This window comes from Schistocerca cancellata, chromosome 4 (assembly GCF_023864275.1).
Source record: "Schistocerca cancellata isolate TAMUIC-IGC-003103 chromosome 4, iqSchCanc2.1, whole genome shotgun sequence".
NCBI classification, from domain to species: domain Eukaryota; kingdom Metazoa; phylum Arthropoda; class Insecta; order Orthoptera; family Acrididae; genus Schistocerca; species Schistocerca cancellata.
Genome location: NC_064629.1, coordinates 839,924,458 through 839,996,546, shown reverse-complemented (window position 1 = coordinate 839,996,546; position 72,089 = coordinate 839,924,458).

Sequence of the window (72,089 nt, the reverse complement as noted above, 5' to 3'; positions counted from 1 at the left end):
AGGACCGGCGCCGAAGGGCTATTAGATCTCTTGAAAGAAGAGTTCTTTCATATTTTCCTGAATAAGTATTTTAACGCTTATAAGAGTTTTTTTTATTTAGTCGGAGAAGAGTTTATAGCTTTTCTCAAAGAAGTATTTTTACTTTTTTACGAGGAACTGTTCAGTTTTCTCCGAAGCAGACTTTAGCTTTATTGCGCAGAAGCGCTTTCGTTTATTCTGAAGAAGAGCTTCGTTTCTTCGAATAAGGTCAATTTTTCTGAAGAATAGTTTTAATATTTTCGAAGAAGAACATTAGTTTCGTAAGAATAAGACGTTAATTTTACTTCGAAGAAGAGTTCAATTACTTCGAAGAAGAATGTTAAAAATTCGAGGAAAACAACTATGGCAAAGAAGCCGATCGGAAAAGGTACACTAAGAGAGCGTAAGGTATGAGGATAAAATACATGAGCTTTTCACGAAACGCGCTAGTTGCAGGATGGAGAGGTAAACAAGATCAGAATCGAATCGGCGAGAGGCTAAACGAGCGTTAGTCTGTTTCGCCGGCCAGCCTCTGTACGGCTTGTAGGCAGTTTTCCACGTCTACTTATGCATATCCTTGGCTGGTTTCGTATTTCTAACTAAGAAAATGTGACATATAGGGGTAATCATAAAGTTTCCGTTTGATGACATTGCTACAGCGTATGTGCCACGTAGCGCGACTCCGATGCAATTACATAACCATCGACATGTAGGGAAGGATTAATGCGGCATTCGTGTCTTTCCGACGCGAGTGCGGTTATTGCGGAAACGTGAACACCCAAACAGGATCAACGTGCTGTTATTCTCTTTTAGCTGCCAAAGGCCAAACACCAATAGTCATCCATCGGAGAATGAAGACTGTGTATGGGGCAGCATGACGGTCGAAAACCACCATTGCAGAATGTTGCGCCAAGTTCCGTGCTGGTCGCGATTCGACACAATACACCAATCGATCTGGGAGACTGAGAGATCTGGAAAACTCAAGCACCTGATGTATAGTCGTCATCTCTCCCTCCGCGATTATCATGCCTTCGATCCCGTAAAGCCGGCCGCGGTGGTCTAGCGGTTCTGGCGCTGCAGTCCGGAACCACGGGACTGCTACGGTCGCAGGTTCGAATCCTGCCTCGGGCATGGGTGTGTGTGATGTCCTTAGGTTGGTTAGGTTTAAGTAGTTCTAAGTTCTAGGGGACTTATGACCTAAGATGTTGAGTCCCATAGTGCTCAGAGCCATTTGAACCATTTTTCGATCCCGTAAAAAATGCCTTGAAGGGTCGGCGATTCCTGTTGCACGAGGATGTAAAGTGTGCAGTTACGAACTTCTTCGCGAAACACGACACTTTGTTTCTCTAAACGCTTATCTTCAACCTGATGCATTGTTGGGATGATTGCCTCAATGCACACGGCATTGTTGCCTGACTGGCATACCGATTCTGGAACGGAAACTCTTTGGTAACCCCTTACTCAAGCACTTAAAATACGACAAAACATAATGGTGTGCTTTTAGTTATGCAGCCAAGTTGTTGTTTCCATTTTTTGTTCAATACTTCGACAACAGGTCGAGTCGTCTTCTTCAGGTGATGCGTGCTGTGTTGTTAGGTGTACCCAGTGCCTGGACTCCAACCAGGTGTCAGCCTGACGTCAACTTATTTCTTGTTCGAAGGCAAATAATATGGACAAATAATGGCGTACCGACGGGTAGACCGTTGTCGCTCGTCGTAGTGAACCTGTACATGGAACAGTTCAAACCAACGCGTTTCTCTCGATACGGGGACGAGATGCTTATGTTAAGGCTACGTGGAACAAAAAAACATGAAGAGTTCCTGGAACATTTAAGCTGTATCCATCCTAATATAAAATTCAATATGGAACTTGAAAAGACGGCAAACTACCTTTCATCGACGTGTTGCAAGAAGATCGGACTGGGCCCTGTGTCACAGTGTAAATAGAAAACCGACACCTCCAGCCATCACCATCCGTCACTGAGAAATTCAATGCTTAAGACGCTTATCCATAGACCTCGAACGATTTCAGACAAGGAGAGCCGCGCCCAGGAATTGCGACATCTATAAATAGTGTTCCGAAGGAATGGATACTGAGACCGCCACATTGAGCTGGCTTCCGAGTCAAAATTAAGAAAGCTTGAGAAATAGAATGAGAATGAGACAGAGAAAGAGAAAGAGAAAGAGAAAGAGAAAGAGAAAGAGAAAGAGAAAGAGAAAGAGAAGCCGAGAATCGCTCATCTACACTACTGGCAATTTAAAACCGCTACACCAAGAAGAAATGCAGATGATAAACGAGTATTCATTGGACAAATATAGTATACTAGAACTGTCATGTGATTACATTTTCACGCAATTTGGGTGCATGGATCCTGAGAAATCAATACCCAGAACAACCACCTCTGGCCGTAATAACGGCCTTGATATGCCTGGGCATTGAGTCAAACAGAGCTTGGATGGCGTGTACAAGTACAGCTGCCCATGCAGCTTCAACACGATACCACAGTTCATCAAGAGTAGTGACTGGCGTATTGTGACGAGCCAGTTGCTCGGCCACCATTGACCAGACGTTTTAAGTTGGTGAGAGATCTGGAGTATGTGCTGGCCAGCGCAGCAGTCGAACATTTTCTGTATCCAGAAAGGCCCGTACAGGACCTGCAACATGCGGTCGTGCATCATCCTGCTGAAACGTAGGGTTGCGCAGGGATCGAATGAAGGGTAGAGCCACGGGTCGTAACACATCTGAAATGTAACGTCCACTGTTCGAAGTGCCGTCAATGCAAACAAGAGGTGACTGCGGCGTGTAACCAATGGCACCCCATACCATCTCGCCGGGTGATACGCCAGTATGGCGATGACGAATACAAGCTTCCAATGTGCGTTCACTGCGATGTCGCCAAACACGGATGCGACCATCATTATGCTGTAAACAGGACCGCGATTCATCCGAAAAAATGACGTTTTGCCATTCGTACACCCAGGTTCGTCGTTGAGTAAACCATCGCAGGCGCTCCTGTCTGTGATGCAGCGTAAAGGGTAACCGCAGCCACGGTCTCCGAGCTGATAGTCCATGCTGCTACAAACGTCGTCGAACTGTTGGTACAAATGGTTGTTGTCTTGCAAACGCCCCCATCTGTTGACTCAGGGATCGAGACGTGGCTGCACGATCCGTTACAGCCATGCGGATAAGATGCCTGTCATCTCGACCGCTAGTGATACGAGGCCGTTGGGATCCAGCACGGCGTTTCGTATTATCCTCCTGAACCCACCGATTCCATATTCTGGTAACAGTCATTGGATCTCGACCAACGCGAGCAGCAATGTCGCGATACGATAAACCGCAATCGCGATAGGCGACAATCCGAGCTTTATCACAGTCGGAAACGTGATAGTGCGCATTTCTCCTCCTTACACGAGGCATCTCAACAATGTTTCACCAGGCAACGCCGGTCAACTGCTGTTTATGTATGAGAAATCGGTTGGCAACTTTCCTCATGTTAGCACGTTGTAGATGTCGCCACAGGCGTCAGCCTTGTGTGAATGCTCTGAAAAGCTAATCATTTGCATATCACAGCATCTTCTTCCTGTCGGTTAAATTTCGCGTCTGTAGCACGTCAACTTCGTGGTGTAGCAATTTTAATGGCCATTAGAGTAGCATGGTAATCAATGTGACCGCCAGACGTCGCAGCGACTATTTGATGCCAAACGGTCTTGGCCGTTTCCGCGGACTGCTGCATTAGAGAGAGACGTTTTTGCGAGCAGAGTGGTACAGGTACACTGTCAGAGAAACCTTCCTGTCCCTCTCGGTTCATTGACTCCCTCAGGAAAAACGTTTTAGGGTACCACCTGAGAAGATTGGCAAAAAACAGTGCGTTCCTTTCGCGTAGTGAATACGCCATGTGTTTTAACTAGAGTAGCAATCCCACTCGTACCCGATCTTTAGAAAAAAGCAACATGTAATTCGGTGTTAATTAGATGTACCTTCGTTTCACACTGTCTTGTGGAAAGTAAATTTTGCTTCAACTCTATCGAGACCCATGCGATCAAGCAGAGACAAGATAGTGTTAAAAGACGACCGCGCCGTATGTTAAGACGATCGACAGCCGTGATGCATCAACTGGAAGCTGACGCGTTGTAGTTAGACAGCTGTAGGCAACAAATCAGGTTATCACCCAGTGCCGGGCGTTTCTTTACCCTCCATGAATTTAGTAGTCAGCGGCCACTTACTCTCTCATGAGATTACGGAGCCTCTAATTGGATGCAATTACTTTTAGATTTTCAATGTGTGTGTGTGTGTGTATGTGTGTGTGTGTGTGTGTGTGTGTGTCTATTTTTCGCAATATGACCACTACCTGGTGGTTTAACTTTACTGCGATTTTAACTGGTGTTTGAGAGATGCAAGGTGTTGGATGTTTCCAGCCTATATGTTAATACCTTTGTCTACTTTCTGGTGTCTGACATGATTTCGAGTTGTGTGTGCTAAACTGAATAACGAATCTAGCTTTGTGAACCTAATCACGATTCTTCCCGTCTTTATGTACGTAACGCTTCTGGCGCTCATTGTCCCTATGACAATCGGAATCACTACGCCTGTCAGTAGGAGATGTATTCCCACGACTTATTAATTAAAGATTTCCGTTCTCAATTAATTTATCAACAATAAGTATACTTCCATTAGCTACAGAACGTCTTATTACACTAAGGTGACATAAGTCATGGGATAGCGATATGCACATCTGCAGATAACGGTGGTATCAAGTACACAAGATATAAAAGGTCAGTGCATTAATGGAGCTGTCATTTGAACTCATCTGATTCATGTGAAAAGACGTCCGACGTGATTACGGGTGCACGACTGTAATTAACAGACTTTGAACGCGGAATAGTAGTTGGAGCTAGACGGATGCAACACTTCGTTTGGGAAATCACTAGGAAATTCAATATTCCGAGATCCATAGCGTCAAGAATGGGCCGAGGATACAAAATCTGGGGCATTACCTCTCACCACGGACAGCGCAGTGGACGTTAGCCTTAGAGCAGCTGCGTTTGCGTGGAGGTCTCAGTGCTAACAGGCAAGCAACACTACGTAGAATAACTGCAGAAATCAATGTGGGACGTACGACGAACGTGTCCGTTGGGATAGTGCGGCGAAACCTGGCATTAACGGCCTATAGCAGCAGACGACCGACGTGAGTGGCTTTAATTACAAAACGACATCGCCTGCAGCGCCTCTCCTGTGCTCATTACCATATTGTTTGAACCCTAGACGACTGTAAAACCGTGGCCTGGTCAGATGAGTCCCGTTTTGTGTTGGTAAGAGATAATGGCAGGTTTCGAATGTGGTACACCCCTCGAAGCCAAGTTGTCAACAAGGCACTGTGCAAACTGGTGGTGACTCCATATTCCATAATGGTGTGAGCAGTGATAACATGGAATGGACTGAGTCTTCTGGTGGAAATGGTTAGGTACGGGTGCTTGGAAGCCATTTGAAATCCCTCATGGACTTCATGTCGCCAAAGAAAGATGGAATTTTTTGGATGACAAAGCGCCACGTCACCGGGCAACAATTCTTACCGATTGGTTTGAGGAATATTCTGGAATATTCGAGCGAATGGCTTGGCTACCCCAGTCCCCCGTCACGAATCCCGTCGATCAATTATGGAACATAACCGAGATGGCTAGAGGACAAATAGAATGATGTAGAGGCATATGTCACTAGGAGTAAGATAGATACTGCTTACAGGAAAATTAAAGAGACATTTGGAGAAAAGAGCTCAGATGGAAACCCAGTTGTAAACAAAGAAGGGAAAGCAGAAAGGTGGAAGGAGTACATAGAAGGTCTATACAAGGACGATGTACTTGAGGAAATATTACGGAAATGGAAGAGGATGTAGACGAAAATGAAATGGGAGATATGATACTGTGTAAAGAGTTTGACAGAGCACTGAAAGACCTAGGTCGAAACAAGGCCCCGGGAGTAGACAGCATTCCATTAGAACTACTGATAGCCTTGGGAGAGCCAGCGCTGACAAAACACTACCATCTGGTGAGCAAGATGTAGGAGACAGGTGAAATACCTTCAGACTTCAAGAAGAATATAATAATTCCAATCCCAAAGAAAGCAGGTGTTGACAGATTTGAAAATTACCGAACTATCAGTTTAATAAGTCACGGCTGCAAAATACTAACACGTATTCCTTACAGACGAATGGAAAAAGTGGTAGAAGCCGAGCTCGGGGAAGATCAGTTTGGATTCCGTAGAAATGTTGGAACACGAGTGGCAATACTGACCCTACGACTTATCTTAGAAGACAGATTAAGGAAAGGCAAACCTACGTTTCTTGCATTTGTTGACTTAGAGAAAGCATTTGACAACGTTGACTGCAATACTCTGTTTGAAATTCCGAATGTGGCAGTGGTAAAATAAAGGGAAAGAAAAGCTATTTATAGTTTGCACAGAAACGAGATGGCAGTTATAAGAGTCGAGGGGCATGAAAGGGAAGCAGTGGTTGAAAGGAAACAAAAGAAAAATTCGGTGTAGGAATTAAAATCCACGGAGAAGAAATAAAAACTTTGAGGTTCGCCTATGACATTGTAATTCTGTCAGAGACAGCAAAGGACCTGGAAGAGCAGTTTTACGGAATGCACAGTGTCTTGAAAGTAGGATATAAGATGAAATAATGGAATGTAGTCGAATGAAATCGGGTGATGCTGAGGGAATTAGATTACGAAATGAGATACTTAAAGTAGTAAATGAGTTTTTCTATTTGGGGAGAAAAATAACTGATGATGGTAGAAGTAGAGGGGATTTAAAATGTAGACTGGCAATGGCAAGGAAAGCGTTTCTGAAGAAGAGAAATTTGTTAACGTCGAGTATAGATTTAACGGTCAGGAAGTCGTTTCTGAAAGTGTTTCTATGGAGTGTAGCAATGTGTGGAAGTGAAACGTGGGCGATAAATAGTTTAGACAAGAAGAGAATAGAAGCTTTCGAAATGTGGTGCTACAGAATAATGTTGAAGATTAGGTGGGTAGATCAAGTAACTAATGAGGAGGTATTGAATAGAATTGGGGAGAAGAGAAATTTGTGGCACAACTTGCCTAGAAGAAGGGATCGGTTGGTAGGAAATATTCTGAGGTATCAAGGGATCACCAATTTAGTGTTGGAGGGCAGTGTGGAGGGTAAAAATCGTAGAGGGAGACCAAGAGACGAATACACTAAGCAGATTCAGAAGGATGTAGGTTACAGTAGGTACTGGGAGATGAAGAAGCTTGCACAGGATAGAGTAGCATGGAGAGGTGCATCGAACTAGTCTCTGGACTGACGACCACAACAACAACAATCGAGATGTCAGTTCGGAAAGCCGGCCGGTGTCCTGTGTCCGAGCGGTTCTAGGCGCTTCAGTCGGGAACCGCGCGACTGCTACGGTCGCAGGTTCGAATCCTGCCCCGGGCATGGATGTGTGTGATGTTCTTAAGTTAGTTAAGTTTAAGTAGTTCTAAGTTCTAGGGGACTGATGACCTCATATGTTAAGTCCCATAGTGCTCAGAGCCATATGAACCATTTTTTGAACCCAGCTTGTGGATCGCGATGGCCCTGGGGGTTCGCAAAATATTTCAAGGGATTCGCTAAAACTCTTTTCCACAATGCCGAGTTTCGAAGTTAGGCCTATTACTGTTTCCCTATTTTCTGCGGCAGTGTCTAATAATAATAATAATAATAATAATATAATAATAATAATAATTATTATTTTAAAATAAAATTAAATCTACAATGCCTCTTATTACAAATGTGTGACATCGGGAGTTTATCACATTATTTCCACGCTAAATGAATATGTAATGCGAATGATTGATTTACAGTTACGTAACAACGTTAGGAATGCATTTGATTTCGCTACAACGGAAATTTAGTATGCCAGTTTCTTTCTGTTCTAACAATACTAACAACAGTACTACGACCCTACTAAGGAACGGTCAGGCCTTTGGTTTTCTAAAATCGTCTACTTCTTGTTTCCTTGTGGAAAATGCAGTAAGTGGTCAGTTTTGGAAGTTTGTGGTAAGTTACTATAGGACAAAACTGCTGAGGTCATCGGTCCTTGGTTTTCACACTACTTAATCTAACTTAAACTAACTTACGCAAGGGACAACACACACACACCCATGCCCGTGGGAGGACTCGAACCTCCCAGTGGGGGGAGCCGCGCGAAACGGGCAGGACGCCTTCGATCGCACGGCTGTCCAGCGCTGCCGGTCAGTTACGTGTCACAGTCGTTCCCATTCACGTTAAAATGGATAACTGGTAGAAAAACTGAATCTTGAAAGGGAAACAAAATCGGAAGCTAGTTTTGTGTCAACAGGTCATTCAGCTTCTAGTGATGTGTGTGTGTGTGTGTGTGTGTGTGTGTGTGTGTGTGTGTGTCAGTCGGACAAAAGTGAACCGTGTGTAAAGAAAAGAGAATACAGTGATAATTACATTAGGTTTGGATTTTCATATATGGGTGACAAGGACTGTCCAAGACCACAGTGTGTTTTTTGGGGCGGCATTCTTGCTATTTGTAGTCTGAAACCTCTACTTAAACGCCTTGTAGAAACTAAACACCCCGCCCATGTAAACAAAGTGCTGAGTTTGCACGCGAAAAGCTAACAAGTGAAGCAGTGATTTAACTACTTCTGTAACCAATGCAAACAGTGAAAATGGGGATGTTCTTGAGGCGTCTTATCGCTTTAGCTACAGAACTGTTAAAACTGCAAAACCTCATTCAATAGCTGAAGATTTAATGCGGCCGTGTATAAATGATGTAGCACAGCGAAAACTTGGGGAATATTTCACAAAAAGTCAAGATGGTATCAATTGTCAGACAATACGATCAACCGCCGGGTTAGAGACATGTCAAATTATGTCGAAAATGAAATTTTGGATAGAGTTTGTGCAAGTCTTTCTTTTGAGATTCAATTTGACGAATCGAATGATGTTGACAATTTAGCCACTTCGTTACTTTTCGTCCGGATACTCTGTAGAAGAGTAGCTACTATTCTGAAGACCCTTTAAAGAGAGAACTATGGGAGGAGGTATATTTACGTTAACCGACGAATACTTTCCAGAAAATTCAGTAGACTGGACTCACTGTTTAGGCATTTGTTCAAATAGTGTGAAATATATGACATGGTGTTATGCTAGGTCTGTTGCCAACGTGGAATCGATAGCACCGAACGATTCTTGGACACATCGTTGCATTCATAGACAGGATCTTGTTTCTTTGGACGATGCAGTAAAAATAATTAATTTTATTAAGGCTCACCCTACAAAGTCCCGCATCTTTTCAGTGATTTGTGAGGAAATGGGAAGCATTTATAAGTGTTTATTGTCTCACACTGAAGTTAGGTGGCTATCGCGAAGCAGAACTATTTCCAGACAGCATGAGCTTAAATAAGAAGTTTACGTTTTCTCGCCAGGCACGCCTTCCACAAAGGGAAGTGGATGGATGATGAAATCTGGCTTCAAACTTCAGATTATTTGGCAGAGTTTCACCAAAAATTATCAATTTAAACTTATCTATCGAGAGGTCAAATATAAACGTTTATATTGGGAAGACGCTATCGAATCACTCATTAAAAAACTTAATTTTTGGGGAAGTGATTCAGTAGGAATCAAACAGAAAGGTTTGATACCCTTCACAACATCGTGGTGAATAATCGTATTTTTTTGCACGAAAATGTCAAGAACATGGTTAAAGAACATTTGAAGGGACTCGGAAAAACCTTCTGAGAATATTTCCCTGCAATGTACAGTAATAAGAATTGGATTCTCAATTCCTTCGAAGAGTCAACAATTTTAAAATCTAAATTAAGCGTAAATGAAAAAGAGCAGCTTCTTGAAATTGCCACTGATTTTCAGTTACAGAAAAGTTATAAATCTTTATCATTAACTGGTTACAGGTTATGTTTAAAAAGGGTCTCCAGCGTTAGCGAATAACGCTATAACGCTTTAGTGCCCTTTTCATTCACATATTTGTGCCGAAAGTTGTTTTCTTCATATGCCTATTTAAAAATATATATACAGAAACAGACTTTGTACTGAAAGTGATTTGAGACTTCATTTAACTTCCGTGTCCCTGACTTCAAAGCTCTGTGCCGTGGGAAACGGGTGCAACCTTCTCACTGAATTCAAAAGAAAGGTAAGTAATTACAATTAAAACTTGTGTTTATTAATACAACTAGGCCTACACGTTGTGGCACTTTTAAGTCGGACCTAGAATAACTTAAAGTTTTAACTGCGAAGGGTTAAATGAATTTAATGTTACCAAACCTATTATTTGGAAATAAATTTCGTGCACGTCTACTATAAGTACACTGAAGAACCAAAGAAACTGGTACACCTGCCTAATATCGTGTAGGGCCCCGGCAAGCAAGCTGAAGTGCCGCAACGTGACGTGGTATGGAGTCGAATAATGTCTGAAGTAGTGCTGGAGGGAACTGACATAATGAATCGTGCAGGGCCGTCCATAAATCAATAAGAGTACGAGGGGCTGGAGATCTCTTCTAAAACAGCACGTCGCAAGGCATCCCAGATATGCTCAATAATGTTCATTTCTGGGGAGTTTAGTGGCCAGCGGAAGTGTTTAAGCTCAGGAAAATGTTCCTGGAGCCACTCTGTAGCAATTCTGGACGTGTGGGGTGTCGTATTATTCTGCTGGAACTTCCCAAGTCCGTCGGAATGCACAATCGACATGAGCGGATGTAGGTGATCAGACAGGATGCTTACGTACGTGTCACCTATCAGAGTCGTATCTAGACGTATCAAGGATCTCACATCACTCCAACTGTACACGCCGCACACCATTACAGAGCGTCCACCAGCTTGAACACTCCCCTGCTGATATGGAGGGTCCATGGATTCATGAGGTTGTCTCCATACCCGTACACGCCCATCCACTCGTTACAATTTGAAACGAGACTCGTGCGACCAGGCAACATGTTTCCAGTCATGAACAGTCCAATGTCGGTGTTGATGGGACCAGGCCAGGCGTAAAGCTTTTGGTCGTGCAGTCATCAAGGGTACACGATTGGGCTTTCGGATCCGCAAGCCCAGTGGGATAAATGTCTTAACACATGTGATTATTGCTTTTGAATGGAACCGTTCCGTGGTCACGTTGTGCCGGGTGTTCGATTTTCATTTGACTGCCCTTATAGATCAAAGGAAAAATACTAGCGGTAAAGTTGGCAACGCTGCACAAAACACACGAGGCATATGTAGCCAGAAAGATACAAACAGTTGTGGACTGCGGCAAGATCCGTGCTGCTGCTTCATAATAACGCACGTCCCCATATTGCAAAAGTCGTAAGGCAGAAGTTACGTCAGCTCAAGAGGGAGACACTCGAGCACCCGCCCTATAGTCTTGATCTCTGCCCTTCTGATTATCACGCCTTCGGTCCGTTAAAAGAGGCCTTGAAGTGGCGACGATTCCTGTCGGATGGGGATGTGTAACAAGCAGTTACGGACTTCGTTAAGCAGCAAGACACGTTCATTTACTAAACGGGTGTCTTAAACCGGGTGCGTCAGTGGAATGATTTCCTCGATGATCACAATGGTTTTGACTGATTGGCATACAGATTTTGGACTGTACGGCCTTCGGACGAAGACTTTTTGATCTCCCTTGATACATGAGGTTCAAGTTGTCGTACGAGGATGGAAACTGTCCTAAGCTGGAAGTCTAATAAGATATCAAAAATACTGTTTGCCATGGGTATTGAGAAATCGCGAGAAGTATGTATAGACCATTGCTCGAGAGTTTTTCAAAATTAACGTTATGGTGACTTTCTGTACTGCGTTGTGAAAAAAACGTTTCGTGTGTGCCGACACATAGCAGAAGATAAGTGTGCACCATGTCATTTCAGAACTCAACAGCATCTTGTATCAGTCTTCCGTGTAACCAAATCAACTCTCACATCATCTTGATGAGTTTAAATGAGGAGCTGTTCTACTGAAACAGTAACAACGAAGTGTTGTAAATCAGTCAGTGGTGAAAACCGAAACAAATACATGTAAAAAATAATTACTTCTTAGTTCTTTTACTTTTGAAACACACGAATTACTTGTTCACTCTGCAAACTTCATGCGTGCAGCGTGATAGACGTGTGTGACGTCCGTCAAGGGCTGACCATGTCCACCCTTACAGTTCGTATGCGTCCAATCATGGGCTCATCTCGCATAAAGTTTTCTGTGTTCATGCTCATTTAAAACTATCTCATCCCTCTTTTTAGGATTTTTTTGTCCTTCTTCCACTTGAGAGATGGGGACAGACTCGTCCTTAGCAGGTCTGCAGAATACAATGTAAATAAATTACCAGTAGAAAGGGCTCAATCATTATAAACATTTTAATCTTATTTTCAATAGATGGTTTCGCTAATTTTAGTAATTTTTCTGATTTATGAAACAGCTGGTTAGAAGCTAGTTCTATGTTAGTGGATGCTACCGTGTGCATCATTCCTTACAAATTTTACATAAGATATCTGAAAATACCGAACAGTCACTCGCACTAAGTCCTTACTAACTCGCCTGTCTTAACGTTCAGTCACAGTAAAGCGCCTATAGAACATGGCAAAATTGCCCCAGGAATCGAACACCTTTGGTGAACTAATCAGATACCTACTTGTCCCATACTGAAACTGCCATGGATGTAGTCAGCCAAATTGTGTTCAGTCATCGTCCACAGCAATTAATATAATCTATATTCTCACAACTATTTCTTCCTTTTCGCTATGTTAAGTAAGTAGAAATAACTCCTGGGCCTCGTGGTCCGACACTGCTAGTGTACACAAGATGCCTCTCTCAGAAAATACGACATGCATTCAGTGTTAATTTTAATTTTTTGGAATTATGAGAATATTTTAGCTAAAATCTAGCCCAATTGTTGAGACATGTGATTTTAGGTCTGGATTCAGTGTGATTAATTAACAGTCCACTTCTAAAACAATGCTTTCACAAACTGTAATACTGGGAAAGTGTCTTCATATTGCAACGGCAGTACTTGATCATCTTTCAAAGGTATGTGTCGGCATAAAAGAGCGTCTCAGGTAATTAATGTCTTTAGAACTCAAACTCCATCTCGGAAATTACGATTGTTTATCGGAAACGTCCAACTAAATTATTTTGTAGAACTGAAAGGAGTACTACCCACAGATAATCGCAAAGCCAATAAGGAGTAGCGCGACATAAACGATAGTTGGTAGGTGTGTTTCTACATCTAAAAGATTATGTCTATTCAAATTTTGCGCCAGTCACATAAAAGTGGCGCTAGTAATGCTATAACGAGGATGCAAATCAGGTTTGCTTTAAATACACGCTGTAACGGTCATGAACGTTCGTTACCTTTGAGAATGGACGTGGTGAGTTTATATTAGTTAGAATGCCTTTAAGGCAACACAGACGCCCTGATCAACACCTCAGTTAGATTGAACGAGGTCATGTAATAGGGATAAGGGAAGTTTTGCAGAAGGAATTGGCAGGAATGTAGCCACTGTATATGATTCCTGGCAGCGGTGGTCACGAGAACTACCGAGAGGGAATACCATCGTGTTCGGCGTATGGCTCCGGCGCATGGTATTGCATATGCAGGAGCAACTTGAGTACCAGCTGGAACCACAGTGACACAATGAACTGTAACAGATCGGTTACTTCAAGGTTAGCCCCGAGTCATACACCCTGTAGCGTGCATTCCTCTGACCGCAAATCACCGCCGTTTGCGACTTCGGTGGTGTCAAGTGAGAGCTTACTGAAGGACAGGGTTGTTGTATTTTCTGATGAAAGTAGGTTCTGCCTCTGTGCCAGTGATGGCTGTGTAATGGTTAGAAGGAGGCCAACTGAGGGCCAGCAACCAACCTGTCTGCGAGATAGACATACTAGACTTACACCTGGAGTTACAATCTGAGGTACGACATTTCAGGGGGTGTTTCCCAACAGGATAACACTCAACCACATATCGCTGTTGTAATTCAACATGTTCTACAGAGTGTCGACATTTTGTCTTGGCCTGCTCGTTTACCAGATGTGTCACCTGTCGAGCACATATGGGACATCATCGGCTGACAATCAGCATTTACCGTCCCTGTACTGACCGATCAAGTGCAACAGGCGTGGAACTCCATCTCGCAAACTGTTATCCGGCACCTGTACAACACAATGCATGAACATTTATGTTCAAGATTCCGCCGGTTACACTGGTTATTAATGTACCAGCACTTCACTTTTCACTTTAGCAGTGGCGTACCTCTCACTTACATAACCTTCTGGCCTTTCAATGTTAATCACTTAAATAACTTACCTATACAAATGTATTTCCGGAATTGCATTACTCTACTTGATTATTTTTTCATGTTGCAGCTTTTTTCTGTCAGTGTATTTAGTTCTACACAACTGTGGAGGTACTTTCATGCCCCGATTGAGTGATGAACAACTGTCTCGTCTGCAAAATGGCACCAAGTCAAATTGATCAATTTTGAACAAGCTGGAAAAGGAATTATGACATACTAATTTGCATAGGAAAGGACCTTCAGTCCAAACTATTTTGCTTTATCCAGTTTACCTTCTGATTTCTGGAGCTATGAGTACCATTGTGCACCTCCATAGCTGAGTGGTTACCACAGATGACTACCATGTGGAGAACCTGGGTTCGATATCTGGTGCTGCCAAGGATTGTTCCTTGGTGGAAGGTCTGGTATGGGGTGCACTCAGCAATTGAAGATCATCTTGAATGAGAAGCAATGGCTCCAAGATCTAGAAAGTCTGAAAACAGCCTGGATAGTGGTATGCTGACCACATGAGCGTCCGTAGCGCATCTGCATGACACTGCAGGGCAAATTATGACATGGCGACCAGTAGACATTTGATTGACTAATTAATTAAATTGATCGTTTAATTAGTCAATATAAACTGATATTGAAAGTGTGCATGTATTGTCGAGGGGAGTTCCAAGAGGGATGGGGGAGGAGGAGGGGCAGGTGAGAAGGAAGGGGAGGGGGTTGGTGGGGTACCAATATGTCAAGGACCCATCAGTCAAAGCAATGGATAATTTGTTTATCCCTGAAAGTATGCTTGCCCCTGAATGTAGGCAACCTGCACAAAGTAATTGTGCTGATATCCCTGTTGCCCTACTACTTCCCAACACCATGACACTAGGTATAGCATTGCCGCACTTCTCTAAAATATTGGAAGTCATCTAGCATAATGCACAACCACGATTCATGAACACATTACAACGCCATTCAATGGCAGTCCATGGTTCCCAGTCAAGTCATCACTTCAGACCCGCCGTTTGTGTTGTGGCGTTAATGGCAGCCTATGCATGGGGCGGTAGTTGATCTGCATCTACATAGATACTTCGAAAGCCACTGTATGGTGCGTGGCGGAGGGTACCATATACCACTTGTGAGTGTGTGTGTGTGCTATTCTGTCATTCTGCACAACGGATTAATCTGAGATGTACCCTCTACCCTGTGGCTCCTGCAAGATGCAATTTCCACCCCCACACTTCTACAGAAGTCAGACAGACGCTCCTAAGGTTCTAAAGAGAAATGCCTGAAAAACTTTCAGCAATAAATATCTTCTGGAGTCATCCGCTGTAAGGAAATGACACAAAAATTCACAAAATTTCTTACGTAGCTAATGGGATACTTAGGTACTGGAGTAGTGCTATTTAGTGTAAGAAAAACATGAAACTAACGAAAATTATTATTTATTTTTTTTTTTGCAAAAATTCTGAGAAATCACAATGGCACTTTTAGTTATGAACTGAACAAGTTATTTCCGGATTCTTTTCGGAATGTGAAGTTACCTCTTAAGGATAGGATTCGCTAATGAAATTTCTATACAAAGTTTAAGATTGATATTGACTTGGCAGAATGGCTGAGAGCTGCCCCTACTCAACTTGAATAATTATCTGTTAGAATGTTGCTAGGTACGGTCGAGGCTGTCGTTTGTGAAATGCAGTGAAGTGTAATGTTGTGGAGGAAATACGGGGCTCGCTAGAGCTGTAGCGCACAATACCGTAAGCTGCAATGACTGCTGTCTGCGCTGCTCGCTGCTGACAAATAAGATAACTCTCGTTCTGTCTGGATTGACCTTCGCCAATTAAACTTTCCCTACACCTTGATGAAGTCAAGGACTCCTATACACCCCTAGGCTAACTATTGGCGTGGTACACCGGTCAGATAACCGGTCCACCATGATGCCACTCAAAAATTCGCTCGCAGGCATTTAACTATAACTCTGTCCATTCACACCACACAATAAGTGTGGTGGCCAACACAGTGAACAATGCTTAATTGCAAGGACTCAATATAGAGCCACACTCCGATTCGCTCTTGACAGAGGTGCTCTCCCAGTGAAGTGCTGACGATAGACTTGTTCCTCGCTCTTTGAGTACACGTATGAGCGCTCACACTCTCGTTACGTGTTCTCGCTCCAAGAGCGACAACGGAACGCCCCCTCTCCATGCCAAACGTGAAGGGGTATATCTTTCGGTCTCTTCCATTACTCCTTCAGCTAAAGCCATCAGGAATATCGTCTACCAATCAGCATTGCTCTTCTAAAACAGGAGAATGACGTTTCGTTTACGGTGACCAATCCGGAAATCTGTAGCATCGGCGTTTGGCGTTTGCTGTCTCCCTGTGAAAACCTCTGAAACTGCATGGTATGTTTGTAAAGAATGCGTAGGCTGGGCGCTCCCTCACAATGTAGCGGAATTTGATTTTAAGCCGAACACGGGGTCGTTCTCCCTTTCACTCGGGCAAATGCTGTCTGGTCTATGGGTGGTCGCCGGCCGACGTAGGTAGGTTGACTCGTCCTCTGAAGGGACCAGTCTCCTGGGGTGCGGTTTGCCTCTCCCAAACTAAAAGCTTTTGTGACCATTGTGTCTTGAATGTGTGTGTGTACGCCAGCCTCGAGTATTTCAACCTCAGTGCACACTTGCGATTTACTTGTTATTTGCATATCGTTTACATGAATTCATACAACACTGACTTTATCTTATCGAGTTTGGGTTCGAATGAAGCGTCTTGATGTGTGGAATATGATTGTGAGGACGGAATATGTCAGCAATGAAGGTCAGGAGACCACGACATCTTACACACTACTAGTCATTCCCTTCCCTGTTCCACTCGAAAATAGAGCAAAGGAAAAACGACTGTCTGTATGCCTCCATACGAGCCCTAATTTGGCTCTGAGCACTATGGAACTTAACTTCTGAGGTCATCAGTCCCCTAGAACTTAGAACTACTTAAATCTAACTAACCTAAGGACATCACACACATCCATGCCCAAGGCAGGAGTCGAACCTGCGACCGTAGCGGTCGCTAGGTTCCAGACTGTAGCGCCTAGAACCGCTAGGCCATCCTGGCCGGTGAGCCCTAATTTCTTGTATCTTATCTTTCTGGTCCTTACACGCAATGTATGTTGGTGGCAGTAGAATCATGTGGCAGTCAGCTTCAAATGCCAGTTCTCTAAATTTTCTCAATATTGTTCCCCGAAAAGAACGTCGCCTTCCCTCCAAGAATCCGGAAACATCTCTGAAACATGTGTCGCATGAACCTACCGGTAACAAACATAGCAGCCCGCCTCTGAACTGTCTTGATGTCCTCTGTCAAATGGATCGCAAACTCTCGAGCAGTACTCAAGAACAGGTCACACCAGCATCCTGCATGCTGTCTCCTTTACATGTGAACCATACTTTTCTAAAATTTTTTCAATAAAATGAAGTCAACCTTTCACCTTCCCTACCACAGTTCTCACATATTCGTTCCATTTCATATCGCTTTGCAACATTACATCAATATATTTAAACAACTTCACTGTGTCAAGCAGGCTTGTTCTTCCTACCCATCTGCATGAACTTACATTTTTTCACATTTAGAGCTAGCTGTCATTCATCACACTAACAGGAACTTTGTCTTGTACTTTCCTACAGTTATCAACTTCAATACCTTACCGTACACCACAGCATCATCAGCGAACAACTGCAGATGGCTGCCCACCCTGTCCACCAAATCATCTATGTGCTGGTGTATGCTGGCACCAGCAAACTATGCGTCATCGAGGTTACGGGAGATCGATCGAGGCCAACGACAAGACTCGCTGGAAATGCGCCACCAACGCCCTCTCGTCAGCCAGTATTTAGGATCGCCGCTGCGGATCGATGGGGCAGTTAGTTGGTCAGTTAGTTCAAAAATGATTCAAATGGCTCTGAGCACTATGGGACTTAATTTCTGAGTCCCCTAGAACTTAGAACTACTTAAACCTAACTAACCTAAGGACATCACACACATCCATGTCCGAGGCAGGATTCGAACCTGCGACCGTAGCGGTAGCGTCGTTCCAGTCTGAAGCTCCTAGAACCGCTCGGCCACCACGGCCGACGGTCAGTTAGTTAGAGCCTGTTACGCCAATTAGTTAGAGTCTGTACGCCGTGAATTGCAGCGCGTCACTGAATCGAAGCAGCAGTCTTAGCCTTTAGCACAGAGACAAGCAGCACATAGCAACCTTATAGTGAACATAGCAGACTTCTACTTCAACAGCATTGAGGCATCGTGGACAATGCAGAAGAGAGCTAGTACCTCAGAACATGGAAACTTAAGTTAAGTAGCTCTTTGTTTATGAATAAAGAACCCAGTTATTAATTGTGTGGCGTTTGTGGTATAGAACGAGGATACTGGCCACCAATCAATCTCCTCGCCCTGCTTCCTACGGTACAGCTCTATGGAGACAACGAGACGACACAAAAGCGGCTAAAGAGAATACAACAGTTTATGTATGTAGAGAAGAACAGCGGTCCTATCACACTTAACAGGGGCACTCTTGATGTTACTCTTGTCTCTGATGAACACTCGCAGTCGATGACAACATATTTGGTTCTATCACTTAAGTCTTCGAACCAATCACCATCTGTGAACTTACTCCATATGCTCGTATCTTCGTTATCAGTCTGCAATGATTCACCGTGTCAAATGCTTTCCGGAAATCTAGAAATATGGAATCAGCCAGTTGCCCTTCATCCATAACTTGCAGTACATCATGTGAGAAATGGGCAGGCTGAGTTTAGAACGGGTGATGCTTTCTAAAACCATGCTCATTCGTGGACACAAGCTTCTTAGTCTCAAGAAAGTTTATTATATTCAAGCTGAGAATATGTTCAAGGATTCAGCAGCAAACCGATGTTAAAGATGTTGATCAGTAATTTTGTGAGTGCGTTCTTTTACGCTTATCATATACAGAAGTCAACTGCGCTTTTTCCCAGTAGCTTGGAACTTTGTGCTGAGCGAGAGGTTCACGATAAATGTAAGCTATAGAGTACTGTTTGTAGCCGGCCGCGGTGGTCTAGCGGTTCTAGGCGCGCAGTCCGGAACCGCGCGGCTGCTACGGTCGCAGGTTCGAATCCTGCCTCGGGCATGGATGTGTGTGATGTCCTTAGATTAGTTAGGTTTAAGTAGTTCTAAGTTCTAGGGGACTGATGACCACCGATGTTAAGTCCCATAGTGCTCAGAGCCATTTGAACCATTTTGAAGTACTGTTTGTAAACCGAATTGGAATTCTATCCGGACCTGCTGATTTCTTTGCTTTTAAATTTTTCAGCTGTTTCTCTATGCCAGGGATGTTTGTTAGTATGACGTCCATACGGGAGTCCGTCCGATGATCAAATGACGGAATGTTTGTACGACTCTCCTGTGTGAACGATTTCTTGAACGTGAAATTTAAATCTTCGGTTTTCGTTTTCCTGTCTTCAACTGCCACACTAGACTGGTCAACAAGGGACTGAATGGAAGCCTTAGACCCGCTCAGTGATTTTACATAAAACCAAAATTTTCTCGGGTTCCCCGCCAGATCTTTTGCTAAGGTATGATGGTTGTATTTGTTTGCTTCGAGCGTATATCCTTTCTCAGACGTACGAAGCTCTACTAACCTTCGCTTGTCGTTATTTGAGCGTTCTCTTTTGAACCGTGAGTGCAACAGCCTCTGCTTCCTCAGCATCTTACGAATTTCGTTATTAAACCACGGTGGGTCTCTTCCATTCCTTATCCACTTACAAAGCACTAGGCGCATAGCTCTCCAGACAACGATTTACGGTTTGCATAACTTTGCCCATAATTCCTCTACGTCCATCTTACTGGAAGAAAGTGATGTCAGTTCACTGAGATGCTAACAACTGCTTATATGCTCTGTCTAGCACAAACACTCTCTTAGCCCTCTTGACTGGGTTATTAACTTTCGTTAACCTAGTCAGGCTGCTTCTAGTCTCAAACTAATGGTATGGGGTGACAGAGAATGTTGCAGGGGGTACATTACTTAATCTCGATTGGCTGGCACAGGTGTAAAAGGGTTACGAATTGCTTGGTACAACATATGTCGACCCACCCTTGTGGTTGTGAGAAGTAGTCGTTAGGAACCTTGACGGCGAGTACTCTTGCCCTCTTGTTCCCATGCAGTCTAACATCGGCCCATTTTCACATTCATGTTCCCATGCAGTCTAATATCGGGCTACCGCCACATCCTGATGTACCAAAAATCTGTATATTGCACGATTTGACCAGGTGGCCAAATGTTGACCCATCACGAGGCCTCTTTCAAACTCTGCCAAGGTTCAAAATGGTTCAAATGGCTCTGAGCACTATGCGACTTAGCCGGCCGTGGTGGCCGTGCGGTTCTAGGCGCTCCAGTCCGGAGCCGCGCTGCTGCTACGGTCGCAGGTTCGAATCCTGCCTCGGGCCTGGGTGTGTGTGTGATGTCCTTAGGTTAGTTAGGTTTAAGTAGTTCTAAGTTCTAGGGGTCTGATGACCACAACAGTTGAGTCCCATAGTGCTCAGAGCCATTTGAACCATTTTTGAAATATGCGACTTAACTTCTGAGGTTATCAGTCGCCTAGAACTTAGAACTAATTAAACCTAACTAACCTAAGGACATCACACCCATCCATGCCCGAGGCAGGATTCGAACCTGCGACCGCAGCGGTCGCTCGGCTCCAGACTGTAGCGCCCAGAACCGCATGGCCACTTCGGCCGGCTCTCTGTCAAGGGATCATAGCGCTGCCCCAGAACAGTACACGCCATACCAATGTCTTTCACAATGATCACTCAACGTCTGACGCTGTTCACACCCCATATATACTCTACCAAGCCCGGTAACAACACTAAACACGAACAATATTAATACACTCTCGTAGCCGTTCTACCTGTCACAGAGAATTGCATCTGTGATCATTTGTGTACAGCCAATTGTGTGTACGTATACGAAGTCACGCTGATATCCGATCTTGTCTTCTGGCTCCTTCTGGAGGTCTGCTATCACGAGATGATTTATTGTATGTTCTTATGCTGTCTGTCGATCTTCAAAAACTTCAGGTCCTCGAAACACAAAGAATCTTATGTCTGCACCAGGTGAGACCACCAACGATAGGGGCCTAAAGTAAATACCCAATGTCTGTGTGGTAATAAATTAAAATGAAGACCCTGAATAATAATTTTGTATCTGACTGTGTAAAATTAGAGTTCGTCCCTGCATACGTAAAGCAAAAATTTCAGTTCTTTAAGAACTTCGATAAAATCCAAAGATTTAATGACTCTCACATTTTTCGTAATTATTTCAACTAAATAAAACTGTTCAGCCTATTTAACTTCAAAAATTCAGCACTCACACTGAAGTCTACTATCACTTCAATACTCGAAAGTACAAATCACGAAGATTATTAATGCTGCAACAAATTATTACATGTGTTCTGAAAACGTAAGATACACATAGCGCTTCGTATATCCCGAAGGATCGAGAAATACGTATTTTAAAGTAATTCAAATTCAACGTTTAGTCAATAAAAGACTGGCCTGGCACAAAATACACTCCTGGAAATTGAAATAAGAACACCGTGAATTCATTGTCCCAGGAAGGGGAAACTTTATTGACACATTCCTGGGGTCAGATACATCACATGATCACACTGACAGAACCACAGGCACATAGACACAGGCAACAGAGCATGCACAATGTCGGCACTAGTACAGTGTATATCCACCTTTCGCAGCAATGCAGGCTGCTATTCTCCTATGGAGACGATCGTAGAGATCTGGATGTAGTCCTGTGGAACGGCTTGCCATGCCATTTCCACCTGGCGCCTCAGTTGGACCAGCGTTCGTGCTGGACGTGCAGACCGCGTGAGACGACGCTTCATCCAGTCCCAAACATGCTCAATGGGGGACAGATCCGGAGATCTTGCTGGCCAGGGTAGTTGACTTACACACTCTAGAGCACGTTGGGTGGCACGGGATACATGCGGACGTGCATTGTCCTGTTGGAACAGCAAGTTCCCTTGCCGGTCTAGGAATGGTAGAACGATGGGTTCGATGACGGTTTGGATGTACCGTGCACTATTCAGTGTCCCCTCGACGATCACCAGTGGTGTACGGCCAGTGTAGGAGATCGCTCCCCACACCATGATGCCGGGTGTTGGCCCTGGGTGCCTCGGTCGTATGCAGTCCTGATTGTGGTGCTCACCTGCACGGCGCCAAACACGCATACGACTATCATTGGCACCAAGGCAGAAGCGACTCTCATCGCTGAAGACGACACGTCTCCATTCGTCCCTCCATTCACGCCTGTCGCGACACCACTGGAGGCGGGCTGCACGATGTTGGGGCGTGAGCGGAAGACGGTCTAACGGTGTGCGGGACCGTAGCCCAGCTTCATGGAGACGGTTGCGAATGGTCCTCGCCGATACCCCAGGAGCAACAGTGTCCCTAATTTGCTGGGAAGTGGCGGTGCGGTCCCCTACGGCACTGCGTAGGATCCTACGGTCTTGGCGTGCATCCGTGCGTCGCTGCGGTCCGGTCCCAGGTCGACGGGCACGTGCACCTTCCGCCGACCACTGGCGACAACATCGATGTACTGTGGAGACCTCACGCCCCACGTGTTGAGCAATTGGGCGGTACGTCCACCCGGCCTCCCGCATGCCCACTATACGCCCTCGCTCAAAGTCCGTCAACTGCACATAGGTTCACGTCCACGCTGTCGCGGCATGCTACCAGTGTTAAAGACTGCGATGGAGCTCCGTATGCCACGGCAAACTGGCTGACACTGACGGCGGCGGTGCACAAATGCTGCGCAGCTAGCGCCATTCGACGGCCAACACCGCGGTTCCTGGTGTGTCCGCTGTGCCGTGCGTGTGATCATTGCTTGTACAGCCCTCTCGCAGTGTCGGGAGCAAGTATGGTGGGTTTGACACACCGGTGTCAATGTGTTCTTTTTTCCATTTCCAGGAGTGTAGTTTAGACAAGAAGAGAATAGAAGCTTTCGAAATGTGGTGCTACAGAAGAAAGCTGAAGATTAGATGGGTAAATCACATAACTAATGTGGAGGTATCGAATAGAATTGGGGAGAAGAGGAGTTTGTGGCACAACTTGACCAGAAGAAGGGATCGGTTGGTAGGACATGTTCTGAGGCATCAAGGGATCACCAATTTAGTATTGGAGGGCAGCGTGGAGGGTAAAAATCATAGAGGGAGATCAAGAGATGAATACACTAAGCAGATTCAGAAGGATGTAGGTTGCAGTAAGTACTGGGAGATGAAGAAGCTTGCACAGGATAGGGTAGCATGGAGAACTGCATCAAACCAGTCTCAGGACTGAAGACCACAACAACAACAACAAGCATGCTGCTACCGTTTTTTCGTGTAACTGTGGAGTACTTATGGCCTGACGAGATCGATAGTAATCGGCCACTTTGACCTCCAATAACTCATGTACTATTTTCGTTACATGCCTGTAATTCTTACCAGTTTAGGTTTACACTAATAGCTTTCTAAAGACACGTAGATCGACGAAATCGGAAGAACCGTTTAGATTTTGGAAATTCGTTGCTGAGTGTTACTTGTGTAATTTATCGTCAGATACTAAACTTTAAACTAATAAATATATTGAAAATCTGATTACACCATCAGAATCGTCGTGTAAATAATAGTAATGTACATGTTTCTTTTTGAGGTATCATGATTCATCGGGCTACTATTAATTTCTATACTAACTGTGAAATGTCTGTCATTCATGAACACAAAGCACCGCCCTCGTCACAGCGTAATTCCCAGCCACGCGGCAGGACCGGCTATTGTGTGCCATCATGAGGTTGCTAAGCTAACATTTAGCACCACGTGGTCGCTGCCGGGCAGCGGCTTTGACGAGCCTCCTGTGCGGCCGCCCCAACCCCGAACACGTATTTCCAGGGCGTCAGGGCGTCACAACTCGCCCGTTAACTCACAGCATGCAAATTGCTGTCGTAACTGCAGCATCTAAAAGTCGCTGCCACGTCACAAGGCTCAGTTTAGCTTTTATAATATTTATCTACTAGATTTTTTATTGACTTGAGCATACCATGGTTTTTGAAAGTATGTATAGTTTTTGTATTTATTTATTTATTTAACCTGGAAAGATTAGGGCCATCAGGCCCGATCTTACATCTAACCAGGAATTCTACTTATTTTACATTCATATGTTTTAGTAGGCATGTTAATCTACAACTAGTACAAGTAAAAGTGAAAGAAAACAATTACAAAGGCACACTTGGAAAAATACATACATGTAGAGTTTATATTCGTAGATGATAAGTACTGTTATAATTAGAGATTATGAAAGAGATAGATTTTGGATAGGAGTGCTAGCAGCAAGGAGTAGGAGGGGGACTAATGGTGAAGGGATGAGAAGAATAGAGACATGACGAAACATAATTAAGGAAATATAAAGAAAAAGAAGATTGCGTGGCTAATAGAGATAGACGAAGAGGAGGAAGAGAAAGGTGCAAGATAGGAGACACTAGCTTTTCTATTTGACAGAGGAGAGGATTGGCCATGTACATTGACGCTACTAGGCTTTAGCAAAGCTTTTGACATTGTTAACTTCGAGATATTGCTCAGAAAAATGCAACAGCTTAATTTCTCAGATAGTGCAATGAGACGGTTTGAAAGCTACTTAAAAGACAGACAGCAATGTGTTGTCTGCGTAAATGAAAAATCTTCCTGGACACATGTTTCCTCGGGAGTGCCACAAGGATCAGTCTTAGGACCACTTTTGTTTTCTTTATATGTCAACGATATTTCGTCGGTTCTGTCCTGTAAATATCATGTCTATGCCGACGACCTCCAGCTCTACCTAAGCGTCAGACCTGAAGATATAAGCACTGCAATCGCTCAGATGAATCACTCATAGATAGCTAGCATTCTGTATTTTGCAACATACTGCTTCTTAGTTGTCATCTCTCCTCACATCGGCCACTTTTATGCACATTGTTTAAGCTGTTTTAGTTTTTATAACCAGGATGGCGACACTTGTACTATATTATGACGTCCTCATACTTCTAAAATAGATGCTCTGTAACACAGCCGCTCCAACACAACAACAATCGTATTGCGATGGACACAAACAAACGAGGCGCGAATCATTAACAAATTCTAGGAAATCGTTTACAAAAGTCCGTATTTAATCTTTTGGAAAGATACTTTGTCATATTGTGTGTCAAACAGAAGCGATGGTATTACAAACTTTCATGTTTTTCTTACTATATAGAAGTTGAGTGCGGAAACTGCAAGTGCTTCAAAAAGTAAGGAAAGTATTCAAGAAAACGGTAAATAAAACAGAGACTAATGGTTGGTGAGTACAGAATAACAGAATGTGATCCATCTCAAAACTTCAGTTTGGTCAGTGTTAAATCCTGTAGCAGATGGTGATGGCAACAGTGTTAACTATACTTCTTGTGTGGAATGCAATGAACTTTACTTGAATACTTAAGAGCCATCTGGCACTTCGCATATTTCACGTTATTCGCGCGTGTCTAACAAACAAGTGGCATGTATTGACCAAAAACGCCTTTCCAAAATCTGCTCAGGGCAGGATTACTGGCAAATGCGTGGCTGTGTGTGCACGAGATTTGAGATGGAGGTGAAGGATTTTTGGATCTGGCTCAGAGATTAGTCGACACTACAGCCACCTACGGAGAAGTATCCCCAAAACCTATTATGCCTCGCCCCACAATTGTCTCATGAAATATGAGAGAAACTTTTAAAAATCTTAGAAAGGAAATTATGCCTGAAGTAAGTTATTACGCGAGCGAACGTGAATGCTCTGCGAAACAGATATGTGAATATATAGCGCAAAGAGGATTCATTACCTGACGAATACAGTTCCTTACTTTGTTAATTGGGACCTCAGATAACGCTTGTTGTTTACGACCAGGTTTTTAGACGAGTCTAAAACAGATGAAAATGTTAGAAAGGAATTTATTTCAAAGACGACCTTTTACGACTAATCAGGCTGCCAACTCTCTCTGCTCTTCGTGGATATTCTAGACTGAATTGTTTCTGTCACATGCTGAACGTAGTGCTAACAAATGCGTTTAATGTGCGGTATATATCATCCAGTTTCCCGTAACTTCATTTTGTTCCGACTGCAGTGAATTAACTTGTGACATTTGGAAAACAAAGTGGCCTTGTTCATAGCCTAGAGATAACACTGGAACAGTCGAACGACACTCGCTGGAACTCACGTTTGACGATGCTTTAATCGGTCGAGAGGCAGTATTCCGCTTTGTAAAAAATCTCTCTGAGAAATGAGAAACGGAGAGAATAGAAGGATTGACATCACGTTGATGGACGAACTGATTTCTGTTCAGGCGTTACGTATGCTGTTGGGTTTTTATATTAAACTAGTATTCATTAGCACGTAAATTATTTGAGAAATTGTAAAGCAGGGATTTTTCTTACATACCTTTAAGACCTCAAAAGAACTGGAAATGGGAAAATCACCAACACTGAATCTCCTGTTGCCATGGGACATGAAGCTCCTGAAACACTTAAGAAAAGAATCTCAGGACGGAGAAGCCTCTGAGATGAATACTGTGAATGCGCCTGAAAAATTATGCAGAGGAAAAGGCACCTCAAGCTAGATACTTTCCTGTGGGCACCATTAAGCCATCTGAAAATGATGTGTGAATCTGAGAGGCGTGACGGTATGAGAGAGATAAAGCATACAATTAAGTAACTCCTACATCAATAATTTCGAGTGACCGTTCACAAAAGCCCACGCTCCCTCGTAAAGCTAAATTCGGGAGCAGGAAAGACGGACATCTCAGGAATATTCTTACCTAAATAATAGCCTAATATACGTGAACTATTTGTCAGCAGACTGTCGAGGCTAGAATCTGAGAACAACTTCGACAAACATTTTTTACGGTATATTAAAAGTCTTTGTTTTAACACCATGAGCAAAAGTGCATATGTTTGCTTTGTGGGCAGAGATTGACAACGATTCGACTCTCACAGATGCTTTAGATAGGTAATTATATCAGAACTGTAAATTGGTGGAAAATGTAGCTTATAATTGGACTGAACACGGATAAATGGTTGCGACTCTCTAGAAGACAGCCAGAAAAATTTTATGTGTGCAGTCATCCAGCTTTGCATCAGAGAGAAATTTTAGTTCTTCAAGTTTCATTCTACGTGCACGACGGTGACTTCTGGACCTGGACGATGTTGACGCTCTTGAATATGTTGTAAATGTTTTTCACACCGCGTTTTATGTTCTCTCTAAATCTATTGTCGTTTATTGGATCTGTTTGTCCTGTACATTTCATTTATGGGAACGGTTCTCTGGTATTGATTTATTGCAGCCAAATAAACGATTCTCTTTCTTTGTGAATTATTACTTCATTGTAGACAATATGTTGGCAGTTTTATCGCACCGCAAGTCATCATGTTTTGATATTAGTGCAATGACAATCGTTTAACATGAAAACGCTTAATTTAAATAATCCGTTCGCATGAAACAGTAATGTGGACCGGTGTAATGACATATTCAGTTTTTATTTAGCACAAAACAAAATGGTTTTACTTGGCAATAATCCGCTCTTCAGTAAAATTAGATATACAGTACATACTTTATGCAGTCGCATCAACACTCGCAAGTTTTGTTCTTGTTTTTGTTTATTTGTTCGATCGAACAAAATAAACAATGCTGTTTTTGGGTGAGTTCAGGTACTGCCAGTGTCAGCACATTTCGTTATACTAGTCAGTCAGTTTTCGAATTCGGTTGTGGATGTGTCGAAACATAATTTACGTGTTTAATGACCGAGAAATCTACGCGAATACAACCCATCATTTTGCTTGAAATGGAGATATTCAAAGAGTATACAAATGTATCTAACCAGATGTTTTAGCAATAGGATGTGTACAGAATGAGATTTTCACTCTGCAGCGGAATGTACACTAATATGAAACTTCCTGCCAGATTAAAACTGTGTGCCGGACCGAGACTCGAACTCGGGACCTTTGCCTTTCGCTGGCAAGTGCTCTACCATCTGAGCTGTACCACACTGTACCACTGTACCACACAAGCGGCTCCTTGTAAAATTGCATACTTATGGAATATCGTCTCAGTTATGTGACTGGGTTTTATGATTTCCTGTAAGAGAGGTCACAGTTCGTAGTAATTGACGGAAAGTCGTCAAGTAAAACAGAAGTGAATTCAGGCGTTCCTTATCTATATAAACGATTTGGGAGACAATCTAAACAGCCGTTTTCGGTTGTTTGCAGAGGACGCTGTCGTTTATCGACTAATGAAGTCATCAGAAGACCAAAACAAACTGCAAGACGATTTAGAAACGATATATGAATAGTGCAAAAAGTGGCAGTTGACCCTAAATAACGAAAAGTGTGAGGTCATCCACATGAGTATTGAAAGGAACTCGTTAAACTTCGGTAACACGATAAATCAGTCTAATCTAAAAGCCGTAAATTCAACTAAATACCTAGGTATTACAATTACGAACAACTTAAATTGGAGAGAACACATAGAGAATGTTGTGGGGAAGGCTAACCAATGGCTGCGTTTTATTGGCAGGACACTCAGAAAATGTAACAGTCCTAATAAGGAGACTGCCTACACTACGCTTGTCCGTCCTCTTTTAGAATACTGCTGCGCGGTGTGGGATCCTTACCAGGTAGGAATGACTGAGTGCATCGAAGAAGTTCAAATAAAGACAGCACGTTTTGTATTATCGCGAACTATGGGAGAGAGTGTCACAGAAATGATACGGGATTTGGGCTGGAAATCATTAGAAGAAAGGCGTTTTTCGCTGCGACAGAATCTTCTCACGAAATTCCAATCACCAACTTTCTCCTCCGAATGCGAAAATATTTCGTTGACATCGACCTACATAGGGAGGAACGATCACCACGATAAAATTAGAGAAATCAGAGCTCGTACGGAAAGATATATGTGTTCATTCTTTCCGCGCGCTATACGACATTGGAATAATAGAGAATTGAGAAGGTGGTTCGATGAACCCTCTGCCAGGCACTTAAATGTGATTTGCAGAGTATCCATGTAGATGTAGATGAGCTACCCAAGCACGACTCACGGCCCGTCCTTTCTTTCAGAAGTGCTAGTTCTTCAAGGTTCGCAGGAGATTGGTTCAAATGGCTCTGAGCACTATGGGACTCAACTGCTGTGGTCATAAGTCCCCTAGAACTTAGAACTACTTAAACCTAACTAACCTAAGGACATCACACACATCCATGCCCGAGGCAGGATTAGAACCTGCGACCGTAGCGGTCGTGCGGTTCCAGACTGTAGCGCCTTTAACCGCTCGGCCACTCCGGCCGGCGTTCGCAGGAGAGCTTCTATAAAGTTTGGAAGGTAGGAGACGAGGTACTGGCAGAAGTAAAGCTGTGAGGACAGGCCGTGATTAATGCTTGGGTAGCTCAGATGGCATAGAACTTGCCCGCGAGATGCAAAGGTCCCGAGTTCGAGTCTAGGTCCGGCACACTGTTTTAATCTGCTAGTAAGTTTCATATCAGGGATGTGTACATTTTAGCAGCAAATAGCATTTCAAAACATTTCTTCTAATATATTGTCGAGCATTTATTTCGCATGGATAATGCAAAATGAATTTCTTATAACAAAGAAAAATTGTGGTGTCACCGCCAGACACCACACTTGCTAGGTGGTAGCTTTTAAATCGGCCGCGGTCCGCTAGTATACAACGGACCCGCGTGTCGCCACTGTCAGTAATTTCAGACCGAGCGCCACCACACGGCAGGTCTAGAGAGACTGACTAGCACTCGCCGCAGTTGTACAGCCGACGTTGCTAGCCATGGTTCACTGAGAATTACGCTCTCATTTGCCGAGACGATAGCATAGCCTTCAGCTACATTTGCTACGACCTAGCAAGGCGCCATTACCAGTATAGATATTGAGATTCTATTAATGTATCATCAAGAGCGATGTTCTACAAATGTGGATTAAAGTTAAGTATTCCAGAAGCTACGTACTTTTCTTTATAGCATTCATTACGTGTCCTGTTTCAGACCTCACGCCAGCCTGCGTGAGTTTAAGCGCGTGCCTTTCGGCTTCCTCTCATTGTGTCTAGGCTGTCTTGTCTAGACACAACAAAAATATTTTGGCCCAATCAGTTTCGTGTTAAACGCTTTTCACGGTTTATAGGGAAATCCCTGACTGAGTGGTGGTAACCAACACGCCTAGAGTGTTAGAGCTTGGTACGTAGTTGGGGATCTACACTCCTGGAAATGGAAAAAAGAACACATTGACACCGGTGTGTCAGACCCACCATACTTGCTCCGGACACTGCGAGAGGGCTGTACAAGCAATGATCACACGCACGGCACAGCGGACACACCAGGAACCGAGGTGTTGGCCGTCGAATGGCGCTAGCTGCGCAGCATTTGTGCACCGCCGCCGTCAGTGTCAGCCAGTTTGCCGTGGCATACGGAGCTCCATCGCAGTCTTTAACACTGGTAGCATGCCGCGACAGCGTGGACGTGAACCGTATGTGCAGTTGACGGACTTTGAGCGAGGGCGTATAGTGGGCATGCGGGAGGCCGGGTGGACGTTCCGCCGAATTGCTCAACACGTGGGGCGTGAGGTCTCCACAGTACATCGATGTTGTCGCCAGTGGTCGGCGGAAGGTGCACGTGCCCGTCGACCTGGGACCGGACCGCAGCGACGCACGGATGCACGCCAAGACCGTAGGATCCTACGCAGTGCCGTAGGGGACCGCACCGCCACTTCCCAGCAAATTAGGGACACTGTTGCTCCTGGGGTATCGGCGAGGACCATTCGCAACCGTCTCCATGAAGCTGGGCTACGGTCCCGCACACCGTTAGGCCGTCTTCCGCTCACGCCCCAACATCGTGCAGCCCGCCTCCAGTGGTGTCGCGACAGGAGTGAATGGAGGGACGAATGGAGACGTGTCGTCTTCAGCGATGAGAGTCGCTTCTGCCTTGGTACCAATGATGGTCGTATGCGTGTTTGGCGCCGTGCAGGTGAGCGCCACAATCAGGACTGCATACGACCGAGGCACCCAGGGCCAACACCCGGCATCATGGTGTGGGGAGCGATCTCCTACACTGGCCGTACACCACTGGTGATCGTCGAGGGGACACTGAATAGTGCACGGTACATCCAAACCGTCATCGAACCCATCGTTCTACCATTCCTAGACCGGCAAGGGAACTTGCTGTTCCAACAGGACAATGCACGTCCGCATGTATCCCGTGCCACCCAACGTGCTCTAGAAGGTGTAAGTCAACTACCCTGGCCAGCAAGATCTCCGGATCTGTCCCCCATTGAGCATGTTTGGGACTGGATGAAGCGTCGTCTCACGCGGTCTGCACGTCCACCACGAACGCTGGTCCAACTGAGGCGCCAGGTGGAAATGGCATGGCAAGCCGTTCCACAGGACTACATCCAGCATCTCTACGATCGTCTCCATGGGAGAATAGCAGCCTGCATTGCTGCGAAAGGTGGATATACACTGTACTAGTGCCGACATTGTGCATGCTCTGTTGCCTGTGTCTATGTGCCTGTGGTTCTGTCAGTGTGATCATGTGATGTATCTGACCCCAGGAATGTGTCAATAAAGTTTCCCCTTCCTGGGACAATGAATTCACGGTGTTCTTATTTCAATTTCCAGGAGTGTATATTTGATAGGTGGCCCAGCCCATCCAATGCGGTGGGCTGCGGCGGACTGAGCAGCCCAGTGCTACGGGACGTCAGTGCGGCCGCGTCACCAATGAGCCTGCGGCCTGCGTCGGTCAAGCTCGTTGGCTGGCAGTGCTGCGCGACTGGCTGCCGTGCAGAACTCTGCAGTTCATCCCTTCTATAACATACTTCACAAACATTACCACAAGTAAATCCCCCACACGGTAGATTCACTTGGCCACTCGGCAATGTTGATCGATAGTATTTATGATGTACACGAGGATTAAAATTAGGTACTGACAGTTGTCGTAGGTCAACCACCACGTGCTTCACTTTTATGATAAATTGATCAGGGAGAGCAAAGGCTCGAATCAGCGACATATTGCTGAAGAGGGGCATAAAGTGAGGGGGATGTGTGCCTGAAGGGTGTTTGAGACAGCCGAGTCACGGACGGCTGTGCAACCACTTCCGGGAAAACTTCCGTCGTTAACAAGGGAACCTCCCCATCGTACCCCGCTCAGATTTAGTTATAAGTTGGCACAGTGGATAGGCCTTGAAAAACTGAACACATATCTATCGAGAAAACAGGAAGAAGTTGTGTGGAACTATGAAAAAATATGCAAAATATAAAAACTGAGTAGTCCATGTGCAAGATAAGCAACATCAAGGAAAGTGCGAGGTTAGGAACGCCGTGGTCCCGTGGTTAGGGTGAGCAGCTGTGGAACGAGAGATCTTGGGTTCAGGTCTTCCCTTTGAGTGAAGAGTTTAATTTTTTATTTTCAGACAGTTATTATCTGTCACCAGTGTCGTATAGAATATATCAGACGTGTTTTCCTGTGGAGGAATCGGTTGACCTATGACCTTGCCATCAAATGTTTTCGGTTCCCATTGGAGAGAACGTCCTTTCGTCTACTAATCGCACCGTTTTGCGGTGCGGTCGCAAAACACAGACACTAAACGTATTACAGTGAACAGAGACGTCAATGAACGAATAGACAGATCATAACTTTGCGGAAATAAAGAAAGGAAATTTTTCACTCAAGTGAGGATTTGAACCAAGGACCTCTCGTTTCGCAGCTGCTCACGCTGCCCACGGAATCACGGCACACGGAAGCTCTCGCTTTTCTTGTTGTTGCCTATGTCGCACATGGACTACTCAGTTTGTATGTTTTGCTTATTTTTTTCATAGTTCCACACAACTTCTTCCTGTTTTCTCGATTGATCTGTGTTCAGTTTTTCAAGGCCTATCCACTGTGCCAACTTATAACTAAATCTGAGGGGGGTTCGATGGGGAGGTTCCCTTGTAAGTACACCACATGGCCGGGCGCTAGCATGCAGTATGCTAACATTGCCAGGCTCTGAGTGTATCTAACACAAACTTATTTACTCACAAAAAACACTAGAAAACATCGGAGTAAAATAAGAGGATGGATTCCTGACTGGAAATGGAGCAAACAGGTGCTATGAACATATGACCAGAAATGCATCGTTGCCACGGTAGATGGCGGTGACGAATGACAGATCCTTTCACCACGTGTTGGTTGGTTGTAGGGTACCAAACAGCGAGGTTATCGGTCCCATCGGATTAGGGAAGGATGGGAAAGGAAATCGGCCGCGCCCTTTCAAAGGAACCATCCCGGTATTTGCCTGAAGCGATTTAGGGAAATCACTGAAAGCCTAAATCAGGATGGTCGGACGCGAGTTTGAAGAATCGTCCTCCCGAATGCGAGTCCAGTGTGCTACCCACTGCGTCACCTCGCTCGGTGTCCACGTGTCGTGTGTTCCTTGTATATTGCAGGCTGCGTGACTGACGCAGCGTACTGTAAGAAGCAGAATCGTCCGTTATTCATGTTGGGAACAAGAAGAGATGGTGTTTCTGTACGGCTAAGCAGATGTAAACGGTAGAGAGGCAGCAGGGCCGGCCGGTGTGGCCGTGCGGTTCTAGGCGCTTCAGTCTGGAACCGCGTGACCGCTACGGTCGCAGGTTGGAATCCTGCCTCGGGCATGGATGTGTGTGATGTCCTTAGGTTAGTTAGGTTTAATTAGTTCTAAGTTCTAGGCGACTGATGACCTCAGAAGTTAAGTCGCATTAAAAAAACAAAAAAAACAAAAAAAAGAAAAAAGAGGCAGCAGAGCTATACCAAAACAAGTACCCTCACAGACACCAACTACATCACACAACATTTCAAGCCCATTTGAAGTGTTTGTGTGATCATGGGTGCTTTCAGACAGACGTTCCCGGGTTCGATTCCCGGCGGGGTCAGGGATTTTCTTTGCCTCGTGATGGCTGGGTGTTGTGTGCTGTCCTTAGGTTAGTTAGGTTTAAGTAGTTCTAAGTTCTAGGGGCCTGATGACCATAGATGTTAAGTCCCATAGTGCTCAGAGCCACTTGAACCATTTGAATCAGACAGACGAACGTGCAGGGAGGTGACGTACTGTGCGTGCACAAGATTTAATGGACCAGGATATTGAGACGAACCTTAACACAAGCCAGGCAAGTGTTCCACAAAACGGTGTAAGCCAAAGTACGATTATGTGTATCCTGCATGACAACTGCCGGCCGGAGTAGCCGAGCGGCTCTAGGCCGCAGGTTCGAAACCTGCCTCGGGCATGGATGTGTGTGACGCCCTTAGGTTAGTTAGATTTACGTAGTTCTAAGTTCTAGGGGACTGATGACCTCAAAAATGAAGGCCCATAGTGCTCAGAGCCATTTGACCCATTTTGCATGACAACTGCTACTATCCTTATCACCTGTAACGAGTGCAAGGATTACTAGCAGCGGATTTCCCTCTACAGGCCGGATTTTGTAGATGATTTTTGCACCAGACCATCACAATTATGGGATTTCTGTCATCAGTCCTCTTTACAGTACGCTGCGTCAGTCTCACAGCCTGAAGCAGCGTGAAGATTGTGTAAAGATGCTCCAAGGCTCGGCTGACTCTATGGGCAGTTGGTTCATCCTCTTGAAAGTAACTGCAGGTCTTTTCTTCCTCCGTTAATGCAGCCGCAAATTTTCAAATCTACATCCACTCGTCTGGGCCACTGTTATTTGCCCCTTTGCTCCTCTCTCTCTCTCTCTCTCTCTCTCTATATATATATATATATATATATATATATATATATATATAACTCCGCTGTACCGGTCCCAAGCCCGGGGCCTCATTATGCAAGTGATGAGGAAGGAGGAGGGGGAGGAGTAACAACCTCGTTTAAAAAACCAGAGTTCACCTGGCCCGGGTGATAGTACTCTGTCAGGGCCCCTTTGCTAGGGTTACAGCGAAGACCTCAACGGTAGTGAAGGCGGAGAGAACGAATCTCGGTACGGTGGAACTAGCGGAAGAGGCACATAATACAATAAATCCACCTTGCGTCTGACTTGTAACAAGCGGCACTGTGGTCGGCGTCTGTTCACCAGAGGTGCGGCCGTAATACAAATTCTGGAACTAACCACTCCAGTCTTAACCACTGAGCTTTTCTGAGCTCAACCCTTTGATTCTAAGTACTATTATGGAGCGTTTTAGTAATTACAAAATTACCCCAGGTGGTAACAAATCCTCCGCCATCAGTGGCGCAACTAGTCTATCGGATTCTGGGGAGACTAGGCTGAAACGCTATATCCCAAACCAGAGGAAATCGAAGTCTTTTGACCGACTCATGCCAAAGGTCGAAACATTTTTTGGAACTATCAATATTAACTCTCTCTTGACACCAGGAAAACTCTATAAATTAGGAGACACACTAAAAGAACAAAATATCAAAATTTTAGCCCTGCAAGAAACAAGGTTACCTGATGAGAATACCATGGATTTTGGAAACTACCGATTGTTTAAAAGTAAAACAGACAAAAGAATTCTTAAAAACACTCCGCATCTGGGTGTTGCATTCGCAATTTCGCAAGACATTCTTGGCTCCGTAATCGAAGTAAATCCAGTAAACAACAGACTAATGACAATTTCCATGAAATGTGCAAATAAAATGTACTGTTTAATTAACGCACACATGCCTATCAACCAGGAGAATAAAACAAATCCAGAAAAAGTAAATAAGTCATGGGAAGTGTTAGAGAATACAGTCTCCAAAATTCCTCAAAATTATGTAAAGATTTTAATGGGTGATTTTAATGCACAGTTAGGGAAAGAGAGAAAATTTAGAAAAACGGTCGGTGAATTCCCTGCACATAAATGGACCAATCAAAATGGAAAGAGGCTGGTAGAATTTTGCAGAAATTTCAATCTCAAAATTATGTCAAGTCATTTTAAGAAAAAACCTTCAAAACAAAAGACATGGCGATCACCTAACAAGGACATAGGTGAATTCCAAATTGACCATATTGCAATCTCGTATCCATGTCACAAAGAAATTTTAAATGTTCAAGTTCGTAAAGGCGCCAATATTGACTCAGACCATTACTTAACCCGTGTGAAACTAAAGCTAAAACCCCAAAATTTCAACAAAAGGACACCATTAATCCCCAAATTTGACACCAGTAAAATCCAACCATCATTATTAGCAGACGAATTTGACAAAACAAGTGCACAAAATTGGGAACAACTCAAACACAAGATTATCAAAACTGCTCAAGATCAAATTCCTTTACGAAAACACAAGAAACATGCTTGGTGGAATGAAAACTGTGATCATGCAATCAAAGCCAGACAAGAGACATTTAAAGCATGGAATAGCAACAAGACAGAAGACACATATGATACATTCCTGACAACTAGAAAAGACACTTCAAAACTAATTAGACAAACAAAAAGACAATATGAGAATAGTCAACTCTTAGAAATTGAAGAAGATTTTCAGAAATACAATACCAGAAATTTTTATAAAACTTTTAAAACCAAAATAAAGGGGTACCAACCCCAGAATCTTTGCTTCAAGAAGGAAAATGGACAGTTGGCTCTTAACAACCAAGAAAATTGCAAAGAACTTTCTAAATATTTTAAGAATCTTCTAAATTGCCCCGAGCCCACAGAAAGATTTCCACCAAAAATTCCCCAACAATGCAATCCAGTTTCACTTGCACCAAATGAAGAGGAAATCATTAAAGAAATTCATAGGTTGAAAAACAACAAAGCATCTGGTGAAGATGGAATTGTTGCAGAACTTTTAAAGGCAGCTGGTCCAAAAACCGTAAAAGAAATTACTTCAATCATGCAAAACATTTGGCAAACTGAAAAAATTCCTGATGAATGGAAAACCGCCTTGATTCACCCACTTCATAAGAAGGGAGACAAAACTGATGTTAATAATTACAGAGGAATTTCTCTTCTTCCAGTCACATACAAAATCCTCTCTCAATGTCTTCTGAACCGAGCACAACAACAACTTGAATGGAAAATTGGCGAATATCAAGCAGGTTTCAGGCCAAATAGATCTTGCCCAGAACAGATTTTAGTCCTCAAACTAATTCTCAGACATCAAAAAATTTACAATAAAAAACTAGTTTGTACCTTTGTAGATTTTAGAAAGGCTTATGACTCAGTGGATCGTGAATCTCTTTTCCAAATTGTGAAAGAACAAGGCCTGGATCCTAAAACCACGGCAATTATCAGAGACACGCTAACTGGTACAAAATCAAAAGTAAAGTTCAGAGGAGAAATTTCAGAACCCTTTGAAATAAAAACAGGCGTGAGGCAAGGTGATGGACTCTCTCCGTTGCTATTTAACTGCGTTCTAGAAAAAGTAATACAAGAGTGGCGCGAACGAAAATTGGAGTTCAAAATTGACCAACCAGTGAAATTAGGACGAACAAATATTCGAATAGACTGTTTGGCCTTTGCAGACGACTTGGTTATTCTAACGCAGGACATCCAAATTGCTCAGAAACAAATAGAAATTCTTAAAGAAACAGCAGAAAGAGTAGGTCTCCAAATCTCATTTGAAAAAACACAGTATATGACTAGCAACAAACTGGCACCCAAACTTTTGGAAACTAAGTATGGAAAAATCAAAAGAGTTTCGCAATTCAAATATTTAGGTGAAACAATCTCAGAGACTGGTCTAGAAAAAATTGGAAATGAAATTCGTTGTCAAAAGATGGAGACAGCTTTTAGACTTACAAAAGACATCTACAACAAAAAATGTCTCTCGAGGTACTCTAAATTGAGACATTACAACACGGTCATAAAACCAGAGTGCCTTTATGGGGCTGAAACGCTAATTTTAAACAGAAAAAAGGACATTCAAGAAATCCAAAAAAGAGAAAGAAAAGTAATCAGAAAAATTCTAGGTCCAAAATATACTGAAGAAGGAACATACAGGCTAAGAGCAAATAGTGAAATTCAACAATACACCAGCATATATTGGGATATGAAAAAACGCAGATTAAAATTTTATGGGCATACTAAAAGAATGGATGCTACCAGACTAACTAAACAAGTAGTGGAATTCTACGAAAATCGAAGTAAAGCTAAATTTGAGACAATAAAATGGATTGCTGCTATAAAAGAGGACATGAAAGAGGCAGATATAAAACAAGATGAAATTCAAGACAGAAAATTATTTAGGCAAAAAATTCATGACTGGGTAGTTGGTCAAGCTGAAAAACCAAAGAAAACTGGAACCACATGGTCTGATGAAAGGAAAAGAGCTCATTCCGAGAGAATGAAAACAATTTGGGCAGAGAGAAAGTCTAAAAGAAAATAACTGAATGCCCCGTGATTGTACTTCGCGTGGTCCAGTAGGGCCCAAACGTGAATAATATATATATATATATATATATATATATATATATATATATATATATATATATAGGGTGTTGCAAAAAGGCACGACCAAACTTTCAGGAAACATTCCTCACACACAAATAAAAAAAAGATTTTATGTGGACATGTGTCCGGAAACGCTTAATTTCCATGTTAGAGCTCATTTTAGTTTCGTCAGTATGTACTGTACTTCCTCCATTCACCGCCAGTTGGTCCAATTCAAGGAAGGTAATGTTGACTTTGGTGCTTGTGTTGGCATGCGACTCATTGCTCTACAGTACTAGCATCAAGCACATCAGTACGTAGCATCAACAGGTTAGTGTTCATCACGAACGTGGTTTTGCAGTCAGTGCAATGTTTACAAATGCGGAGTTGGCAGATGCCCATTTGATGTATGGATTAGCACGGGGCAATAACCGTGGCGCGGTACGTTTGTATCGAGACAGATTTCCAGAACGAAGGTGTCCCGACAAGAAGACGTTCGAAGCAATTGATCGGCGTCTTAGGGAGCACGGAACATTCCAGCCTATGACTCGCGACTGGGGAAGACCTAGAACGACGAGAACACCTGCAATGGACGAGGCAATTCTTCGTGCAGTTGACGATAACCCTAATGTCAGCGTCAGAGAAGTTGCTGCTGTACAAGGTAACGTTGACCACGTCACTGTATGGAGAATGCTACGGGAGAACCAGTTGTTTCCGTACCATGTACAGCGTGTGCAGGCACTGTCAGCAGCTGATTGGCCTCCACGGGTACACTTCTGCGAATGTTCATCCAACAATGTGTCAATCCTCGTTTCAGTGCAAATGTTCTCTTTACGGATTAGGCTTCATTCCAACGTGATCAAATTGTAAATTTTCACAATCAACATGTGTGGGCTGACGAGAATCCGCACGCAACTTTGCAATCACATCATCAACACAGATTTTCTGTGAACGTTTGGGCAGGCATTGTTGGTGATGTCTTGATTGGGCCCCGTGTTCTTCCACCTACGCTCAATGGAGCACGTTATCATGATTTCATACGGGATACTCTACCTGTGCTGCTAGAACATGTACCTTTACAAGTACGACACAACATGTAGTTCATGCGCGATGGAGCTCCTGCACATTTCAGTCGAAGTGTTCGTACTCTTCCCAACAACAGATTCGGTGACCGACGGATTGGTAGAGGCGGACCAATTCCATGGCCTCCACGCTCTCCTGACCTCAACCCTCTTGACTTTCATTTATGGGGGCATTTGAAAGCTCTTGTCTACGCAACCCCGGTACCAAATGTAGAGACTCTTCGTGCTCGTATTGTGGACGGCTGTGATACAATACGCCATTCTCCAGGGCTGCATCAGCGCATCAGGGATTCCATGCGACGGAGGGTGGATGCATGTATCCTCGCTAACGGAGGACATTTTGAACATTTCCTGTAACAAAGTGTTTGAAGTCACGCTGGTACGTTTGTTGCTGTGTGTTTCCATTCCATGATTAATTTGATTTGATGAGAAGTGATAAAATGAGGTCTAACATGGAAAGTAAGCGTTTCCGGACACATGTCCACGTAACATATTTTCTTTCTTTGTGTGTGAGGAATGTTTCCTGAAAGTTTGGCCGTACCTTTTAAAAGGTTATAAGTAGGGAAATTTTCGTTGACAGTGGCTCCTTCTACAGGCAGAAAGGTTGAAGGGAAAGGAAGAAGGATGAAGGAGAAAGACTGGAGAAGTCTAAGAATAGAAATAGATTTGGAGAAAGTCACACAGACCCGCGGGTCAGGGGATACTTACCAGACAGGATGAGAAGGAAAGACATTGCTGGGGGCTGCACCGGACGAAATTTGAAAACCTGGGAGCTTAAAGGTGGAATACTGGATAATATGCAAGACAGAGATTACTACCTAAACATCGTGCACGCGTTAATAGGAGTTAAAAGCTAAGTGCATTATTCGTAACAGAGGTGGGAGGGGGCGGCGAAATTAGACAGTTAAGAAAATGAAAGACGTAGAAAACCAAAAAGGGATGAAGAAAGGAGTAGTTACTGTGAAGAAATGCTGAGACGTACGAAGTTAACGCAAATTAAGACCAGGTGGGCGGCGAGAACCAAGGATATGTTGTAGCGCTAGTTCCCACCTGCGGATTTCTGAGAAACTTTTGTATGGGGGAAGAATCCAACCGCGGGACTGCTACGGTCGCTGGTTCGAATCCTGCCTTGGGCATGGCTGTGTCTGATGTCCTTAGGTTAGTTAGGTTTAAGTAGTTCTAAGTTCTAGGGGACTGATGACCTAAGATGTTAAGTCCCATAGTGCTCAGAGCCATTTGAACCATTTGAAGAATCCAGATGGCGCGTGTGGTGAAACAGGCACTGAGGTCACGGTTGTCATGTTGTAGAGCATTCTCTGCAACAGGATGTTGCGTGTTGCCAGTATACACCCTCTGCCTATGCCTATTCATCCTACCTGGTAGTTTGGTGGTAGTCATGCCGATGTGAAATGCCAAACAGTGTTTGCCTAACAGCAAATAAATGACGTGTGTCGCTTCACATGTTACTCTCCCTTTGATAGTGTATGTTTTGTCAGTTACAGGAGGTGGTGAGAGGGTGCATTGGGCAAGTCTTGCAGCGGGGACAGTTACAGGGGTAGGAGCCATACGGACGGAAATGGGTGCAGAAGGAGCGTAGTGTCTGACAAGAATAGTTCGGAGGTTAGAGGGGCGGCGAAAAACAATTCTAGATGTGGTGGGCAAAATCTCAGACAGAATGAATCTCATTTCAGGGCATGATTTTAGGAAGTCATAGCCTTGTAGGAGTAGCAGATTAATACATCTGCTCCTATTTCATAACCCTATCGCGCCCCCTTAATCTGCGGCCTGTATCTCTTTTATTCTAATAACATCAGATGGCCAATTACTCCATAAACTTATCTTATACATTTTTAATTCTTGAAATAATTAATTTTTTTTTAATCTCTCAAATGTATTACCTTTTAATGTGACTGGTTCATAACCTGTCATTTGTTATGTTAAAACTCTTGTGCTATTAGACGCAGAGATGTCAGTTTTATGTTTTAAATGTGTAATTTCACTTGTTCACAACCTATCATTTGCTATGTTTGGCTTTCCTGCTATTAGATGCAGATTTTGGAAGTTGAATGTGTTATTCTATCATTAAAGAAAGCTTTCTATGCCATATGTGTGGTGCTTTGTTGCACTTACTCTGTTATTAATCATGCAGCATTTTATTATTTGTTTGTGAAGACGAACATCGCTAGCAATAGACCGTCATTACCTTTGATTACCACCTGTATTGCTTCTGAATTTTTTCCGCATTCGTATGTGCTTGTACCATAGTTCCTCTACATGCCATGCTATGCGGCTCCTTCACGGGGTTTACCACAAATGGCGCCCGCAGCGTCACAGCTCAGTCCGCTTCCTGGAGCCGCACGTGTCACACAGGCACGCTATATCGTCATATTGTAAGGGCTGGCCTCGAATGTAGGCGTTTTCACGTGGTTCGTCATAGCAGCTTGTAAAGTGACTTGCGGTTTCTGCAGTGCATGGTCGTTACTTAGTTTAACTTTCGTTTAGCGCGTGACTTGCACCTAATGTCCAGTGGTGGTTTTGCTGTTATAGACTGTATGCATTCCCGGTGGCAGTTTTGGGACAAGATGAATTTTCCGGGCCACGACTGAAAGTTGGAGTTCTTCGCAATCACCATTTGGGACACTACCCGATGATCAATCTACGGACGATGTTTGCCTATTAGTTGTTAGGGGATGGACATTTTATTGAACTGGGGACCTAGAATCGACGGAGAGGCTTCGTCCCCGCCATAGCCCTCAGTGGTTCACAACCCCACAACAGGCTACAGCGGTCCACTCACCCCACCGCCACCCCACACCGAACCCAGGGTTATTGTGCGGTTCGGTCCCCAGTGGAACCACCCGGGGAACGTCTCACACCAGACGAGTGTAACCCCAATGTTTGCGTGGTAGAGTAACTATGGTGTACGTGTACGTGGAGATAGTGTTTACGCAGCAATCGCCGACATAGTATAACTGAGGCATAATAAGGGGAACCAGTCCGTATTCGCCGAGGAAGATGGAAAACCGCCTTAAAAACCATCCACAAACTGGCTGGCACACCAGACCTCGACAATAATCCGCCGGGCGGCTTCGTGCCGGGGACCGACACGCCTTCCCGCCCGGAAATCAGTGCGTTAGACCGCATGGCTAACCGGGCGGGCTTAGTAATTGCTTAATGAAATACGGTACAACTGTTGTTTTACTTCAGATTTCAGATACAAGTGATGGTACGGCTAAGGCCCCGAAACCGTAGTACAGTGACTTCTATCGTGCTAGACTTCGCTCAGTAAAGTATTTTATAACAATAGTGGAATTATTTACCGTGAACATGTAGAATTAAGGCACTTACTTGGCTAGGTTCCTGCAGTTCTAATTCTGTTTATCCAAAAGACACACTTTTTGATACATAGAAAATGAATCTGTACAATACTGAATTTCAATGTTATATAATTGTATATTTTTTGGTTAATAGGAAGTATGTTTAAAAATTGTAAATAATTTAGAATGGAGTGTAGCTAACATGACTAAGTTAATTGTCACATGACGAAATTGAGGAGGAAGACAGCAGAGCAGGGCTAATGGCGTTTTGTCGCTGTCCTTGGCTGGGGTAGGAATTGTGCAGCTAAGAGCTGCCGCTGAGCTTGTTATAACGCGGTATGCAGTTGAATGTATTCATTTTCGGTAAAAACAGTGTACAGTCGTGGAGATGCGATTTTTTCTTTGAAATTTAGCATGAAGAACTGTATTCATCTTTATATGAGATTCTGTTATTAAATAGGTTGTGTGTATTAGATACATGTGGGCAATTAAATGACATTAGGGAGTTAGAGTGCTGGACCATGACACTGTTCACGTAAAACATTACCTGTGTAGGAACTTAATGTTTGCTTGCACTGCTATGTTACAGTCATGTTTAATTATAGTGATTATTAGGTTCTGTACGGCCACCAATGGACGCAACGTGTTTGTTGACTGTAATAAAGCTGAAGTTGATTCAAATCCTTTGTCAGGATACATCATTGTCCACATGGACCATTCCCACTTTCTTATTTGACGATGCATACTTGTGCTTTAAATTATTCATTGACTGTTCCATAGGCTGCATTATTACTGCAGAAATTATAGAGGGCACAATACAATGGCGCATAACCAGCCCCTAGACGAACATTCGAGTCACTAAATGGTTGTGTGCCTGCCCGCTGGTAGTTGTACCAGAATGACCGCCACTGGATGGTCTCGTGACGGATTTATCAGAAGTAGCATGTAACGTTGCAGCTGCGTAGGTTCCTCCTGGATAGAACGATTATTTTCACTCAGTTTCATGATATATTTCGGAATCGGACGCCCCATTAAATATTTAGGTCTTTCAGCAGTTGGCTCTGAGAAGGAACTCCTTGAGTGCGTGGTCCCAAGTTCAATCCTTAGTAAGGCTCATTTGAAAGTGTTGTGTTAATAATAATGACAGGAAAAGTACACTACTGCCCATTAAAATTGCTACACCAACAAGAAATGCAGATGATAAACGGGTATTCATTGGACAAATATATTGTACTAGAACTGACATGTGATTACATTTTCACGCAATTTGGGTACATAGATCCTGAGAAATCAGTACACAGAACAACCACCTCTGACCGTAATAACCGCCTTGATACGCCTGGGCATTGAGTCAAACAGAACTTGGATTGCGTGTACAGGTACAGCTGCCCATGCAGCTTCAACACGATACCACAGTTCATCAAGAGTAGTGAAAGGCGTATTGTGACGAGCCAGTTGCTCGGCCACCATTGACCAGACGTTTTCAGTTGGTGAGAGATCTGGAGAATGTGCTGGCCAGGGCAGCTGTCGAACTTTTTCTGTATCCAGAAAGGCCCGTACAGGACCTGCAACATGTGGTCGTGCATTATCCTGCTGAAATGCAGGGTTTCGCAGGGATCGAATGAAGGGTAGAGCCACGGGTCGTAACACATCTAAAATGTAACGTCCACCATTCAAAGTGCCGTCAATGCAAACAAGAGGTGACCAAGTCGTGTAACCAATGGCACCCCATACCATCACGCCGGGTGATACACCAGTACGGCGATGACGAATACACGCGTTTACCGCGATGTCGCCAAACACGGATGCGACCATCATGATGCTGTAAACATAACTTGGATTCATCCGAAAAAATGACGTCTTGCCATTCGTGCACCCAGGTTCGTCGCTGAGTACACCATCGAAGGCGCTCCTGTCTGTGATGCAGCGTCAAGGGTAACCGCAGCCATGGTCTCCGAGCTGATAGTCCATGCTGCTGAAAACGTCGTCGAACTGTTCGTGCAGAAGGTTGTTGTCTTGCAAACGTCATCTGTTGACTCAGGGATCGAGACGTGGCTGCACGATCCATTACAGCCGTGCAGATAAGATGCCTGTCATCTCGACTGCTAGTGATACGAGGCCGTTGGGATCCATCACGGCGTTCCGTATTACCCTCCTGAACCCACCGATTTCATATTCCGCTAACAGTCATTGGATCTCGACCAACACGAGCAGCAATGTCGCGATACGATAAACCGCAATCGCGGTAGGCTACAATCCGACCTTTAAAAATGTCGTAAACGTGATGGTACGCATTTCTCATCCTTACACGAGGCATCACAACAACGTTTCACCAGGCAACGCTGGTCAACTGCTGTTTGTGTATGAGAAATCGGTTGGAAACTTTCCTCATTTCAGCACGTTGTAGGTGTCGCCACAGGCGGCAATCTTGTGTGAATGCTCTGAAAAGCTAATCATTTGTATATCACAGTATCTTCTTCCTGTCGGTTCAATTTCGAGTCTGTAGCAAGTCATCTTCGTGGTGTAGCAATTTTAATGTCCAGTAGTGTATTAGCTGCAAATGAACTAATGACACACCATCTGCATCAGGAGAGCGGCAGAAACTGAGTGTCCTGGACGTGCAGAGATGAACCTTCTGTGAGATGTATATATTACACTTCTCAAAAAGGACGTCGGAGATATTCAAGAAATGTTAAAAGCAAACCATTAACTTGCACTGATCCCCATCGACGCGCAAGTCGCCTCTGTGGCGTCAAATCGAAAGACTTGCACCCAGCGAACGGTCTACCCGACGAGAGGCCCTAGTCACACGACATTTTCATTTTTACTTGCACTGCGAACACCGAATGAAAAGTGGCACGCCACAGTGATCACAAATGTATGGACCATCAAGGTTGATGGCGAGCTCCTTGGGAATTAGAAACCCGGCAGGAAGATCAGCTAGGTATGCACTCTTAAAGAATGTGTATAGAATCATGTTGGTGGTATCGGGTGGTGAGAACTATGGCATGCAACCGAATGCGAAACAATCTGTCGTGGAGATTAACGTGAAACTAGCTATCTTTTAAGGCGTAGCTGCAGATAGTACGATAATACGTTTTATAGGGACGGAAAAACAAACAATGAGAGAGTCCATGAGCCATGGACCTTTCCGTTGGTGGGGAGCCTTGCGTGCCTCAGCTATACAGATAGCCGTACCGCAGGTGCAACCACAACGGTGGAGTATCTGTTGAGAGGCCAGACGAACGTGTGGTTCCTGAAGAGGGGCAGCAGACCTTTCAGTAGTTGCAGGGACAACAGTCTGGATGACTGACTGATCTGGCCTTGTAACACTAACCAAAACGGCCTTGATATGCTGGTACTGCGAACGGCTGAAAGCAAGGGGAAACTACAGCCGTAATTTTTCCCGAGGCCATGCAGTTTTACTGTATGATTAAATGATGATGGCGTCCTCTTGGTTTAAATATTCCGGAGGTAAAATAGTCCTCCATTCGGATCTCCGAGCGGGGGCTACTCAGGAGGACGTCGTTATCAGGAGAAAGAAAACTGGCGTCCTTCGGATCGGAGCGTGGAATGTCAGACCCTTTAATCGGGCAGGTATGTTAGAAAATTTAAAAAGGGAAATGGATAGGTTAAAGTTAGATATAGTAGGAATTAGTGAAGTTCGGTGGCAGGAGGAACAAGACTTCTGGTCAGATGAATACAGGGTTATAAATACAAAATCAAATAGGGGTAATGCTGGCGTAGGATTAATAATGGATAAAAAAATAGGAGTGCGGGTGAGCTACTACAAACAGCATAGTGAAAGCATTATTGTGGCCAAGATAGACACGAAGCTCATGCCTACCGCAATAGTACAAGTTTATATGCCAACTAGCTGGGCAGATGACGATAAGATTGATGAAATGTATGATGAGATAAAAGAAATTATTCAGATAGTGAAGAGAGACGAAAATTTAATGGTCATCTGCAAATTTGAGGACCGGATCCGCAGTTTTCTGTGCACACTCGAGTTAACGCTTTGTTTGAAATTGCATTATGTTACGCCTTACAATTCCATAGCACTGTTTGAAGTTATGCAACAATCCACTGCTTCCCTTGAAATCACTGTAATCTATGTCGCGCGCAGTTTGATGTGCATAAGACAGTAAGTCACTGTCATGCACATTCTGTAAATTATATTGAGCATCCTTAAAAACGGCAAACACAAATTTATGTAGCAAGTGTGCCTTTTCGTCCCTTGAATATCCGTAGTTTGTCTTATGCACTACACGGACGTGCTGCTGGGGATTTATTCGAAATCCGTTAGTAATTGGTTTTTTACTATGCTGCGGATCATTTTCCATATTGTAAGGTTTTGAGGACAGAACAACAACTGTGTAAGATGTAAATATTTTTGGTTTAATGTTGCAAAAAAAAAAATGTTTCGAATGGCTCTGAGCAATATGGGACTTAACTTCTTAGGTCATCAGTCCCCTAGAACTTAGAACTACTTAAACCTAACTAACCTAAGGACATCACACACATCCATGCCCGAGGCAGGATTCTAACCTGCCACCGTAGCGGTAGCGCGGTTGCAGACTGTAGCGCCTAGAACCGCTCGGCCACTTCGGCCGGCTTTAATGTTGCAAGCTTATCCTTTAGACAGTTTACAATTTGACAGTGTTACGACAGTTGTAAAACGAATGCATCTCGTCCTCAGAAAGTTAAATAATCCAAAACACAACAATGGTAAATTTTAACTAAAAGTTTATTTACAAAATTATTCTTACGACTACATCGTGATGTTGGCCAGTACTGCTATAAGTCTTCCGATTCCAGTTCAGAGTTTAGTACTATTTAGGATGACAATAAAGTCTAGGGAGGATGGTTAGTTTTGTGACATGTTTAGCAAAAGATTACCCAAGGTCGCTCGAGCTTACGTGGACGCAAGCTGGTGATCCAACAAGTTTACACCTCTGCTCACGGTATTTACCTTAGCTGTGATAAGCTGTCATCTGCATGGCTGCTCTTGTCCTCTTAAATTCCTATAAAAACTAATTAAGCCTTTGCTGATTTTTCCAGTAGAAACCCTCCCTATGTTTCTCGTTATGCGAGAAAACGTGTACTCACTCATCCCTAGTCTTAGAATATGGCGACATGCACGCACATGGTTGGAACAATGTGCATATTAAAATGCCCTTTCAGTCCTTGCAGGAAAAAATAACTAACTGGCTGGTTCGTTTCTCCACAGCTGGAGCTCAACGACTCTACAGCTAATATCTAGCTGAATGTCAGCTGCAGTGAACGCAGTTTCACACAAATTTCTCCTCTCTGTCATACAGAGCATTATGTGCTCCGTTCTGCACTTCACACCAGTTCAGAGGAGAGTCCCGGAAAATTTCGCTCTTCTCTTTCTCGTAGCCTAACTGTCTCCCCACCTAGGTTGTTTCGTTCTCCACATCACGGCGTTTTTCGACCAATAGGAGCGTTCCTCTCATTTTGTGGAAACTCTCTCTGCCAATCTCAAGGGCTCTACCATTAAACTGCGTCGAAATCTCGGTACTTTACTCCTTCCTAGTTCGTTTCCGTCAATCGGACGTTTTGTGCCCGCTCCAGACGCCTAAAAGTTACATGTGTGCATCACATGTGTACAACTCACTATTAAAGTGATCAACTGCATCACAGGTTTGGTTCGTATCCATTTGGAACTCCGAAACTTAGTTGTCTACAGCTCCTTTCTGTCCTAGTTCTGGTGGCCCGTTACTTTCTCTCCAGTATGCGCCACCGGTCTGGTCGCTGACTCCCGCCATGGGACGCCCCGTGAGAGCTTTACATGGTGCGTCCCGTGGTGCGGCATCTGCTTCTTCCCGCGCCTGCTTCCACACAAAACGTTTCCTCTCGCTGCTTGTTTCACTTTCTCATTGATGTGCATTATATAGGAGCAGTGTGTTAGTACCATCGATTGAGTGTCATACCTGTTGCATTACATACTTATCGGCAAATCCGCTCAATTCTGCTGAAGTAAGTTAGGTGTCATATTCACCTTCCTGTTTGAAGTATAAAACTCTTATGTGAAGTGCGAAATTGACCTTCACGTATTCTGCCACCTTACATATCCTACTCCTTCCATGTTCAGTTTTGTGCTGGGTGAATCAGTGGTTAAGAAATTGATTGAAGTCAGTGCAAAATTGTTTGCAACTGGTGACTGTAGCAATTGACATATTTACTGACCAACTTCCTATTTTAACATTTTGTATAACTTAAAGAGTCGTTCGATCTAGTCTCCTTATGGTTCTATTTTACATTGTACTTATTTCAAGTTTAAACTTTTGAGCTCTTAAGTGATGTTCTTTTTTCTCTCAAAATTTAACATTCTAATTTTCTGATTTTTTATACAATTCTATTTAACCAATCTAAGGTCCTTTTCTTTCAGTGTAGTTGTCTACATTTTAATTTTAATTTTAATTCAAAGAATTTTAGCTTACCTATAAATTTGTATCATCCCTCAAATTTGAACTATGAGACTGATCTGTTGTTTGCTTGCCTAATTTATGTCAAATGATGATGTCTATGTACTGAAGTTATGGAAACCTTCATTTAACATTATCCTCTCCTTTTTCAATAGTTTTCGCTTTATCTACAGCTTTCATATTAGTCATAGTCTAAGAAAGTTTCATTTCTTATAATAAACGTTCTGATCTGTATTAAACTCAACCAAATCATTCTAATGACTTTACAGGCATAATCCTATTCGTAAACATGTTTATACTCTCCAGAAATCTTAAATGTACAAGTTATAACTTTACAAAAATTTTCAAATTTGGCTTTTACAAACATATTAAATTTCGGATCCTACTAATTACTTTACAGAATTTAAACTGTCATCATGGAATACCTAAACCATTCATATTTATATATTCTCTATTTTCGACAAACATATCACACATTAAGATATTAACCTCCAAAGAAACGTTAATATTAGGTTTTATAATTTAAACATGTAGAAAAATATGAAATACAAGGAAATATTATTGATATGTCAAGATTAAAGTTTTAAAAACATTTTTAATGAAGATCTATTGGTAACACATCAAAGTCTTCAAATTCAAATTATTTTCAGTTTTTTCGGATAGTAGTCCGTCACAGACAGTTCTTTCTCATGCATCTTTAACATGGTTCATTGAAATCATCACCTTTTTTCATGTCTTTCGACGTGCCTCCGTCGAACATGTGCCTCGCCGTGTCTCCGTTGAGCATGGAATGACGATTGGCATACGCATCGCCTCGCTTCTGCTGAATGCGGAGTGATAGTCGGCAGAGAGAAAAGTTGCTGAAGATCTGAGCGTGTTGTGAATTCGTGGTTGCCTTTGTTCCATTTTTCATGTGCCCATAGTGACGTTGTATTGGAGATCCGTTTTCTTCTTCATTCGTCGAATCTTTATGTCGATTCATCGTTGGTCTATTCGTCTCTAGGTATTCATACGAGTAGTCATCTCCTATTTCTCGGTATGACATCTGAGGATGTTGCAGTTTGCTATAGGAATATCGGATATTTATACTGCTAGGACAGTTAAATTGGATTCCTGTTGTTAGTTAAATGCAATAATGGTCTTGTATGGAACGGGATTTGAAAAGGTTTCTTGATCTCTTCTGGTTCAGGCTCTTCCTTCTTCCTAATCTTCTGCGTTGCATCTTCTGTTCTTGGTGCACCTTGCTGTCTTCTCACTTGTGTCTTAGTTCTTATCTGGCCTGGGAATTGTGACTGAAGACCTGTTTAATCTCGTTACCATTTAATCCGTTCTTATGGTGTCTTCTTTCAAATTGTTGTGCATTCTTTTATTGTAGTTGGTTGTTCATCTAGATAGATTGGACAGCCTTCCATCGTTTTCTTGCTTCGTCCAATGAGTTTTCAGGGGCTGTGTCGCAGTTGTTTAATTCTGTATCGTCTGATAACATTTTCAGCTATTCTACACGTCGATTTATAGAAACGCGTCTCTTCTTCTTCCTGTGGAGAATTTAAACATCCGCTCGTCCTTGCTGTAATATATCCGCCTCCGTTCTGGTTCATGGTCATCCATCATCTCTCCATACGCTGCTTTAAACAGTTCGCGATGGAAGTGCCAAGTATCTAACACTTTCGCAAAACCATTGTTATAGCGCTTGTATGTGGCTTTCGTATGGGTAAAGCTCACGTCAGGGTACATGTTGATTGTATCCAGGATGCGTTGTATCTCTCCAAACGTTTCCCCAGTGGTGTTATCCTCTTGGACCGTCGCTTCCACTAAGGCCTCTTCTTTCGTCATCTCGTAAGGTGAGGTACCAGGCGCCCACACTCTCACGCCTAACCGCTCTCCTCAGTCCTGCCGTCGATCTGGCCGCAATGCTGCTGCACCTTGTCTGCTGACTTCATATCTAATGCAGTGTTGGTCTCTGATTGATTATCTTACTTCTCTTACATCCCCACCTATTCACTGTATGACATGTTTTCATTATCCATTTTATTATAACCCTTACTCACTTAAATTACGCTAAAACTTTGCAAACATTAAAATTTTAATGAACTTTACAAAAGTTATCATGTACTCTATAAAAATGTTTTTCTTATCACTGTTTTTATTTATTCATCTCTTCTCCCCATTCTATCTGAGTTTCTTAATATACAGGTCATGGTTTCCATATCTTCATCACGATCCGTAGTAAGAGTGAAATTGAAGATGATGATGGTTAGTAAGTTATTGAATTCCTTCCACCACCTCATTTTATCATTCTAATTATAAAAACTTCATACTACACTACTGGCCATTAAAATTGCTGCACCACGTAGATGACGTGCTACAGACGCGAAATTTAATCGACAGGAAGAAGATGATGTGATATGCAAACGATTACCTTTTCAAAGCATTCACACAAGGCTGGCGCCGGTGGCGACACCTACGACGTGCTGACATGAGGAAAGTTTCCAACCAATTTCTCATACAGAAACAGCAGTTGACCGGCTTTGCCTGGTGAAACGTTGTTGTGATGCCTCGTATAAGGAGGAAAAATGCGTACCATCACGTTTCCGACTTTGATAATGGTCGGATTGTAGCCTATCGCGATTGTGGTTTATCGTATCGTGACATTGCTGCTCGCCTTGGTCGAGATCCAGTGACTGATAGCAGAATATGGAATCGGTGGGTTCAGGAGGGTAATACGGAACGCCGTGATGGATCCCAACGGCCTCCTATTACTAGCAGTCGAGATGACAGGCATCTTATCCGCATGGCTGTAACGGATCGTGCAGCCACGTCTCGATCCCAGAGTCAACAGATGGGGACGTTTGCAAGACAACAAACATCTGCACGAACAGTTCGACGACGATTGCAGCAGCATCGACTATTAGCTCGGAGAGCATGACTGCGGTTACCCTTGACGCTGCATCACAGACAGGAGCGCCTGCGATGGTGTACTCAACGACGAACCTGGGTGCACGAAGGCAAGACGTCATTTTTTCGGATGAATCCAGGTTCTGTTTACAGCATAATGATGGTCGCATCCGTGTTTGGCGACATCGTGGTGAACGCACATTGGAAGCGTGTATTCGTCATAGCCATACTGGCATATCACCCGGCGTGATGGTATGGGGTGCCATTGTTTACACGTCTCGGTCACCTCTTGTTCGCATTGACGGCACTTTCAACAGTGGACGTTACATTTAAGACGTGTTACGACCCGTGGCTCTACCCTTCATTCGATCCCTGCGAAACCCTACATTTCAGCAGGACAATGCACGACCGCATGTTGCAGGTCCTGTACGGGTCTTTCTGGATACAGAAAATGTTTGACAGCTGCCCTGGCCACCACATTCTCCAGATCTCTCAGCAATTGAAAACGTCTGGTCAATGGTGGCCAAGCAAATGGCTCCTCACAGTACGCCAGTCATTACTCTTGATGAACTGTGGTATCGTGTTGAAGCTGCATGGGCAGCTGTACCTGTACACGCCATCGAAGCTCTGTTTGACTCAATGCCCAGGCGTATCAAGGCCGTTATTGTGGCCAGAGTTGGTTGTTCTGGGTACTGATTTCTCAGGATCTATGCACCCAAACTGCCTGAAAATGTAATCACATGTCAGTTCTGGTATAATATATTTGTCCAATGAATAACCGTTTATCATCTGCATTTCTTCTTGGTGTAGCAATTTTAATAGCCAGTAGTGTATTTTTGAAAACTTCGCACCTTGACTCCGACTCCCGCGTCTTTTTCTCTGCAATGTCTTCTTTTTGGCATTAGCTGTAACAGAAATTGAAAATATAGAATACATCTCTCCTCTTTTTCTTTCCTTTTCAAAAATGTTCTCTATTGCTCTATTGCATTGTTTTAAAGCTTAAAATTTTTTTTCTCAGTTGCACTTATCCCTTTCTCCTTTTTCTCGATAGAAAACTTTTATGTGCCCTCCTTTCCCCATCATACTCTTCCTCACTGAAGTCTTTTCTGAGTTAATCTTACTTCCTACTGTTTACCTCCTCCCATGAAAGATGTTTCTCGCTTAGCTTAATAATTCAATTCTCTTTCCTAATTATTACTTCCTAACGACTTCTTATATTTATTTTCCTCATATCTTTATTTCAGTATCAGTTTGGGGTACTTTCCACAAATTATATATGCTTCATATATTTCCCCAAAATATCTCCTCAGTTATTTGTTCACCGTCCTCTACGGAATAAATCTGAAAAGACTGTCTCCTTCTTACCTAATTCTTTATTTCCTTCCTTCGTCTACAAAAATCAACTTCCATCTCCTTTACACTACGTCTTTAAGAGAGAATCTACTACCATTTCGTCCAACTATCCACATACTGATCTGTCTTCCTCCTCGCTTTCTACTCTTTTCCCAGAACACATTTCGTTTACAGAAGAGTTACTTTAGTTGTTACTTTCCCGTCTTTTCTTCATAATATCCTTTTACCTTCCTACGAAATTTGTTATATTTATTTAACTGAGATACGTAAAAGTTAAAAGTTTTATCTGTGTGCATTTTGTTATCTTTCATACTCTAAGATTTCTGGACATTTAATAAAACTAAATTCTCGTGTGGAGTTACACTCTTTTTTTGTTTACCCTTTATACAGTTTCAAATGACTCACATGGTACAAACCCAATGATTTTCCTGTTTTTGCATTAATCAATTCGACTGCATTATCATGGACTACTTTACTCACTTCCATGGGGCCTTTTTGTATAGAAAAGAATTTATGGCTTTGGTGTTTTTTTCCTGCTAGAGAGATGGTGGGTTTTTAGAAGTACCTTTTGTCCTAGTGAAAATACTCGTGAGTCTGCCGTTCGTTCCGCTCGGTTCTTTCTCTTTAACGCCGCACTCTTTAAATTGCTCAGTGCTAATTTTACTAGGTGTCGATGTTTTACTTTGGGTACTGGTGGGACTTCACTTCTAACTTGGGTACCACTATTGGTGTTATCAATGATGCGTTATCCGCTTGGCATACTATTTCTCTCTCCGTTTCGTATAAATGCGCTACATCTTTTACAATTTGGTCATCATCAGTTTTTGTACTAGTGTCTATGTTCACCGTTAATAACTCCTGTACCTCATCATCGGTCGATTCCCAGTCAATTGAATCCCAGCATGATTGTGTTTGTATCCGATTACCCCCTAAACCTACTTCAGAATCCTGCTGATCAAAACTAAGTCTATTTACATGTTTAATGATATAATTAACTTCATTTTACAAAAAAAAAAAGGCTCAAATTGCTCTGAGCACTATGGGACTTAACTTCTGATGTCATCAGTCGCCTAGAACTTAGAACTACTTAAACCTAACTAACCTAAGGACATCACACACATCCATGCCCGAGGCAGGATTCGAACCTGCGACCGTAGCGGTCACGCGGTTCCAGACTGAACCGCCTAGAACCGCACGGCCACTCCGGCCGGCCTTTCATTTTACAATTGAATCACTTGTTACTGGTCTTCGTGCCGTTCATCTCGCCATTTCTGTCTTTTACCTGGGTTTGCTGGCCTCAACTCGATTTCCTCTTCTGGTTCATTTCGCTTGTTTTGTCCTGCTAAAGCTTGATTTTCCCAACCTTTCTGCGTTCTGTCCATTCCATTTCCAACTGAGTAACTTGGATTTTGTTGTTGAAAACCTATAAACCTTCCTGCCTCGTTTGCATGGCGATATATCTCGGATTATAGTTGCCACCGTAGTTTCTAGGACCAAATCCACTATTGTAACTCCGCGGCCCACCAAAACCATAATTATTATTCAACCTCTGTGAATTTCCAAAACCATAGTTATTGTTGTTATCCCATGGGAGATAACCATTCTTTCCAAAACGATTACATCTTCCTAAGTTGTTATTGCCATTGTAGCTATTATTAAAGCCTAATCGGTTGCTATTATCCCCCTAGCATCTTTTTCTCTCACTGTACGTTGTTTCTTCGCGTCATCTTCACTGTAGATAAAATCAGGTTCTCATAACATCCCTTTAAATACTTGTATATTATCTCCTGCCCTACGAACCAATGACTGCTGATAACGTAACGGTAACTTCATTGTGCACATACGTATCAGTTCCCCATCACTGTATGGATTACCTAGACACTGATTCTTTTTTGTCATTTCTTCAATAAATTGAACTGGTTTCTTTTCTCCTGAATTTTCGAATAACTCTTTCTGTAACAATTCATACTTTATTCTATTTTGGGTTTCCGTTGACCAGTATCGCTCCAAGAATGCGGATTTAAATTGCTCATACGATTGACAGTTTGCATCTACTCTTTGCATGGTTTCCGCTATTGCGCCGTCCATATGCCCACAAATGAAGTCAAGTTAATGTCTAAGTGGCCAATGCTCTGGTTAACCGATCTGGAATTGATTAATAAACGTGCGTGGGTATAAGCCGTTCCCGCTTTCTCTGTAATGTTGGAATTTTCTGACTGTCAAAAAGTCAAATTTTTCTATTCCACCGTACGGCGTTTTGTGTTTTCACTACATTATCCGTTCCCTTCAACTGTGTCAAGTTTTCTTGTATTCGTTCTACCGTATTTGGGTCCTGAGATAACAGATTTACGTCTCATCTAGCATCGTATCTATGCAGTGGTGTGCAATTATCTATACCGTACTGTTCCTCGTGTATTGGAATGAAAGATTCGTTTAAATTTCCCATTACTGGGTCAGTGTTTTGTCTCCTCATTTGATTAATATTGACTTGCCGCCAATAACTTCCTGTATTATAACTTCGAAATTGAGAAATTGGTACATGTGTCATCGCAACTTGCTCTGTTCGCGTGTCACTCGCTTACTTTCGGAAGGTTGGCTGCCGCTCTGTAGGAATGCGCACTTTACCATTTCTCGCTCGACTGTCTGTTGTGACCGCACATTGCTGTACCTGCCTCACTCACCTGTGTTAACTGTTCCCTTCCCATTTGCTTCTGTTTCGTTGCGGTAATTATTGACACAACCTCTTGTGGATATACGACTGGAATCTTATAACTTTTTTCTGTTTCCGCTACTGCTACGGAAGATTGCACAACCTACTTGTTTACTTGTGGATTTCAGTCCATCACTAAGTAGGATTATATTACAGATTCCGTTGCCTCACTACTGCCTTCTGTACGGATCTCGATAAACTGTTTCTGTTCTGTACGAAGCTGTTCATGCTGTTTCTGATTTTTCGAGACGATGTTTTCAATGCGTGTATCGAATCTTTTTAATGCGGCTCGCGTGACACGTTTTCTGACATTGAGCTCTTCCACAATTTGTTACGCCTAACCAGACGTCTTACGTGCTAAATTATCAACTCTTTAATTAACATTAGACAATGCATCCTGAACCTGGTCAACGTCAGAAGGCATCTTTTTCTGGTCAGCGATTAACGATTATATAAGCTCGCGCGAGTCTCCCGCCTCTCTCCGGATTTTAGTAAAATGTTCATTAACTTCCGATCGTAGTTTGTGCTGATCTTCGGAGAATTTTTCGAATCCAGCATAGGTTTCAAATTTGAGACTATTATCTCTGTTTTTAAATCTACTAACCTTGCATTTGTTTCAGTTTTAAATGTGTTAACCCCGCGTTTGTTTCAAATTTGAAGTCTGCTAACCTTGTGCGTTGCTTCAATATTGTGAACACACTATCTGACTCTCGCCATCGTCATCTGTCATTATCTGATATAAATTTTGCCGTTCGCGTCTTTCACGTGGCGTCACACCGACTTCCGTACATAGTGCGGACTAACTTACACAGATTCTTTCTGTTGGAAACTGTGCCGTATGATTTAGAATTACTGTATTTGGTTCGACGTACTGAAGTTGCTCGTCCTCTGATTCTACTTCTGCCCCACTAGATCCGTCATTTGTTTTTGTGCATTCTCAGGCTGTGATACCAATCGCGAAACTACCACCATTCCCTCTGCACTATCACTCCGTCCCGTTCCGTGACTCGCACTCGATACTTTTTGTTGTACATCAATCTCTGTCCTGTCAAGATCTTCAGGTTGCCCTGTCTGCGATAATCTCCGTTCGTCCGCCATCTCCGATCGTCTAACTAACCTCTGTCTTTCTCGAACTGCGCGAGCCTGAGCTCTCGTCAGCATCAAGTTATATGATCTTCCACATTCCCAAAATGTCATAGAAAGTTTCTTAGACTATGTGCACATCATTAGCAACGCCGTTCACTGTTTGTAGAATTTCAAACCAACTCAACAACGCCGTGAATAACTTCTCGCTCGCCAGCAAGGGCCGGCTGCGGTGGTCTCGCGGTTCTAGGCGCGCAGTCCGGAACCGCGCGACTGCTACGGTCGCAGGTTCGAATCCTGCCTCGGGCATGGATGTGTGTGATGTCCTTAGGTTAGTTAGGTTTAAGTAGTTCTAAGTTCTAGGGGACTGATGACCACAGCTGTTAACTCCCATAGTGCTCAGAGCCAGCCAGCCATCAAGGTCATGCACAAGCAACTTTTACACAAACATAAACATTATCTTATTTATTAATACAACTTTTCTACACTTTGGATCACACATTTACTGTATTCTGACTACTATTCACACACATATATTGGGTAACCTCGGCACAAAAATAACAAAACAAAAAAAAATTTCAATTCAAAAATTTAAATTTCTCTTTCTAATTTGACTAATTGCCATCCAGGCCGACCAATTGCCATGCTGGCCAGGTCGCCATTCTGTAAGGTTTTGAAGACAGAACAACAACTGTATAAGTTGTAAATATGTTCGCTTTAATGTTGGAATCATATCACAGAAATACATGCATTTACACAGTTTACAATGTGACAATGTTACGACAGTTGTGAAACGAACGCATTTCGTCCTCTGAAAGTGAAATAATTCTAAAAACAACAAGCGTAAGTTTTAACTACAAGTTTCTTTAAAAAATTATTCTTATGACTGTCATGGTGTTGGCCAGTACTACGATAAACCATCCGATTCCATTTAAAAGTTCGGTACTATTTAGGATGACAATCAAGTCTACAGAGAATGGTTAGTTTTGTGACAAGCTGAGCAAAAGATTACCCAAGGTCGCGCGAGCTTACGTGGACGCAAGCTGGTGAACCAACAAGTTTACACCTCTGCTCATGGTATTTACCTTAGCTGTGATGAGCTGTAGTCTGCATGGCTGCTCTCATCCTCTGAAATTCCTATAAAAACTAATTAAGCCTTTGCCTCTGTGCCGGACCGAGACTCGAACTCGGGACCATTGCCTTTCGCGGGCGAGTTCCCTACCAACTGAGCTACCCAAGCATGACTCACGCCCCGTCCTCACAGCTTTACTTCTGCCAGTACCTCGTCTCCTACCTTCCAAACTTAACAGAAGCTCTCCTGCGAACCTTGCAGAACTAGCACTCCTGAAAGAAAGGAGAGCACTTGCCCGCGAAAGGCAAAGGTCCCGAGTTCGAGTCTCGGTCCGGCACACAGTTTTAATCTGCCAGGAAGTTTCTTACAACGTACGTAATTACGTTTAGTACCTACTCCCTGGACAATGATTGTGCTTTACTACATTTCACTGGACTGTGGATTTATGACTTCCTGTCCCACTAGGATGATGAGCTACATAGCTCAGCACATGTTTCAGTATCGCTTTCACTTGTTATGCACATATCATCATTATTGTACTTCACGTGTACATTATCCGAACCGCGCGGAGTGGCTAATCGGTTAGATGCACCATGACACGGATTGCACAGTCCGTACCGCTGGAGATTAGAGTCCTCCATCGGGTTGAGTGTGTGTGTTGTTCTTAGAATAAGTTAATTTAAGTAATCTATAAGTTTAGGGACCGATGACCTCAGCAGTTTTGTCCTTTAGGAATCCACACACATTTGAACATTTTTACATTGTCCGCAGAGTCGAACACACACGACACCACACATTTCACTAACTTATCTTGCAGAAGCGCTAGTACTTCATATGCCACTTCTTTCTCATTCTACGAAATTCCTTGGGTTCCTTTCTGAAGATATGTTAACTTTGGCAACTGTTGTTGTAGATATAATTCAAAGTTTGCTTTGTTTATCTTTGTTTTTGCTCTGCATTGTATCAACACCACAAGCACTGTAGCGAGTTTCTCGTCGACTAAGCGGCTTAAGGGGGGTAGGACGTCAAACGGGACGACTTGGAGCAGGAGAGACACCACAGGAATTTTTAACTTCCACTGTCTATACTTTTAAAAATAAATTCATAAAACTTTGTCAGAATGACCAGAAAGGATTCAGGATTTACGCTTATAGTGGTGGAAGTTCAAAAATATAAGGAAATAATTTATTTTTTTACATTTGTATTTCACCTTTTGTTCACTTACCATTGGCTGCATTTGTTGCTATAGGTACACTTTTCTTCATAAGTAAGGGAGATATTTCGATGAATTTTGCACAGCATACAAACCACACTTACAGGTGTATGAAACTCTAGAATTTTCCAAATCTATTAACAACTGTGGTAAAAATCGAGATAATTAACTATAAAATATGATTTTTTTCTAAACATGAAGTTTAAAATGTAACAGCTCAATCATTTTTTCATAAATTAAATAATTTCTAGAGTTTCATACACCTGTAAGTATGGTTTGTATGCTATGCAAAAGTCATCGAAGAATGTCTCTCACTTATGAAGAAACGTGTACCTATAGCAACAAACGCAGCCAATAGAAGTAAAAAAATGGTGAACTTTCACATGAAAAAAAAATTGTTTTGTTATTTTTTTAACTTCCACTGCTATGAATGTGAATCCTGAATTCTTCCTGGTCATGCTGACAAAGTTTTATGAATTTATTCGTAAAAGTATAAACAGTGGAAAAGAAAATATCCTGCGGTGTATCTCCTGCTCCAAGACGGCCCGTTTGACGTCCTACCCCCCTTAACTTTGCCTCGTAGCCGCATGCTGTGCGCATCATTGGATATCTGTCCCGCTGCCTATTGTCATTATCACCAGCCAACATTGTGGTTGCATGGGAGACTACATGTGGTTCGTCAAATGCTATAGACATCATTGGACTTACGCGACCTCGCACTCAAGGAGTTTCTTGCGAGCTATAGGCAGTGCAATTGCAGCAGTAGTTCTGGCAGTGCCATAGTTTGGCAAGGTGAAAGTTTGATATACCAGTAGGCTGTAGTATAGGTGATTCTGCAGTGAACTCCGATTTCGGGCCGGCACGTGTCGTGCCACAGTCCTCGAGTCACAAAATTCGGGTCGCCATCTGTTCGCGCGTCACAGAGATGGCAGCGGCGGGCCAGTCCACGCTGCATTGTTGGCGGGCTGCCGCTTACCCCATCGCCGCCTGCCCGTGTCGCTCTTTTCCTTTGCTGTACTTCTGCATTCACGTGCCGCGGCCAGGCAACGCCGCAGTCACCGTCGTCGTCGGCCAGACGATCCACACTGACGTCTGCCCACGCCACCGCCCCCGCCGCCGTGTCGCCGCCCATGACACATCTCCAGGCCGTCGCTGCAGCGCGTGCACACTGCAGCGTCCTCGCGGGTCACGACTTTGTATCACCGTCTTTGCCCCGCATCACAGCAGCACTCGACATCCTTTATTGTATGATTATATGATAGCAGAACAAACACTGGTAGCAGTTACTTCTGTAAAATATCTGGGAGTATGCGTGCGGAACGATTTGAAGTGGAATGATCATATAATATTAATTGTTGGTAAGGCGGGTACCAGGTTGAGATTCATTGGGAGAGTGCATAGAAAATGTAGTCCATCAACAAAGGAGGTGGCTTACAAAACACTCGTTCGACCTATACTTGAGTATTGCTCATCAGTGTGGGATCCGTACCAGATCGGGTTGACGGAGGAGATAGAGAAGATCCAAAGAAGAGCGGCGCGTTTCGTCACAGGGTTATTTGGTAACCGTGGTAGCGTTACGGAGATGTTTAACAAACTCAAGTGGCAGACTCTGCAAGAGAGGCGCTCTGCATCGCGGTGTAGCTTGCTCGCCAGGTTTCGAGAGGGTGCGTTTCTGGATGAGGTATCGAATATATTTCTTTCCCCTACTTATACCTCCCAAGGAGATCATGAATGTAAAATTAGAGAGATTAGAGCGCGCACGGAGGCTTTCAGACAGTCGTTCTTCCCGCGAACCATACGCGACTGGAACAGGAAAGGGAGGTAATGACAATGGCACGTAAAGTGCCCTCCGCCACACACCGTTGGGTGGCTTGCGGAGTATAAATGTAGATGTAGATGTAGACATCGCACTATCAGCATCACAGCAGACAATCTAAGGACATTTCCATTATATACGGTGGAACATGATAATCGATAAATGGCGAATAACTTGGGGTAGAGATGAGATACGACAAAATGCTTTAGATGAAAGTTGTATGTGATAAAGAGGGACACGCATTGCTGCTAATGGCCTTGACTTTGAACTGATTGTCAAGGTGATTTTGAGGTTACAATGATTTTTAAAACGAGAACTCTAATATTCGATTTAAGATTTCAAAAGAGAGGAAAATTTTACGTATATAATAATACATTGTTGAAGGTAATGGCAAGGTTCTTTGAGGGTCAAATAAGCGAATAAGTTTTTAGTTCTAGTAGGGATTAACTCGGAACAGAGGATGGATACAGCAAAATACAGTGTTAGATACAAATTGGAAGGGGCATTCAGGGGAACGAGAGCTGAGGGGACTCATTCAAATACTTATAAATCAATGATCAACGTTTTATTTATAGTTGAGAACAAACATAAAACTTGCAATGTCATAACAACATTTATACGTTGCGATGTAATTATTTTTGCCAATAAACACGTTAATCAAAATTTAAAGTGCAGATCTCTCTTCCATCTTTCCAAATCTGACGCCACAAATAAGGGTTTTCATGGAATAAAACTCAGCCTTCGAATGACCTTCGATAATAACGTTTAAAAAAATGGCTCAAATGGCTCTGAGCACTATGGGACTTAACATATGAGGCCATCAGTCCCCTAGACTTAGAACTACTTAAACCTAATTAACCTAAGGACATCACACACATCCATGCCCGAGGCAGGATTCGAACCTGCGACCGTAGCGGTCGCGCGGTTCCAGACTGAACCGCTCGGCCACAGCGGCCGGCAATTAGTTTAAGATCATGGTTATTGGTAATGATATATGACCCCTTATGCCCCTTCAAATTTGTATCTAACATTATATTCTGCTGCATCCCTCCTCTATTCCGAGTTAACCCCTACTAGATATAAAAACACACTTAGTTACTGACCTTCATTCAACCTTGCCGTTTCGCTCAATAACTTATTATTTTATATGCAGATTTTTCCGCTTTTTCAACTCTTAAATCAAATATTAGAGTTCCCATTTAAAGGAAAAAAAATCACTTCAACCTCCACCTCACCGTGAAAATCATGTTCAAGGTCACAGCCATTGGTAGCAATGCGTGACGCTCTTTACAACCTACAGGTTTTATCTAAAACATTGCGCTGTATCTCATTTCTATCCTGGGTTATTTCCCATTATGGATTAAAATGGTCCGTCCTGTATATTTTCCTGCTAGTCGTCACCTATGGCCGATACAGAGAAATATTTAAATACATCCGCCTCGGTATTTGCGTGGACAACGCGACGGACTGCTAAGTGACGGGCCCAGGTTCGATTCCTGGCCGGCTTTGAGACTTGGGGACTGGGCGTTGTGTTGTCTCTACTTGCGTATCGTCATAATTCACATTACTGTTGAGAAGTGTGAATGGGCGCTGCCCGAAAGCCAATAAAAAATTAGTTAAATGAGTGCGCAATAGAGGATGTTGGGAGTAATGCAAACAGCCCTAGCAGGTCAAAGGAAATTGACTGGATGTCAGGAATAGAACTTTCTCAATTATTCAACGCAGTCAGTGAGAAATTAGTTGAAAGTTTCTATTCAGAATTTGAAGGCCTCGATTCAAAAGTAAGAATATGAAGTCTTGGATTAGAGAAAGCGTTGATTCAAAGTTTTAAGATATAAATTCTGAAACTGGTGGTTTAAAATCTCAAATTAGGGGTAAAATAATTGTTGTAAGTAAGGGATTTGGTCAGATGGAAGGCAGATCTGGTGAAATCGAAAATGAACTGCAAACTCATGAAACCACTGTGAAGGGGTTAGCAGTCGTACAGACAAGGTAAAAAAGGAGCTGGTAGCCAAAGAGGAAGCTGTAGAATGTGAACTTGTGGGACGAACTGAAGCACAGGAGAAGCAGTGCTGGCAATTTGAGCGCCAGACAAATGCTGAATCAGTATCTGTAATTAAAATCAGTAATGGAATTTTAAAAGGGGAGATAAAGGTTGTTAAGGAAAAAATAAACAGTCTGAAAGAAACATAAGTAGTGTAACAGTTGGACAGGCAGGTATGATGGTAGGATGTCCCATGGGAATACGAAATAAGATAAGGCCATTCAGTGTTGAAAACATGTACCATGCAGTAGACTTCATACCACCATGTAAAGATAGTTTTGCAACACGGGTGTCTTGTAGACACGTCAGCAGGAAGCAACTACTGAACATGTGTGATTTTGTATGTACAACAATGCAGAATGTATAGGTTTTTCTGCACCGAGGCATGTCCAACGTATGTGCATTTCCCCCCGCGCTGCAAGTTCTGCACACCACCGCTCGACTCCTCCTGCAGTGCTGTGGCTGCATCTTCGACAGAAGTGAGACAAAAGTGAATTTTTTGATGGGACAGCTGGAGGGAACAGTTCAGATTTGGGCTAACCAGCATGCTGAGACTCTCTTAGCGTTTACCAGTGACGTTATGGGATCCGCAGGACTCATCTCCTCGAGAAAATACGTCCCTACGATAAACAATTCCGTCAACCCGCACCACACAGTCACAAATGGTACCGGCTGATGTGCGTGCGGATTTTCCTTTGCTAGTATTCCGCAAATTCTGCCTATTTACATGTGGTTCGAGATGGAAATGGGCTTCGTCTGTCCACAGAATATTCCATGGCCATTCATTGTCCACATTCATGCGAAGTAGAAATTCCAGAGCGAACGTTTGTCTTGTAGACACGTCAGCAGGAAGCAACTACTGAACATGTGTGATTTTGTACGTACAACAATGCAGAATGTATAGGTTTTTCTGCACCGAGGCGTGTCCAACGTATGTGCATTTCCCCCCGCACTGCAAGTTCTGCACACCACCGCTCGACTCCTCCTGCAGTGCTGTGGCCGCATCTTCGACAAACGTCGGATCAACTGCTTTCCTCCCTCTGCCACATATTACTTCAAAAGAGCTTTTGTTTTCGAATTTTGTAATGATTTTCTCCAGACACTTAGCAGACATCAGGTCAGTGCCTTTTTCATACAGTTGAGAGTTCGGAACTTCTTCAGGGCTACTGACCCACAGTCGCCGTTCTTGTAAGAGTGCTTTACCAACACGGCGCGATCCTTGATGGAATGGACAAGTTGAGCGTCTTGGACGTAAGCTGAGAAACACCCGTATGCTTCTTTGGTGTACGTATTCTGATACTTTACAGCGCCGTCTACTAGTCAAATTTCGTTATTTTATTTTATTTTACACTACTGGCAATTAAAATTGCTACTCCACGAAGATGACGTGCTACAGACGCAAAATATAACCGACAGGAAGAAGATGCTGTGATATGCAAATGATTAGCTTTTCAGAGCATTCACACAAGGTTGGCGCCTGTGGCGACACCTACAACGTGCAGACATGAGGAAAGTTTCCAACCGATTTCTCATACACAAACAACAGTTGACCGGCGTTGCCTGGTGAAACGTTGTTGTGAGGAAAAATGCGTACCATCACGTTTCCGACTTCGATAAAGGTCGGATTGTAACCTATCGCGATTGCGGTGCTGGATCCCAACGCCCTCGAATCACTAGCAGTCGAGATGACAGGCATCTTATTCGCATGGCTGTAACGGATCGTGCACCCACGTCTCGACCCCTGAGTCAACAGATGAGGACGTTTGCAAGACGACAACCACCTGCACGAACAGTTCGACGACGTTTGCAGCAGCATGGACTATCAGCTCGGAGACCATAGGTGCGGTTACCCTTGACGCTGCATCACAGACAGGAGCGCCTGCGATGGTGTACTGAACGATGAACCTGGGTGCACGAATGGCAAAACGTCATTTTTTCGTATGAATCCAGGTCCTGTTTACAGCATCATGATGGTCGCATCCGTGTTTGGCGACGTCGCGGTGAACGCACATTGGAAGCGTGTATTCGTCATCGCCATACTTGCGTATCACCCAGCGTGATGGTATGGGGTGCCATTGTTTACACGTCTCGGTCATCTGTTGTTCTCATTGACGGCACTTTGAACAGTGGACGTTACATTTCAGACGTGTTACGACCCGTGGCTCTACCCTTCATTCGATCCCTGCGAAACCCTACATTTCAGCAGGACAATGTACGACCGCATGTTGCAGGTCCTGTACGGGTGTTTCTGGATACAGAAAATGTTCGATTGCTGCCCTGGCCAGCACATTCTCCAGATCTCTCAGCAATTGAAAACGTCTGGTCAATGGTGGCCGAGCAAATGGCTCGTCACAATACGCCAGTCACTACTCTTTATGAACTGTGGTATCGTGTTGAAGCTGCATGGGCAGCTATACCTGTACACGACATCCAAACTCTCTTTGACTCAATGCCTAGGCGTATCAAGGTCGTTATTACGGACACAGGTGGTTGTTCTGGGTACTGATTTCTCAGGATCTATGCACCCAATTTACGTGAAAATGTAATCACGTTTCAGTTTTAGTATAATATATTTGTTCAATGAATACCCGTTTATCATCTGCATTTCTTCTTGGTGTAGCAGTTTTAATGGCCAGTAGTGTATTTTGGTTCCATGTACGTTTCCCACGGCGTCAGTAATACGCAGTTTAAATTTGACTTAATTCTGAACAGTGGTTCTCTTTCTAGAATGTTTTGAAGCTGAAACTTTAATTGTCGACACCCTGTATTTCTATTCCCTGTCCCACAAATTTTCTAAGGTCGCTACATGATTATTCATTTTCAACCATTCTCAGAAACTAAGGATGCGAGCGAAGGAGTTCGCAAACGAAAAGGTACAGCAAGCTAGTGCAGAGGCAGCGTTACGAGAGCGAGTGGAGGGGACGGAGTGGTGTGAGGAGCGTGCATGCACGCCGTGTGGCGGAGAGGGCAGGTCGGCAAGGTGCAAATGCCAGCGGCGCCCCCACGTGGCCGTTGCTGCGACAGATATTGATCGCGCGCCGTAATGCCGCTTTCGAACTGCCCGTCTCTGTACTACCTAAAAGTGCGGCCAGGAGCCTTGTTTTCCACGGCGCGCCGGCGTCGTCAACAAGCGCCGCTTTCCTCGTTATCGACGTTGTTGACTTCAATATTCGCGTGAGCGAAATAAATAAAGTGTGACTCGCATCACAGAGAAGCTGCGTCTACTACGTTAGAAATTAGCATTTGTTTCTTAAAGTAAAGTAAGAATTTGAGGAAGCTTTTATTAGGACAAAGCTAAGTACATACCGTAATATAAAAATGTGTCAGATTTTTTGTAAGTATAGCGTAATTCTACACAGGTATTTGGACATTATTCGTAGAAATATGATAAAAAGTATCAACAGCGTAAAACAAACAGTTGGTGCATTTATTTTCTCAAAAACGATCTAATTATCTCTAACAATTTAAATTATAATTTTAAAAACTGTATCTTTGACTACAAAGCACCCTTTCGCAGTAGCTCCTCATTACCTTAGAGGTCACCCTGGTGCTTTTGTAGGTGATAGTATTTATAATCTCAAGCGAAGAATTCGCTTTTTGTGGATATGTTTTTATCTGTTGACTTAGCTATACAGCTGTCCTACGATATCTGACAGTCTATTGGTGTTCAATGAACGGGATTGCTACGTTGATCCTTGACTGTGATATGTTATTTTTAGTTCATGTACTACTTTGCAGAAAAATGCGACAGAAAATCTGCGTGCATTGACAGTATTATAAGGAGAGGTGTGTAACTAATTGTCGATTGTATTGCACATCCTGTGAATAGAAAAGTAGAAATAGAAACGTGAATTGAAGAAAAGTCGATATGGTCACCGATGTTACTTATTCTACCACGAGTGAATCTAGCTTTGTCTATCAAAATATTAATTGAATTACTTGGAGATTCCTAATTGTTGGTCAACAAATTTAAATTGCCTAACTGCATCTCCTGTACGAAGGGACTGTACATACCCACTTCGGAAGATTCTAACACGATATCTGACGTACCTGGTGTCTTTTTGTCTGGACTATCTGTATTTTATTTGGAATTATGTATTTTCATTGTCACAATTCGATTGTATTCATCATGGGGCGGAGAACTGTAGGACTCCCCTTGATAGGTCAGGCGTGGAATACACAAAGGAAGCAGCTACCCGGGTAGCAGAGTATTCGCCGGAGTCCACGTAGCTTTTTTCAGGATAGATCCTCTGATGAACGCTCACCAGTCGATACACAAAGAGCGAAATCACACCGCATACATGGTAAAGACACTTGGACTGTCAAAATTTTAGCGGTAAACTGTCGGTGTATTGGTAACAAAGTTCCTGAACTTAGTGACCTTCCGCAATGTTGTCGGGCTCAAATTATTTTCGGAACCGAGAGCTGTCTGAAACCTGAAGCAGAAAGCTCTGAAAAATGAACCGAGACATGGAAGGTATACCGAAAAGAGAAATTAGACACCTTAGGAGAGAAAGTGTTCATTGCAGGTGGAAAAATATATTTTGTCTACCATGATCGAAATTGAGCTCGACTGTGAATTTATCGAGATGGATGTAACAGATCTCTATGAAATCAAGTTAAGTATCGGATATTTTTACGGTCCATCCGATACCACCGTGACAGTTTTAGACTCATTCGAAATACTGTGACAGTACAGTCAAGTATCACTTTGCGATACGAATGAAATTTCGCGGCTGTATTTTCTTAATTTTGCTCGTGTGAAGTGCATTGCTAATAGCTTCTAAAACGTTGTTGTCGTGGTCTTCAGTCCTGAGACTGGTTTGATGCAGCTCTCCATGCTACTCTATCCTGTGCAAGCTTCTTGATCTCCCAGTACCTACTGCAACCTACATCCTTCTGAATCTGTTAAGTGTATTCATCTCTTGGTCTCCCTCTACGACATTTATCCTCCACGGTGCCCTCGAATACTAAACTGGTGATCCCTTGATGCCTCAGAATATGTCGTATCAAGCGATCCCTTCTTCTAGTCAAGTTGTGCCACAAATTTCTCTTCTCCCCAATTCTATTCAATTCCTCCTCATTAGTTATGTGATTTACCCATCTAATCTTGAGCATTCTTCTGTAGTACCACATTTCGAAAGCTTCTATTCTCTTGTTGTGTAAACTATTTATCGTTCACGTTTCACTTCCATACATGGCCACATTCTATGCAAATACTTTCATAAGACGGCCGCAGTGGCCGAGCGGTTCTAGGCGCTACAGTCTGGAACCGCGCGACCGCTACAGTCGCAGGTTCGAATCCTGCCTCGGGCATGGATGTGTGTGATGTCCTTAGGTTAGTTAGGTTTAAGTAGTTCTACGTTTTAGGGGACTGATGACCTCAGGAGTTAAGTCCCATTGTTCTCAGAGCCATTTGAACCATAATTTCATAAACGACTTCCTGGCGCTTAAATCTATACTCGATGTTAACAAATTTCTCTTCTTCAGAAACGCTTTCCTTGCCATTGCCAATCTACATTTTGTATCCTCTCTGCTTCGACCATCATCAGTTATTTTGCTCCCCAAATAGCAAAACTCCTTTACTACTTTAATCGCCTCATTTCATAATATAATTCGCTCAGCATCACCCGATTTAATTCGACTACATTCCATTATCCCCATTTTGCTTTTGTTGATGTTCATCTTATATCCACCTTTCAAGATACTGTCCATTCCGTTCAGCTGCTCTTCCAGGTCCTTTGCTGTCTCTGACAGACTTACAATGTCATCGGCGAATCTCAAAGTTTTTATTTCTTCCCCCTGGATTTTAATTCCTACTCCGAATTTGTCTTTTGTTTCCTTTACTACTTGCTCAATATACAGATTGAGTAACATCGGGAATAGGCTGCAACCCTGTCTCACTCCCTTCCCAACCACTGCTTCCCTTTTATGCCCCTCAACTCTTACAACTGCCACCTGGTTTCTGTACAAATTGTAAATAACCTTTCGCTCCCTGTATTTTACCCCCGCCACCATCAGAATTTGGAAGAGAGTATTCCAGTCAACATTGTCAAAAGCTTTCTCTAAGTCTACAAATATTAGAAATGTGGGTTTGCCTTTCCTTAATCTATTTTCTAAGGTAAGTCGTAGGGTCATTATTGCCTCACGTGTTCCAACATTTCTACGGAATCCAAACTAATCTTCCCCGAGGTCGGCTTCTACCAGTTTTTCCATTCCTCTGTAAAGAATTCGTGTTAGTATTTTGCAGCCGTGACTTATTAAACTTATAGTTCGGTAATTTTCACATCTGTTAACACCTGCTTTCTTTGGGATTGGAATTATTATATTCTTCTTTAAGCCTGAGGGTATTTCGCCTGTTACATACATCTTGCTCAATAAATGGTAGAGTTTTGTTAGGCCTGGCTCTCCCAAGGCTGTCATTAGTTCTAATGGGATGTTGTTTACTCCCGGGACCTTGTTTCGACTTAGGTCTTTCAGTGCTCTGTCAGACTTTTCACGCAGTATCATATATCCTATTTTATCTTCATCTACATCCTCTTCCATTTCCATAATATTGTGCTCAAGAACATCGCCGTTGTATAGACCCTCGATATGCTCCTTCCACCTATCTGCTTCCCCTTCTTTGCTTAGAACTTGGTTCCCATATGAGCTCTTGACATTCATGCAAGTGGTTCTCTTTTATCCAAAGGTGTCTTTAATTTTCCTGTAGGCAGTATCTATCTTACCCCTAGTGATATGCGCCTGTACATCCTTACATTTGTCCTCTAGCCATCCCTGCTTAGCCATTTTGCACTTCCTGTCGATCTCATCTTGGAGACGTTTGTATTCCTTTTTGAATTTTGTATTTTCTCCTTTCATCAATTAAATTCAATATCTCTTCTGTTACCCAAGGAATTCTACTAGCCCTCGTCTTTTTACCTACGTGATCCTCTGCTGCCTTCACTATTTCACCTCTCAAAGCTACCCATTCTTATTCTACTGTATTTCTTTCTCCCATTCCTGTCAATCGTTCCCTAATGATCTCCCTGAAACTCTCTACAACCCCTGGGTCTTTCAGTTTATCCAGGTCCCATCTCCTCAAATTTCCACCTTTTTGCAGTTTCTTCAGTTTTAATCCACAGTTCATAACCAATAGATTGTGCTCAGAGTCCACATCTGCCCCTGGAAATGTCTTTCAATTTAAAACTTGGTTCCTGAACCTCTATCTTACCATTATATAATCTATCTGAAACCTTCTAGTATCTCGAGACTTCTTCCATATATACAACTTTCTTACATGATTCTTGAACCAAGTGTTGGCTATGATTAAGCTATGCTCTGTGCAAAATTGTACCAGGCGGCTTCCTGTTTCATTCCTTACTCCCATTCCATATTCACCTACTACGTTTCCTTCTCTTCCTTTTCCGACTACCGAATTCCAGTCATCCACAACTATTAAATTTTCGTCTCCGTTCGCTATCTGAACAATTTATTTTTATCTCATCATACATTTCATCAATCTCTTCGTCATCTGCGGTGCTAGTTGGCATATAAACTTGTACTACTGTGGTAGGCGTAGGCTTCGTATCTATCTTGGCCACAATAATGCGTTCACTATGCTGTTTATAGTAGCTTACCCTCATTCCTATTTTCCTATTCATTATTAAACCTACTCCTGCATTATCCCTATTTGATTTTGTATTTATAACCCTGTATTCACCGGACCAGAAGTCTTTTTCCTCCTGCCACTGAACTTCATTAATTCCCACTTTATCTAACTTTAACCTATCCATTTCTGTTTTAAAAATTTCTAACCTACCTGCCCGATTAAGGGTTCTGACATTCCACGCTCCGATACGTAGAACGCCAGTTTTCTTTCTCCCGATAACGACGTCCTCCTGACTAGTCCCGCCCGGAGACCCGAATGGGGGACTATTTTACCTCCGGAAATTTTACCCAAGAGGACGCCATCATCATTTAACCATACAATAAAGCTGCATGCTTTTCCCTCGGGAAAAATTACAGCTGTAGTTTCCCCATGCTTTCAGCCGTTCGCAGTACCAGGACAGCAAGGCCGTTTTGGTTAGTGTTACAAGGCCAGGTCAGTCAGTTATCCTGACTGTTGTCCCTGCAACTACTGAAAAGGCTGCTGCCCCTCTTCAGGAACCAGGCGTTTGTCTGGCCTCTCAACAGATACCCTCCGTTGTGGTTGCACCTACGGTACGTCTATCTGTATCACTGAGGCACGCAAGCCTCCCCACCAACGGCAAGGTCCATGGTTCTAGAATAAGATTCTTAAATTCCTCTTCCTTGAGACAGGCCAGATCGGATGCGTTGTGAGAAGC